This window comes from Panthera leo, chromosome C1 (genome assembly GCF_018350215.1).
Source record: "Panthera leo isolate Ple1 chromosome C1, P.leo_Ple1_pat1.1, whole genome shotgun sequence".
Lineage (NCBI taxonomy): Eukaryota > Metazoa > Chordata > Mammalia > Carnivora > Felidae > Panthera > Panthera leo.
In genome coordinates this window covers 147,513,745-147,585,833 of record NC_056686.1, presented here as the reverse complement: position 1 = coordinate 147,585,833, position 72,089 = coordinate 147,513,745, and the positions used below count along the sequence as shown (strand labels likewise).

The window sequence follows — 72,089 nt, the reverse complement described above, 5'->3', positions numbered from 1 at the left end:
TCCTTCTTTTGATCCTTCTCTTGCATAAGTATTATTATTTGACATTTATGCAATTTTAGTTACTTTATCTTTTAAGAAGATATAAATGTGTACATGTATATATGTATGTCTGCGTGCATGTATAAAATTTAAAGAGTGGTAAAATGTTAAATAAATCATGATAGATTCATACTGTTGAATACTATGTAGTCATTAAAAAGAATGAGATAGACCCACAGGATGCCTGGGTAGCTCAGTTGGTTCAGCATCGGATTTTTGATTTTGGCTCAGGTCAGAATCTCACATTTGTGAGTTCAAGCCCCGCATCAGGCTCTGCACTGACAGTGCAAAGCCTGCTTGGGATTCTGTTTCTCTCTGTCTCTGCACGTCCCCTGCTTGTGCTTTCTCTCTCTCCCAAAATCAAGAAAATTAACTAAAAACAAACAAACAGGGGCGCCTGGGTGGCTCAGTCGGTTAAGCGTCCGACTTTGGCTCAGGTCATGATCTCGCGGTCTGTGAGTTCAAGCCCCGCGTCGGGCTCTGTGCTGACAGCTCAGAGCCTGGAGCCTGTTTCAGAGTCTGTGTCTCCCACTCTCTGACCCTCCCCCGTTCATGCTCTGTCTCTCTCTGTCCCAAAAATAAATAAACATTAAAAAAAATAAAAAAAAATAAAAAAAATAAAAACAAACAAACAAAAAAACAAAAAAAACCCCACAAAGAATGAGGTAGGCCTGTAAGTACTAATATGGAAGTAGCTCCAAGACATTTTGTTAAGTGACAAAACCAAGACCAGAATAAAAAATATAAAATCAAGTGCTTTGTGTATGTGTGATTGTGAAGAGTAGACTGGGGAGGCTGTGCGTGCCAGACAACAGACAGCACCTGGGCAGAACGGAGGAAGGTGCTTTCATGTTTTGTTCTCTCTACTTACACAAGGCAAAGGACTCTTGATGTATCTTTTAAAACATGTGTTTTGTGGGGCGCCTGGGTAGCTCAGTTGGTTAAGCGTCCAACTTCGGCTCAGGTCTGATCTCACCATTCCTGAGTTCAGGCCCTGCATCAGGCTCTGTGCTGACAGCTCAGAGCCTGGAGCCTGCTTCAGATTCTGTGTCTCCCTCTCTCTCTGCCCCTCTCTGCTTGTACTCTCTCTTTCTCTCTCTCTCTCTCTCAAAAATAAATAAACATTACAAACATGTGTTTTGTGTTCATTTCTGCTTTCTCCTAAGACCTCACCAAAATGGCAGTAAAGATGTAAAGAGACAATACAGGGGAAGTAGAACAGAGACCGCTATAGAGGATTAGAGACAATAAAATTTTGGAAGCTTACATGTGGAGGATAGGTAGCAACTGAATTATTAGAGCAGTGAAAATGGAAGCATACGTTTCTGCAGAGGTGGTTGCCAGTGGAAAGCAACTGATTCATGGGCGGGGAACATCTGAAAGACTCAGAAGTTAGAGACCTTCCAAGGAAGGGCAAGATGTGAGATAAACACAGGAAAATTAGTTGAGAGTTTGCATAAGGAGTAATTAGGCCCCTTAAACTTCTACCACACCCCCCTGAAGTCCAGTGATTATATCCTCAACCCAAGAAGGAAATGGGAGGTTTGGTATTGGATAGATTACACCAAGAGACTCTGGACTCCGGGATGATGACAGGCACAGCTGAAGGTGGGGATGAAGCACTAGACAGAAAACAGTGGAATCTGGTGAACCACTGCATACCACATGGTGACACCCAGGCTTTGTCCCCTCCTTAGTCCCCACAAGAATGGCAGGGAAGCTTATAGCCCTCACTCAGCAGACTGGATAATTACTCTTTGGAGAAGATCCAAGAAAAAGATCTATTGACTTTTAGGGTTGTCCAGTAAAACACCCAAGCTCCACTTGATTACCCTGCAGTGGAACTCACCATTTTACAAGCCCTATTTGTGTATTGAAAGCTTCCAATCTGGTTTTTAGCACTTCAGTTTTAATATGAACTGGAAGACTTTCGAGGAAAACTTCTTACAAAGAAAAAAAAGTAGTAAAACGACAGAATAAAACTCAGGAGAGTCCAAGGCAGTGCAAAGGGCAGAAGAAAACCGTGGGGCATCCAGATTGGGTGGAGGCTGGCGGCACAGGCCATGAAAGAATTCACCTGAGGCAGAACAAAGGAGATAGAAGTTTATTGAATATACTGCAAGGGGGCAGTCGGGACAGCAAAGGACACTGTGTTGGGGGCGGTGGTGAGGGGCTATAGTTAGAGGGCAGAGTGAGAGGGTTCAGGGACTATGTGGAATTTTCCCTTTCTTTGGTAATCTTAGGAATTATGTCTGGCTGTAAGTAGTCTATTGGTCAGTTAGGGCCTATGGTTATTTTGAGGTGGGTCACTTAATGAGCCTGTTTGCATTCAACGTGGTGGTTGCTGTGAGCCCTTTTGCCTTGCTTAGGTTTCCATTGCTCAAGCCTGTTGCCTAAAAGTGGCCTCTACATAAACTTCAAACAAACTAAACAAACTATTAATATCCTCTGAAAGATAAGTGATGATATTGCATTCGTGGGATAAAAATAGTATGCTAAGACAATGCAATAATGAAAGAACAAGGAAGAGCTTTAGAAATTAAAAATAGGTTAAGTGAAAAATTCAATAGAATGGTTGAAAGATAAAGTTGAGGAATTGTTCAAGAGTAGATCAAAAAAGTTAGGAAAGGAAAGGAAAGGAAAGCAAAGGAAAGCAAAGGAAAGCAAAGGAAAGGAAAGTAGGGCAATTCAAGAGGTTCAGTATCTGACTAATAGGAATTTCAAAAAGAGGACAAAAGAGAGAGGCAGAAATCACCAGATACTGAACTAGTCTGGGTTTTCCAGAAAAACAGAACCAATAGTATATATACATATGAGTGTAATATATTTGCTTACTTGAATGTGGAGGCCAATTAGTGCCAAAATCTGCAAGAAATCCAGGAGAGCCAATGGTATAACTCCAGTTTGAGTCTGAGTCCAAGGGCAGGAGAACAACTGCTCCTGCTGTCAGGCAGAGAAAGTGAATTCTCTCTAATTCAACATTTTTTTCTCTTCTTGGAGCTTCAGTGAATTGAATGAGGTCTATCTGCATTGCTGAGGGCAATTTGCTTTATGCAGTCTACTGATTTAAATATTAATATCATCTAGAAATACACAGACACACCCAGAATAATGTTTAACCAAATATCTGGGCACCTTGTGGCCCCGTCAAGCTGACACATAAAATGAACCATCATAGATACATATAGGAACATATCCCAGAATAAAGGATGTGGAGAGTCCCATTAAGAATGAGAAATGGGAGCACTTGGGTGGCTCAACCAGCTGAGACTCTGACTCTTGATTTCAGCTCAGGTCATGAGCTCACACAGTTTGTGGGATCAAGTCCCGAGTTGGGCTCTGCCCTGGCAGTGTGAAGCCTGCTTGGGATTCTCTCTCTCCATCTGTCTCTACCCCTCCCCCATTCATGTGTGCATGCTCTCCTTCTCTCTCTCTCAAAATAATAAACTTTAAATTTTTTTTCTTAAAAAAAAGAACGAGAAATGAAAATGACACTGTAAAATCCCCAGCAGGGAGAAAAAGAATCTAAAAGCTTCCAAAAAGAAAAAGAAAAGTCATGAGGAAATACCACAGCATTGAACTCTCAACACCAGAAGCTAAAAGCTAATAAAGCAATGCCTTAAAAATTCTGAGAGAATATCTCTCCAATCCAATTCTCTGCTCAGCTAAACTATTAAATATGAAGATAGCAAAAAAAGATGTTTTCTAACAGACAAATCTGAAAAAATGTTGCTTTCTTTACATTTTTTTCCTCCAGGAATCTTCTGGAAATTTGCATATAAGGGGATACAAAACGTATTTGTTTAAAAGTTTTCTTAAGCTTTCTGGAATAGTTTGAGTGTTGACAAATAAGATATCTTGATGTTAATTACCTAATAGTTATTAATCACTATTTTCCTAATTCAAATGGCTAAATACATTAGGACATACACTTGACTGTATTATGTAGAAAACATTTCTACCAGAGTAAAAATTTTCCATTGTAGGGTAGGAAAATAAATCTTTTTTCTTCAACTCTTCTAGGTTCTTGATTGGGATGCTATTACAAAAGACAGATTAGCAGTGCAAAACATACAAATTTATTTAATCTAAATTTTATGTAATGCAAGAGCCTTCATAAAGAAGTGAAGATCCCAAGAAATGGCTAAATCTTAGTGCTTTTATCCTGGGTTTGAAGAAAAGTGGAAAGTCATGGAACAACATGGAGGACAAAATGCACACGTTGATAGTAGTAAACTGGGGGAAACTTCGCAATACCTGTTTGAATTCCTCTCAGAGTCCCTCCATCTTTGATAAAAGGAATGCTCCTTTTCTCTGGGTATAGGAAGAGGTCTTCTCATAGGAGGGTCTTATGACATGCTTCAGGGCAGAAAAGACCAGAGAGTCCTTCCTGAACCTGCCATTTCCCAAATTCCTTCAGCTTAAAATATGCAATATGCCAAGGCACCATATTTGGGGGTAGTGTGTTCTGAACCCTGTCACTATCATAAATTAAATGTGTTAACTCTTTTTGAGATACTGTTGCTAAGAATCTTTATGTAGAATCAGATAAGTCTGTAGTTTTCTTTTACTCTTTTACATGAATTTTCTATCATGTTCTCTTAATAACCCTCAAAGGAATAAACCCTAGATTAGTACTTTAAAAGTTAATGAATTATTTAGACATATCCTTTAGAGTTATTTAGGTATATCCTCTCATATAATTTCCTCCTTCTAATCAGGGTAGAAGTATTAATACCCAGTGCTAAAACCTTGGCTTGAATTTCTTTAAATTATCTTTGTATAAGTAATACTCCTAACATAAATGTGGTTCGGGAGAAAACAATCTAGAGGAATAAATATGTAACAAATAGCTATAGTAATTATCTGGTATGTGAACTTGGGAGGGTTTTCTAAAATGTTTTATAGGATTTGTGTGTCATTTTCATAATCAGAATATATCTGTATATAAGTATGTATATGTATGTAGATATATATGTAAAATAAAGTATGTATATACATGTAAAATAAAACAAGAGGTTGTACATAGTAGGTTTGGGCTCTATCATTGCTTTTCTTTATGGTCTTAACCTTTATCACAAAGGGGTTTCACTAGCACAAACCTAAAAGGATTTTCTGTTGAACTTCACATGACATTCTAAGATATGATTTAGCTATTTTGACCAAATGACTCTGAACTGAGGTGACCAAAGCAACTGCCTTGCTCTAGATAGTTAGGTCCAAATTGGGGTCAGCATGTTAATGGTGTGGTGAGGAATGTCCATGCTAGGCAAATGGGCAATCACTTGTCAGTTCATAATCAGCCAAGGTAAATACACATGCAAGCACATGAAATGAACTTAACACATGGAAAAAAAAAAGTAAATTTAATGATATATTATTAAGTAATAAAATACATTTCAACCCCCAATTTTTTTCTCTTCTTTTCTTGTCAGGCCATTTTATGTTGACCAGAAAATAGAAATGACAAAGTTGCCCTTCTGGAGTGGGAGCATTTTCTTTCACAGTAGCCCCCCACCCCACCTTTTTTGTAAACTTTCTTTTTTGTAAGTAATCTCTACACCCATGAGTTTGAGTGGGGCTCAAACTCATGACCCTGAGATCAAGAGTTGAACGTTCTTCCGATTAAACCAGCCAGGTGCACACCCCCCCGCCCCCCAGTAGTCCTTCTTACCTGAGAAAACCTGGATTTGGTTCTTTCCTCTTTAATTTCTAGGACAAACAGCTAAAGGATTCTGTCTCATGGTCTCTAGTTTTTGTATTATGATTCCAGTCCTTAGCATACATTTAGAGACTCTACCAGAGGTTCTGCAAATAATTCGTACATTTAGAGACTCTACCGGAGGTGGCATTAGGAATAGAACTGTTTGATAATCTTTTCTCTATGCCTACCTCATATGGCACGGTGCTACAGATTGAATGTTTGTATGTCCTCTAATTCATATGTTGAAACCTACCCCCTAATGTGATGGTATTGGAAGTGGGGCCTTTGGGAGATTATTAGGTCATGAGAGTGGAGCCCTCATGAATGGGATTAGTGCCCTTAGAAAAGAGACTCCAGGGAGCTCCCTTGCCCTTTCTGCCATGTTAAGACACAGTGAGAAGATGGCTATATATGAACCAGGAAGCAAGTCCTCACCAGACATCAAATCTTCCAGCACCTTGATTTTGAACTTCCCAGCCTCCAGAAGTGTGAGAAATAAATATTTGTTGCTTAAGCCATCCGGTCAGTGGTATTTTTGTTATAGCAGCCTGAATGGACTATGATACATGGGAAATAAAAGAATGTTTGGAGTCCCCTTTGACAACTCTAGGTCTCTCCTAACCCACATCCAGTCCATTAGTAGGTCTTCCCAACTTTCACTCCGTGAAATATACCTTTCAGGGGCCTGCCTTTGTCCAGTTTCACCACCTGGCCCTCAGGAGAGTTGTTTTGGTCCTGGTCCCAGGGGAGTTGTCCAACAGAACCACTGTAACAGCTGCGATTTTACTCTTGCACACTCCAGTGTTTTTACCAACTAGCAACCAAAGTGACCTTTGCCAAGCACAAGTTGGACCATGTCTCCCTCCTATTTACTATTAATAATTTTTTTTTTAATTTTTTTTAACGTTTATTTATTTTTGAGACAGAGAGAGACAGAGCATGAACGGGGGAGGGGCAGAGAGAGAGGGAGACACAGAATCAGAAGCAGGCTCCAGGCTCTGAGCCATCAGCCCAGAGCCCGACGCGGGGCTCGAACTCACGGACGGTGAGATCGTGACCTGAGCTGAAGTCGGACGCTTAACCGACTGAGCCACCCAGGGGCCCCTATTAATAATTTTTAAAGTCAGGTTTGTTGAGGTATAATTTACATACAGGAAAATTCACCCCTTTAAGGTTTACAGTTTTATGAATTTTAACAAATGCACACCACATGCATGATACAGAACAATTCCATTGCCTCCAAAAGTTCCCTTGAGCCCCTTTGTAGGCAAACCTTTCTCAGCCTACAGCCCCTGGCCACTGATCTGTTTTTTGTCTCTATGGTATTACCTTTTCCACACTGTTACAGAAATGGAATCATACCATGTGTAGCCTTTTGAATCTGGTTTCTTTCATTTAGCAGAGAGCATTTGAAATTCATTCATTAGTTGCACACGTCAGTTCTTTCCTTTCTATTGCTAACTGGTATTCCAGCAATATAACTGGTTATCCATCAGTTGGTAGACGTTTGGGATGTTTCCTATTTTTGGTGACTACAGTTAAAGCTACTATAAACATTTGTGTTCAGGTTTTTTTAGGTTTTTGGATGGAGAGACATATATCCATTTCTCTTGGTTCGATCTATAGCAGTAGGATTTCTGGGTAGTATAGTAAATGCATGTTAAATGTTATAAGAAATTGACATTCTGTTTTCCAAAGTGGCTGTATCCTTTTCCATTCCCATCAGCAATGCATGAATTCCAGTGACTCCTCATCCTCCTCAGCACTTGGTATTTTCAGGTTTTTTAATTTGAGACATTCTGGTTTTAATTTGCATTTCCTTAATGACTAATGATGTTGAGCATCTTTCATGTGCTTACTTGCTACCCATCTTTTCTTTGGTGAAGTGTTTGAATTTGTTACCCATTAAAAAAAATGGGTTATTTTGTTATTGAGTTGTATTATTATTATTTAAAATTTTTTTTTTAACGTTTATTTATTTTTGAGACAGAGAGAGACACAGCATGAACGGGGGAGGGGAAGAGAGAGAGGGAAACACAGAATCGGAAGCAGGCTCCAGGCTCTGAGCCATCAGCCCAGAGCCCGATGCGGGGCTCGAACTTGCAGACCGCGAGATTGTGACCTGAGCTGAAGTCGGACGCTTAACCAACTGAGCCACCCAGGCGCCCCCTTATTATTATTTTAAATAAAAAATCCTGAATAGATAATACATTCACATAGTTGAGAAGCCAAAAAATGTTAAAAAAAAAGTCATTCATTAGGAAGTGCCATCTTTTTGCCTTTATGCAGCCTCAGCTAGAAAACATTCTCATTAATTTATATTTCCTTCCAGAGTTTCTTTATGTGACTACAAATATATAGTCCTACCTCCTCTCCACCCTTACACCAGAAGTAGCATACTATGTATACCGTCCAGCATCAGTATATTCCGGAAAGCTTACTCAGAGTGTTTTACAATTACATATGATTCTATTATGGGGTAAGGCTTATTTAACCAGTCCTCAATTGATGGATGTTTGTTTCCAATTATTTCTTTACAAATAACACTGCATACAATGAGTAATGTTGTACATAGGTTCTTTGGTATGCTCACAGTTATATCTGTAAGGCTATATTCCAAAAATAATTTTCAGATTTCTGTTCTTAAAGTATGGCTATCTTAATGACTATGTAAGTTTCCACTGTTCATTTCAACTCCGCTCAAGGTTCTTGTGTGAACCCTATTCATAAAAAATAAAACTGGGGTAGGGTGCCTGGTGGCTCTTTCAGTTAAGCATCCGACTCTGGATTTCTGCTCAGGTCATGATGTTGGGTTGATGGGACAGAGCCCTGAGTCGGGCTTAGTGCTGAAAGCACGGAGCCTGCTTGGGTTTCTCCCTTTTCCTCTCTCTCTGCCCCTCTCCTACTCTCTCTCTCTCTTTCTCTCTGTCTCAAAATAAATAAACTTAAAAAAAAAAGAAAATTGGTGTTTGCATATATGATGTGTGTGTGGGAATGCAGTGGGCATAGGGAGGCTATAAATTGGAAGTTCCTCATGATTCAGACTCTACTTGCCAGGAAAGGTATAGGAACAGGAAGTGCCCGGCCCCACAAAGTTCTTCTGTAATAGTGACATTCTTAACCCTGCTCCAAACCTTCCTGTGTCTGTGTTCTATTTATTTTACATCTCATGCTTATATCTGTGTCTTTTGCTTCTGATCTTTATCTGGGTAAAGAAAGATTTTTTTTTTCTGATGTGTATTTCAGTCTCACTAGTGATTTATGGAGTTTGCTCTTCATAAGTTTTTCTTTTGATCATTGTTCACCCTCAGTTAATTTGCTCAAGTGAAGAGTAAAATCTCAGGAGGAGATTAGCAAGAAGGATAGCATTTAGCTTTATCAAATGAAGTGTTTCTGAATTTGATCATTCACTTCTCACTCAAGGGGAAATTTAAGATGTAGTAGTAACCTCTTTGATATTTAACAATCTCATTGATGTTCTCAGTTATTTATGTCTTAAAGGGCCATACTGACTTTAAAAGCTGATTATTCTTTTAAATCCTACTCATATGCTAAAATAAGAAGCTGAAGACAAAACAAAACCACTAACCAGACTGCCTTCTGGTTAGCCCTAAATTTAACACAAATCTTACCTTTAGTATTAAAGAGATCTTTTAATTTTGGCTTCCTTATGTACACACAGCTATTGAGGTAACTGTGAGCTGGTTGTTTATTAGGAAGAGGCAATTGTGAAAGTGAAGTCAGAAAGCCTTGCTCAGGCATATGCCACTGGTTCACCTCTCTCCTGCACAAGTTATTTTCAGAAGAAAATGCTGCAAATAAAGACTATATTTTTCTTTCCACACTGTTTATTTCAAGAGACATGGGAACCATCACGAAGCAGATTCATAGGCTTAAAATGTAAACCCTGTAAGTCTGCTTTGTTTGAGTTTATGAAGATGTGATTGTGGAGCCTCTTCCTCCCTGGTCTCACCTCTGCCCTGAGAAAATGGCAGGCCCTGAAATTTATGGGAATTCTGACCTAAGAGGCCAGGAAATGCCTGAGACTAGAGAAGGTGGGAAGCATGGAGACTGGCCCCTGATGGGGTGCATTTCCCAGAAGAGAAAATAATATTACCTGTAGCTCTAATTTCCACAGCACTGTTTTTAAACACTCGAAGATTTGTTATTCCTCTTGAAATAGCCCCAGGCATATGGAAGACACTGGATTCAAGTAACTTCCCTTCCCTTCCAAGTCTTAAGGCTGGGGGAAAAAAAAAAAATATCCTTGAAGCAATTAGAAAATCCCTAGTCTTAAAACTGTAGACACAAATGGCACATGCATAGCTCAAAGTTTTAGGGGAAAATGATTGCTCTCAGGTTAAAATTTACTGGGAACAATTTTATTTCAAAAGATCAATTTTTGCCATTTCTACTAAGCTAACAAGGACAAGGCTGAACGAAGCCTTAGAGTAAGTCATGAAAGCTCCAGATTAAAAAATATTTTTTAAATGGTCTCATTGAGAAATTTTTCAAATGAGAGTCACACTTGAATGAATGAATGCTGTATCAAATTATCCAGAGACAAAGAAGAGAAGCCATTCTACCAGAACAAATGCAGCCTGCTTTGTTTAGAGGACAAATCATTCTTGCAGCCAGTTTGAAATGTCACTTTTAAGTCAATGAGAGTTGTGTTCAAATAAGAGGGGGAAGCAAGACCCTATTATATTCACTAGGATGTGATGTTTTGCCTCTGAATGGTTTCTACAGTGCATGAAAATTCCTTTTTTTGGAGGGGGGTGTGTGTCTTTTTTAATGTCTTAAACTGTTTTCAGGTTTTACAAAGTGCTTCAGTTTTTACATCAAAAGGGCAGACACGATCACACTGGAACACCAGTTGTCCAACTACAGAAGCTCTGGACTTTTGGGATAAGACTTTTGAACTCTTGGTAAAAACAGACTCATTGGCTCACATGGGGGAGTTGTCTTCTGGAAGCAATCCAGGGTTTGCAGCCGCCCAACCCAGCCATTTTCTCCATCTTTCCATGATATCACCACTGGAGCCCTGGCCATAATGGGGTAGGAGCCACAATGCTGTCCAGTGGCATAGGAAGTTCAGAGGTGAGTTGGAGCAAAACTGATGGGAGAGTCCATCTGTTGCCAAGAATTGACCAGACTGGCTGGCAGCTGTGGGCTTTATAAGCAATTTGGACCTCTTGTTTCATTTTGGCAAACTCTAAACCCCCCAATACTATTGGTTAGGTCATAAAATCAATTCATTTTTGTTGCCATCATTAAAAATAAATTTTCTTATTGCTAAAAGAGACTATAATACTAAGCAACAGTCCAACACCATCAAATTATTGTATCTTCTGGCAGATATAATAAAACACTCAAAATGACTGATGATGTTTTTATATCATTTTGAAGTCTGATTTTTTTTTTAAAAGACAAGCTTCTCCATGGAGATAGGGGGAGGTAAGCCTGACTGCCAATGCTGCCATCCTTGCTCAATGACAAGGAAGGCTGGACTGACACCAGCTTGTGGGGAAAGCAGACACTCACTTTGATCTGTAAAAGTCTATCCAGAAATAAACAAGGGATGACACCTTCTGCACAACCATATAGCAGAGACTCAAAAGTTTTTGAATGAGCCACATAAAAGAATTCCTTCTGAAAAGAAAGCAAGATTTAAAAGGGCACAAATTCCACACACACTCTCTGTTGACATAGATCAAATTCTCCACTTAATTGCATGACTTTCCGATTTGGATTTCTGGTAGAGACAAAGCTTCAGGATAGTGGTGAGCAGCCTGTGGACAGGGGTCTATCTAGGTTTGGGAAAAATCAGAAAATGCACTTTGTGTTGCTATTTCCAAATATGCCTTAAGGTAAACAATACATGGTACAAATACCAGGGCCAAGTTCTTCATTGCAAGTCTAATAATAATATTGTTAGTAATTATAAAAAGAATATTAAAAGTAATACTAACGGTATGTATTACATTTTACTACATGCCAGGCACCGTGTTAGGTGCTGATGTGCATTTAATCTTTAAGCAGTCATCATCGGGTTGGTATTATTAGCCCCATTTTACAGATGAGAACACCAAAGTTAAGAAAAGTAATATGTCCATAATATGAGCCAATATTTGAATCCAGGCATTGTAGCTGTAGAGCCCAAGTGCTTTAAGCTTTCATAAGAGCTAGCACTTATGGAGCATGCATTTGCTGTTATTACTATCATTTTGCAGATACAGGTAGAAAAACTTTCCCAATGTTGCACTGCTGTTAAGGGCAGATGTGAGATGTAAACCTGTCATTCTGACTCTAGACTCTGAACATGTAATGTCTAAGGTTGTCTAACCAGTTGAAATATACACATTAGTCATGAAAATTAGTAAAGGTATTTTCATTCTGAGTTAAAGAAAAATGGGATCTGAATTGCTTTGCCTACGTTGGCCATTCTGATGAAGTGGTTGCTGTTATTTGCTCTTAGGACTATGCTTTCGCGGACTAGATGGCTGGACCTTTTGCTGGTTTACACTACCCTCTAGTGGTTAGTAGAAAATTCTGGGGATACGCCTATTTGGTGACAAAGAAATAGAAGGTTGTTCATTAAAAAGACTCCTTTTAAACATAAAGTTATGAACCTATATTGATAGTATTTGTACTTTTAGTATCTTTTGGCTGAGAAAAATATATAAAGTCAAAGAGCTGCCATGAATTTGGTATCCCTTTAATGTGAATGCATTTTTATTCATCTCAATAATACACATCTAGATTGAAAACAAGATGACATATGTATTATCTTGTTTTCAATGTACATGTACATACACATATACACATACACACATATACCTAGATATAGATATAGATATAGATAGATACATAGATGTATAGACAAGTGTGCATGTGTGTGATTTATTTATAAGTGTTAGCTCTAGACTATGCTGGGGTGCATTGATGGATTTGAAAGTCCTCACAACAGACTTTCCTTGAAGGCTCTTTGGCTGGAACTTCCACAAATACCCATACCTAAACCAATCACAGGCAAAGGGAATTGAATTGACACAAAATCTTAGATTAATCAGTATATTCTCCTGAATTGAGCACAGAGGCCCCTTTCCTGAGAGGAAGAAAGCTAAAGAAAATTGGTTTTCTGTTTACAAGGAAGAAGTCCTGCTAGAGGATGCATAGCTGTCTTACTTAGGTCTCTCTTGTCCCCCATTCTGCATCCCTGGCTGACTTCAGGAGGTGGAGGCCTGGAGACGGGAGGGAAGTGGGAACAATCCTCATGCAGGCAGTATGGAGTGCACTGTTCTAAAGGGAATTGAAAAACAACAATAAAACCAACTAAAAGTGGCCTGCTTTTTATTATCACCACCAGCCTGCAATTCTAAAAAATGACAATGATATATAATTCTCCCTGAATTTTTTTTTTTCTGGTCTAAATTCTAAACAACTATTTTGGTTTCTATTTAGTTTTTATAAATACATACATACATACATGCATAAATTTCCAATTAACACATTTTTTTACTTATTCTTTCATAAACATTGTGTTCTACATCATGAAGTTCATTTGGAGAACTTCTAGTTATCATTTGGCCTATGACACACGCAGACTCAGCTCCAACCATTTGTTTCAGGAGTAAGTTCATGATCAGTTGGAATCATTTAGCCCTCAATTTGGGCACAGTTCAATACTTATTCCTGTGTCTAAACTATAGATCTGAAATAATCAATTAAAACTCAGTGATTATAAAGACAAGAAACAGAACTAGAGCAATTTTTAATCCTGTCCACATGCGCCCATGCAAACATATTTGCAAACCGTCAGAATCAACCTACCACAGTGTACAGTGAGAAGGTAAGCTTTAAATTGTTCATTGACGACTGGAGCAGAGAAACTGTAGAGAACACCAACTCTGCAAAAACAAAGCATAAGGAAACAGACATTTCACAGAAGAATGACAAGGATGTCTTGTCTTACATTGCCAGAAAAAATCAAACGGACATGTTTGAATGCTTCAATCATTTTCACCAAGACCTAGACCCTCATTCTAAAGTAAAGGATCAGGGGTGCCTGGGTGGCTCAGTCGGTTGAGTGTCTGACTCTTGATTTCAGCTCAGGGCATGATCTCATGGTTGTGGGATCGAGCCCTGAGTTGGGCTCTGCTCTGCTGGGCGTGGAGCCTGCGTGACATTCTCTCTCTCTCTCTCTCTCTCTCTCTCTCTCTCTCTCTTTCTCCTCTATGCATCCCCATGCTCACATGTGCATGAGAGCATGCTCTCTCTCTCTCTCTAATAAATAAATAAATTAATTAATTAAAGGATCAAATACAATCAATGTTTACTATCATTCAACCACTTTCTCTGACTTTTGCAAAATGAAAATTTGGGAAGTTTTAGTCAAATACAGTAGAAATTTCTGATGAATTTTTTGGTGAAGATATTTTAGGGGATTTTTTTTTTCCTGCAGAGATGTTTAAAAATTGCTACAACTCATCCTGAAGAAGCTTGACAATATTACAGTCTCTGGGATTTATTAAATGGGATTATTATGAATCTGCCAATCTCATTTTATGGTTAAGATTTTTTCTTAACTGTTTATTGCTTCATTTGAAACATTTAAAAAATTAAAATAATTCAAAATGTCCTTTGTTTAACATGAGTGGAGAGAGCTATGCTCTCCATTAAACATGTGAAGGTTGATTTGGACAATCATTGGCAAATGGGAAGAGGTGAAAGCTTGAAAATAGAAACTGTGATGCTACTCATTACTGTAGCAGACCAGAGGTAGGTGTAAGGTTTTCCCCCTTTAAAAAAATTACATTTTTTAATTTTAAAAATTAAGAAAAGTAATGTATTTTTATTTAAAAAAGTGATGTATTTTTATTTTTTTGTTTTAGCAAGAGAAAGAGTGTACGCATGCATGGAGCGGAGGAAGGACAGAGGGAGAGGGGGAATCGTAAGCTGGCTCCATGCCCAGCTGGGAGCCCAGTACAGGACTCTATCCCATGACCCTGGGATCATGACCTGAGCCAAAATTAAGAGTTGGATGCTCAACCAACTGAGCCACCCAGCATCCTGAAAGTAATGTACTTTTAAATCATTACACGTACTCATTTGTGTCCTGTAATATTTATTTTGGTTGTTTTTTTATTAAAGTGTTTTTACTGATGATTATACTGATGACTGCTGATGCACTCTGGAGGTAACTAACTTGATGAAGTCTTAGTAGTGTCTCTGAAGAGGTACGTTAGAGGTGGAATTATTTACAAGTTGCCGGGATCTGGTTTAAGGTGGGTCTTTCAATGTCAGGCCTGATTGGGATTGGACAGGTTTATGATGTAACTGTTTAGTATTGGTTAATATAGTAAAGTTAGGATTTTGAAGTGAGTCTTCAAACAGTAAACAATCATTTGTTAAGTACAGTTGAACTAATTATTGCTTTGAGAAGGAGATATTTACCCAAAGTTTTGGACTGATAGTTTGTGTTTCCTCCAAATTCATGTTAAACTCCTAATCCCCAATGTAATGGTATTTGGAGGTGGGGCTTTGGGAGGTAATTAGGTTTAAGTGAGGTCATGAGAGTAAGGCCCCCAAAATGGGATTAGTGTCTTTATAAGAAGAGGAAGACAGTTCCTGGGATGCCTGGGTGGCTCAGTCAATTGAGCATCTGACTTTGGCTCAGGTCATGATCTTTGCAGTTCACAAGTTCGAGCCCCGCGACTGGCTCTGTGCTGACAGCTCAGAGCCTGGAGCCTGCCTCAGATTCTGTGTTTCCCTCTCTCTCTCTGCGCCTCCCCCACTCGTATTCTGCACTCAGTCTATCTCTCTCTCTCTAAAATAAATAAACATTAAAAAGAAAATAAAATGTGGAAGAGACACTAGAGTTCTTTATCCAAGCACATGTACTGAGGGAAAGGTCCTGTGAGCCCATCATGGGGTGGGGGGTGGGCAGGGGGGACAGCTGTCTACAAACAAGGAAGAAGGCCCTCACCAAGAAACTAATCTGTTGGCACCTTTATCTTGAATTCCCCAGCCTCCAGAACTGAGAAATAAATGTCTGTTGTTTAAACCACACAGTGTATAGTGTTTTGTTGTAGCAGCCTGAACTAAGACACCCCACTATGGGCAAATTGATAGACTACTGTTTGGATTAACAGATTTTTCAGGAAGTTCAACTCTATCTTCCTCATCAAGAATTTTCTGGAAAAGGAAAGTCATACTACTGCAGGCAGTACATTGTGTGACTGTAGACAGTTTCGGTTCTCAATATGCGCCATAAATCCAATAAATAAGTTCAATAAAATAAAATTAATATTGCCTGCATTTCTTTTCTGGCTATCATTATTACTTTTTTTCATTTCATAATTATATCTGAAATTAATTTGTTTTTTAAAGGAGGGTGTTAAAAATGATGTATTTTGGTTGCCAGTTATGCAACGGAGGCCTGCTAGAGGGATTATATAAAAGGAGCCTATGGTAGTTGGGCACGGGAGCAGTAGGACCCTGGCCTCATAACCACAATAGGAAAGAGCTTACACAAGTAATCCCCTAAAAGACCCAAAGGAGTTCTTCATCATGCAACTTTTTTTGGTGTGTTAAAAACATTAATTCATACACTCATGTTCATACCAGCATTACACACAATAACCAAAAGGTGGAAGCAACCGGTGTCTTCATCTGTTTATCAGATGAACAGATAAACAAATTGCGGTCTACACATACAACGGCATATCATTCAGCCTTCACAAGGAAGGAAGTTCTGTCACATGCTGCAACATGGATGAATCTTGAGGACACTAAGTAACATAAGTCACAGAAAGACCAATGTTATATGATTCCAGTTATATGAGGTACCTAGAGTAGTCAAACTCATAGAGACAGGAAGTAGGAGGGTGGTTGCCAGAGGCTGGGGGAGGGAGACATGGGGGTTTTTGTTTGATGGGTATCGAATTTCAGTTTTGCAAGATGAAGAGAGTTCTGGAGACTGGTTGTACAGCATTGTGAATGTGTTTGACACTATTGAGTTACACACTTAAAAATGGTGAAGATGTTAAATTTTATGTTATGTATATTTTATTGCAATTAAAACAATATTGATTGGTTACATTGATGACCCGCCACAATTTGCATAACCTTATTTTGGCATAGCTTCCTTTTTAAGAAAAAGGGGAGGGTACCACAGCAGCCAACCCTCGAAGTTCCCTTGCGTGAGTAAGAAAAGAAAGCTTTTCCTCAATCTGCTGCCACCTGCCAGCAAATTTTTCTAATGTGTGTACAATTATATGGTGATCTCAGTATGAATGGTGCCCCCTAGAGTTGTGTGATGTGCTACCCGCACCGGCTAAAGAGTCCCTGACAGAGAGCTTCTCAAAATGCAGAGGACCAGGCCTCTCCTCCTCTGAGAGGCTCTACAAATGGTCCAGGGTGTGAGTCATGGCTTTTGGAAGTTTCAGGAGATGGGAAAACACAAGAAATTGTTGATAGGAAGGATTTGGACTATTCAAGTTGTAGCAGTTGAAAATGCTGTTACATCAAAGTAAATAAGCCCCAAATGAAGTTTCCCAAGGTGCCCTGCTGGCGACCCCGGGGGTAGCTCTGAGTCAGAAGTGGTGGGAGGGGATGAGACAGGAAAGGAAGAAGCTGTCACCAGGATTGGCCTTATTCACAGACACACTGGAACACTGAAAAGGCCCTCTGCACAGAAATAATTTTACTATTATTTGGGAATGCCTAAAATTCCAGTTACTTTCTTTATGACTTATAGATTGCTAGAACAACAAATAGCCTTAGACATCAACTGGTTCAAGCCTCTCATTTCTCAGATGCAGTCTAGAATGTTGAATGACTCACTCATGCTCGCACACTAATTGTGGTATTTGGCTTTGTTCTCTCTAGGGGCATCTGGAGGAGGAGAGGGCTCTCAAAGGAGGAAAAAAGGGCAACGGAAAAGAACAGGTAGAATTTCCAGAGACATGGTTGCCCCACTGCACAGTCATTATAATGTTCCTTTTCCTATAATCCCTAAATCCCAGGAAAGGTAAATCAAGAGGGAAAGGGGAGAGCACAAGAATATCCATAATATTGGAAGCATATTAAAGCTTAAGAAGAAACTGTAAGTAGCGTGTATTAGATTTTTCATTAACTTATTCACTAAATATATTAAAGGAGAGAGATTATGTACTTGAGGATCTTACAGCCCAGTGGGAGAAAGAGTTATGCACATAGATGAATTGTAATAAACCTGGAACATATGGTGTTAGATGTACGAATCCAGAGCTAAGGGGATCCTGACAAGGGAACTACTATCTTCCCACAGAGGTTTTGGGAAAGCTTTCCAGAGGAATGGGTATTGGAGTGGGTCTTGAAGGGTGGACAGGAGTTTGGCAGGTGGGAAGGATATGAGGGAAGGTCCTAGGAATTCTGGCGGGAAAGAATAGAGAGTGTGACTGCAGCTCTAATCACCTTAGGAATGAACAAAGGGTCATGTGACTGGAGCGCTCTGTGACTAGCAGAGCATGGGAGGTGGCCTGGGCCAAGCTAAGGAGTTGGCATTTTATCCTGTGACCCACAAAGTCTACAAAGGCTGTTGAGCAAAATGTGGCAGGATGCCTTGTGGAAGAGGAGGACACCGGCTTCGGTGGAAGAGGTGGGGAGGCCAGGCAAGTGACTCTCCTAATACCGGGGCCTGTGCTGTGTCAGTGAGCCTGCCAGGACCAGCCAGGCTGGGCAGTGGAGTGCCGTTCAGCCTCCACCCCACTGCAGCCATCTGCTCCCTCACACACAGACCGTGCCTCCTCTCACCCTGTGGTTCCTCCCGGAAGTCCATGGAACTTCTGCCGCTGACATTCAAAACAGTGGGGAAGGCTCAGCAAAAGGGAGGGCCGTGGTGAATACCCCCCACCCCCACTCCCCCGTAAGGGAAGGTCTGGGTGCGTGAGATGATGCTTACAGCTTCACAGGCAGTGCATGCCTCTAGCAGTAATTGGGTAAAGGAGGAATGTCTCTTTATCCCTTCTGGGGAAACAAACTGCCCTGGGTTCCAAGAAAAGCAGGAGAAACCGGGCATCCGGGTACAAAGCCGGGAAGATAGCTAGTGGGAAGAGAAAGGCTTTATTTTGGCAGCGGCTGGATACCAGATCACATTTGTGTGAACCCCAAGGTTGCTGCCTATTTCTGCAGGAACAGGCAGGGGCCTGTGGCCAGAGAGTTGGCTGACCTCCAGAGGATGAGACGACCTACTGGACCCTGAGCCGTTGGGCTCCCGCAGCCTTACCGGCTGAGGACACTTTTAGCTGAGGATTTGAGAAGACTTTCCTGCTTGGTAGCCCCCAGCTCAGCGTAATGCCAAGTTCAGTAAATGATTCTAAATGGAATCAAACTCAAGTGATTAGCCTACTGAAATTCTTATAATTGTATACCTGAATATAGCCTGGGGGAGGCTTGTAGAAACTTTTTTTTTTTTTTTTTTTTTTAAAGCTGCAGATTATTATCTGGACAGGTTAACACTGGGAGACAGAGGAGCAAAAAGGGTCTTCAGGGGGCTAGAACCAAGAGCAAAGGCAGGGAGTAGAGGAACAGCTTTGCTGAGCAGGGTCTCAGAGTCCCTTCCTGGAAACCCAGTAAACGTGTTTACCTTTTGGTTACCTGACAGAGAAATGGGAGTGTCCCAGAAGAGTTGGTGGTGGTAATGGTGGTGGTGGGAGACGCTCGAGGGACTTGTACACCTGCATGGAAGTTTGCAGTATCTTAAATAGCTGTGGCCATACATGTGTTCCTGGTTGCTGAGGGTGAGCAGCGAGCGGGCAGAAGACTTGGGACACAGAAGGACTTGCCAGGATGTATATGTTCAAGGCATGACAGATTGCTGCAGAATCCAGGCTGGAGAAAAGAGGAAACAGTAATAATAATCATTTCCAGGCTCTTTACACTTCGGTAACACGTTTAATCTTCACAACAATTCTGTGAAGTAGACATGTTTGCTACCTCTATTTTATAAATGAGGAAATTCAGGAGTGCCCTGGCTCATAAACTTAGTAAAATGAAAACAACGGATACAATATCGAAAGCATCCTAGTGTCTCATCAGGATTAAAGAAACAATAGCCACCCTGTCACAACGTGCTCTGGTTGCCCAAGGTCTCCCAACAGTTGCAAACTTGTTTTGTGATTGATGGATTTGAAGGCAGGAGATTAGTACAATACATGAGAAATTGCCTTAACAATTTACAAGCAAATTAACGAGAACTGAAAAAGAGAATTCTCTGTTCTTGTGTTAACCAAAGCTGGGATAAAGGAAAAATAAGTTAGTTGCTTGCTCGGGAAATTCCTACCCCTGGAAAATAAGAGTTGAAACCACTAAACAGCTTCCCAATCAAGAATAACAACTTGTGCATCAAAAATGTTCCTCAAGACCCTTCCTCACTGAACCCATGTATGCAAAGCCATTGTGTCATAAACTCTGCTTAATTCCAGTCATTTCCTCACCTTGTAAGATCTCCCTAAAAAATCACTTAGCCCAGGTCCTTGAAAACCTGAACCTATTCTGCCCTACAAGGTGGTGTTTATCAGTCTGTTTTTCTGGAGTTAACAGTTGACATTAAGCATATATTTAACTATATAGCTGAGGTGACATTGTGAACTTATCAGTAAGCTGACCGAGTCTTAGAACAGTCTTATGCGTGTAAAACACATGCATGTGGATCCTTCCTGCTGCAGTGATCTGTGCTCCAAAACTAGAGCTTGAGACTTATCAACTGGGGATTCCCAGAGGGACTGCTTCCCTGTGGTAGAACATGGTCATTACAATGTCTGGCTCAGGGACCTCCAAGTCCCCGAACACCCGCAGCCCCTTGCATCCAAGGTCCCGTGAAGTGTGTCACCAGACCCTGTCAACCTGGCCATACAGACTGACCCAGAAATAGAGTTCTGACAAAGGCACCTCTATATGTCATAAGTAAAGAGAAGAGAGGTTTCTGAGGTAGCTGAATATGAAAAATTAGACGAATAAAGATCCCCAGATAGAATGGTAACTCACCCAATCTTATTCTCTTTGGGCGTGAGAGAGGGAAGAAGGAAAAAAATAACAGTAAAAACCAAGAGAAGTAAAGAGAGAGCAGCAGTAGAAATGATTGGATGCTGAGAGGGAATCTGAGTCACGAGAGTGCAGAGTGCCTAGGGAACACCAGCTGCTATGTTCTGATGTGACCACAAAATGCTGGAGCCACAGAGCTGCTGGTGTATCCTGGAGAGCTGCAAATCACGTCCCTGTTCTCCATGAGGCTTGTGGTGTGGCTGATGGGGTGATTGTTGTAATAATCATACAATAATAGTAACATTCTTATATATATTTTTGCTGATATACAATTGAACACAATCATATGGATAGATCTTAAGTGTTCAGTTCTATGAATCTTGGAAATGGTATATACCCATGTCACCACCAAGCAAAACATGAATCCAGAAAGTTCTCTTGTGCTCCTTTCTAGTCAATCCTTTTTTTTTTTTTTTTAATTTTTTTTTTAACGTTTATTTATTTTTGAGACAGAGAGAGACAGAGCATGAACGGGGGAGGGTCAGAGAGAGGGAGACACAGAATCTGAAACAGGCTCCAGGCTCTGAGCTGTCAGCACAGAGTCCGACGCGGGGCTCGAACTCACAGATCGCGAGATCATGACCTGAGCCGAAGTCGGACGCTTAACCGACTGAGCCACCCAGGTGCCCCAATCCTTTTTTTTTTTTTTAAAGTTTATTTATTTTGAGAGAGAGAGAGAGAGAAAGAGAGAGAGAGAGAGAGAGAGAGAGAGAGAGAAAGAGAGGAGGGCAAGCAGGGGAAAAGCAGAGAGAGAGGGAGAGAATCCCAAACAGGCTGCATGCTGTCAGCAAGGACCCCAACACGGGGCTCGATCCCACAATCCATAAGATCGTGACCTGTGCCAAAATCAAGAGTCAGACATTTAACCAACTGAGCCACCCAGGCGTCCCTTATTATAGTTTTAACATGCATTTCTCTGAGCATCAGTGATGTTGAGCACATTTTCATGTGCTATTATCCATTAGCACACCTTTTTTGAAGTATCTGTCCAACATTTTTGCCCATTAAAAGAAAATTGGGTTGTTCATCTATTCCTTGTTGACTTGTAGTCCTTTCTATATTCTGGATATGGACACTTTTTGAGATAAATATTCTGTACATATTTTTTTGTCAGTCTGTGGCTTACCTATTAATTTTCTTATGGCTGTTTTGGGGTGCCTGGCTGGCTCAGTCAGTAGAGCACATGACTCTGGATCTCAGGATCGTGAGTTCAAGCCCCACATTGGTCATGGAGCCTACTTTTAAAAAAAAAAAAAACGTTAAAATTTTTTCTTATGGGTGTTTTTTGATGAAAGAACTAACATTGTTTTGGGTAGCAGGCACTGTATTAAGTGCTTTATCAGCATTACCGCACTTGATCTCAAAATTTTTGTAAGTTAGATATTAATCTTCCCATTTTTACAGATAAAAACATGAAGACTGAATGAGGTTAGGTAATGTCTACACAGTATAGGGATGGGAGAGTATCTGAATCATTCAGCCCATTTCCAGAGCCTGAGGTTTTAGCCATATACTAGCCTTTGGGTTTTTACCCTTCTGTGTTAATCATAAGCCCCATCATTGAAGGCTGTGCATCTGAGCCTTTTTTCCTGACAACCTGAAAGAGCCTCATTGAGGCAGCCATGAACTGCAACCCTGGACAGTGCAGACCTACTTCTGTAAACTTACAATGGTGCTTTAACCACTTAGATGGTAAACAGCCTCTGAGGATGATGCCAGAGTGCTTTATGCCATCACCAGTTGCTCTAAAGACAAGAAATTCATCGTGACCCTACTGACCAGCTATAGAATCATTGGCACCATAAAATTGCTTTGAAGTGAGGTTATAGAGTTTAGAGAAGAGAGGTTTCTTTCTGGGGAGTCACTCAGATTTGAGGCTTGCCTTATCCTTTTCTTAATTCTCCCTCATTATTCACATGTATTATTTACACACAATAACCACCTCTCAGATAGGGCCCTCTGAACCTTGCTGGCCAGTCTTTCTCAATTTGGGTTGTATGGTATGGATAGCCACGTCGCCACTGCTAAATATTTATGTACACTGTTATCTTAAGAATCTCCCGTGTCCAGTAAAACATCATTATCTGAACTTGTATTACACAGTTCTTTGCCACAACTCAATGATTTATAAGGTCATGATGATAGGAATACTTGAATGTGCAAAATGGCAACAAGGAATACCATGCACCGTGAGTGCTACACTAGGTAGAAGAGTGATGATCTTCTATAATCTTCAGGGGACAAAGTGCTTGGGGAAGCCTGAGTACTCTGGGCAGTACAGAACACTGCAACAAAGGGAGCAAACGGGGCTTTCCTAAAATAATAGGTGAAGAGTAAACTCAAAGGTGGAGGCCCTGCCCTCAGTGGGAGGTCTGTAATAAAGCCCCCCCCCCCCCCCCCCGCCCTGCCTCCCACGTGGTGCTGTTTAATGTGCAGCTGACAAAGGGTAAAGGAGGTCCTGGAAATGTTTACAGGAGTGCTCCAGAGTTTAACCTTCCATCACCAGCTTCCTGAGTTTTGTGTTCTGGGCTCCTAATGAGCAAGATGGTGTTGCTCTCACTTGAAATGATTCAGTGTTTATCTTGGCTTGATTGGTCTCAAAATAATCGTTTTACAAAGATGTGCAATGCCTTGTACTGCTATTTCCTCAAATTCACGTTCCTTTTCATTCACTCTTAAATGCCCAAATTGGGAACTGTAAAAGGCTACTATTTTTGGTCATCTGACTTTCCACTGGCATTAAAATCCAATAAAACAGACCAGACAAAAACACCCTAAACCCTTTTTACCAGTATGGGGTGAATGTCAAAGCATTTTATGGGTAACTGAACAAGTTCTAGTTCAACAGAGGAGACTAAATGTACAGGACAGCAGGGGTGCCTGGCTGGCTCAGTTGGTTAAACATCAGACTTCGTCTCAGGTCATAATCTCACCATTGGTGAGTTCAGGCCCCACATCAGGCTCTGTGCTGGCAGCTTAGAGCCTGGAGCCCACTTCAGATCTGTGTCTCCCTCCCTCTCTGCCCTTCTCCTGCTCACACTCTCTCTCTCTCTCTCTCTCTCTCAAAAATGAATAAACATTAAATTTTTTTTTTAAATGTACGGTATAGCAAAAAGTTGTCCTTACTGGCTGTGTGATTTTGCATAAATTACTTCATCTTTCTGAGCCTCAGTGTCCTGGGATGATAATAATGCCTATCTTATATATTCATTATGGACATTAAATGAGGTGACAAATATATAAAAAGCCACCCAGCATATAATAACACTTATTAAATGTTAGTTCTACTTCCTTTTGTGTCTGGGCTTCATTTACTTCATCTATAAAGTAGGATTTGCCTCATAAGGATCAAAGGAGAACATGTACATGTAGACACTTCGTAGGTTGTGAGGTTCTCCATGTGGTAGTTATTGTGAAACAGGTCATTGTGTTTTCATCATATTTGAGTCAGTCACTCCTTTGTCTTCCAGATATTCCTTAATGTCAAAACAGAACATGCATGAGAAGTTATCTGTCGGTCCCCAAACCTCCATTTTGAAGGTGCTGGAATATAAAGTATCAGGGTTAAGAGCTTTAAGAGTTAGTAGAAAAGAGAAGAAGAGCATTTTAATAGGAGGGGAGAAATGCCTAAACATTCCTCTAGACTAAAGGACATTTAGAGGACTATTTTCCAAATTCAGCTCGAAAACCTATTGGATTATGAAAATGAATTGTATGTAGTCTACAATGTTGTAGAATCTCAAAGACCAAGAGGCTCTCAGGTGTTGAGGGATTGGCTCTAAATTGTTTGTTTGAGGGGCACCTGGGTGGCTCATCTGGTTAAGCTTCTGACCCTTAAAAAAAAGTTTTTTTTTAACGTTTATTCATTTTTGAGAGCTGGAGAGACAGAGCATGAATGGGCAGAGAGAGAGGGAGACACAGAATCTGAAGCAGGCTCCAGGCTCTGAGCTGTCAGCATGGAGCCTGATGCGGGGCTCGAACCCACTGACCACAAGATCATGACCTAAGCTAAAGTCGTATGCTTAACCAACTGAGCACCTAGGTGTCCCAAGCTTCTGACTCTTGATTTCAGCTCAGGTCTTGATTTCAGGGTCATGAGTTCAAGGCCCACCTTGGGCTCTGGGCTGAGTGTGAAGCCTGCTTAAAAAATTTTTTTTGAATTATTTGTTTTGAAATTATCCTCTTATTTCTTGATCACAATAAAATGTTACAATGGAAATTTCAACTGGATACTAAGATACCATAGATTTGACACTCCAAAGGGAGGCCTTGTCACCATAAGCAAAATGAAGAGTTTGCTGGACCCCTGACACTTTACCCAGAGAGAGGTGAGCCCTAGGGGCTCCACCAGTGCAGGCACTGAGGGGCTGTGGCCTTGAGGATGGAATGCATTCTATACTTCCTGAGAGTTGTACAAATGATTCCTGGATGGCAAACTTTGAAAAACCCACAAAAGCTCCCCAAGAGGAAAAGTTGGTTGTGATTAAGCCTTTGAGAAGAAATTTGGAAACTTCCCCAGTCACATTAATAAACTGGGGCCCTGAATGGGGTAAGGGAGAAGTTGACCAAAATCCCCTCCCCTATTGTAGATTTTCCCTGGCAGCAGCCTTAAGTCTATCAGAGTTTTGGGGCGCCTGGGTGGCTCAGTCGGTTAAGTGTCCGACTTCGGCTCCGGTCACGATCTCATGGTTTGTGAGTTCAAGCCCTGCATTGGGCTCTGCGCTGACAGCTCAGAGCCTGGAGCCTGCTTCGGATTCTCTGTCTCCCTCGCTCTCTGCCTCTCCCCTGCTCACGCTCTGTCTCTCTCCCTGTCTCAAAAATAAATGAACATTAAAAAAAAAAAGTCTATCAGAGTTTTGGTTTTTTGCATTAATCAGGCATTGTAATTACCGAATAGAGACTGAGTATGTGCCCTAAAGGGGCCATAAAAAATTAGTTCCTGAGACCTGAGAGTGAATTGATAAGCCAGGGGTCTGCCTGAGTTTGGGGCAGTTCCACGTTCTAAAGATCCTTAGGAAGTCCATGGGAGCAGGGGGCCTGGGTGGTTCAGTCAGTTAAGCGTCTGACTTTGGCTCAGGTCATGATCTCATGGTTCATAAGTTTGAGCCCCGCATGGAGCTCTGTGCTAATAGTGCAGAGTCTGCTTCAGATCCTCTGTCCCTTTCTCTCTCTCTCTGCCCTTCCCCAGCTCATTCTTGCGCTCTCTTTCTCAAAATAAATAAATAGACTAAAAAAGAAAGGAAGTATGTGGAGCATGTTTTGATTATCACAATAATTAGCGAAGAAAGTGCTATTGGCATTTAGAAGGTTAGAGCCTGGGATGCTAAAAATCCTGAAAATTGCCCTGCTTGAAATGCTAACAGTGTCCGCATTGAGATACACTCATAGAAGCAAGGACAGGAGCATCTCTTTCCTGAGCAAAATTTTAAAAGACAGTGGAAGACAAAGATAAAAGTGTATTTTGATTCTATCATAATTCATCATTCATGCTTATTCACCATATCCATTTCATTTGGGTTGAAATGATTTTGTGGGCTCTGTGCAGTGATCCAAGAGTCCTCCTGGGGGCTTGGATGTATTACAGCAGAAGTAGGTCATGGAGTAGGTGAGGGATCCAGCAGAAGGATCACTGATTGTGGGTGTTGCAGAGCCCTGGCCCAGATGAAGCCTGCTGTGGTAACTGAGACTGGGATCAGTGCCATGTTTGAGGAAACAGGGCCCGCCCTGGTGTGGTAGGCTGAACAACGTCCTAATCCCCGAGACCTGTGAATGTGTCACCTTACAAGGCAAAGAGGACATTGCTGATACAATTCAAGATCTTGAGATGCGAAGATGAACCTGGAGTTTTGCATGGGGACAGTGTATTCACAAGGCTTCTTGTAAGAGGGAGGAAAGTGGATCCAAGTCAGAGAAAGGAGATGTGACAACAGAAGGAGAAGATGGAGGAGTGTGGTGGCTCTAGAAACTGGAAGAGGCAAAGAAATGGATTCTCCTCTAGAGCCTTCAGAAAGGAACAAAGCCCTGCCAACACCTTGATTTTGGCCCATGAAAGCCGTTTGGGACATCTGATTTCCAGGACTATAAGATAGTCGAATGTGAGGTTTTTTGTTTGTTTTTTAAAGCCACTGAATTGGTGGCAATCTGTTACAGCAGCAGTCAGAAAATCATGCAGCTGGCATAACGTATAATAGAAACCTTCTGACTCAGGAGACCAGTAGATCTCAGAGTTTTTCCTCAAGAGTCTCCATCCCATGACACAGCCTTCCCTACCATTTTTAAGATTCCAAGGAGATACAAAAGCAAGTCGGTCAGTATCTTCCGCCACACCTTGTGTACATTTGCAATCATGGCACATGGCCACTTGACAGAAATGTGTGTGCACTGGGACAAGGGTCCAAAGTAAATACAAAGGATTTCCATATTATCTGCATTTTCCTCACTAAAATTTCTCCTTCTCTCTGCATGGATAGTTGAAAATGTAGTGCATGGCATCAAGGACATCACACTGCTTACTTTGATTTTCACAAGGACCTCCCTCACCCTACTGATTCCTAGACTGGATCTAGTGCTGCCTCAGGTCTTACAGAAGCCTCAAGTAGCAAGGTGAAATACACACTGGAGAAAGTTAGGTGAGCATTGCTGCAAAACAGAAAGAACCTCCCTTACTTGGCAGAGCAGAGCGTTTAAAATGGCAGGAATTAGATCACCCTTTGCAACAACCAACTTGACTTTTTCCTCTTTCTTCAGACCCTAGTTAAATATTTAGCTACAAACTTGAAGATCGAATAAAGCCAGACTTTGAGTTTATTTGACAAGAAAGCTTAGCATCAGATACTTAAATCATTAAGGAGAAGAGACCAGCCTAATGTGCTGTAAAAACTAAAGATCAACGAGGAGTCAACCTAGATTCCCTTCTAGCCTGTGTTCTACTCATTTCGGTAGGAAAAATGTTTATTCACTCAGAATTGGAGATCGTGTGCTGAGTATGGATTCCCTGAGAAGGTCTGTTTTCTCTCAGGAATGCTTAGTCTGGCACAGGGAAAATGAAAACAAGTTAAAAAAAAAAACAACATCATTCCTGGATAGCAATTTTCTCCGGAGACTTAAAAAAAAGGGGGAAATTAAAAATTGCCTCTGCAATCTCACTGTGAATGTCAAATGAAAATGCACAGAAGAGGTGGCCCTGGTAGCTCAGGTCCACGTTTAAGTGCCTAAAAAAAATTTTTCAAATGATATTGTGTTTCCTTTTGTCAATCGAAAATTCCAGAAGAAGGAGACTTTTATATGTGTGTTTAATTAAAAAAAAAAAAGTAAGCAGTACAATAGAGTTAATGTTGCACATATGGATCCTAATTTTGCTAAAGTCTGACAAGCCTGAGAAAAATAATCGATGCTATGAATCAATGTGTAATTATGTTAGTATTCCATGTAAACCTATTATTCAATATAACATGCCTATGGGCCACATTAGATGAAGGTCCAGTTATGGAAATGAGGGCATCGGGCATCTGTTCACAGTTGGGAGGTTCTCTGGCTTTCACTGAAGACTGGCACCTCATTCCTCCATCCTACAACCTCCTCATCCTGGTGACCTTGTCAGCAACCTGTCCCCTTCTCTAGCCCCACCTAGCTATCCACCTCCATGGCCACAGCCCAAGGCTGCCCACAGGGGCTCTGACGACACCCACCAGCTCTTGACCCTAGGGAGACCTCTCTAACCCTGACCCCTCTTCGTTCTTCCATTGTGAGTATCTCTCGTGCCTCAGCTCATATAGATAAGATCTCTCAGGTACTCACCTGAAAATCAGGGCCACATTAGTGCCCAAGGCAATGAAAAAGTGATGGTGCCCTTGTCCTAGATGTAATTCAAAAAGGAACTCCAATTTCTGATTTGTTTCTCGTGGTGACTACATTAGTGTTCGTTGGTTTGTTTATTTTGGAGAAGGGGTAGGGAGGAAGTGAGGGAAGAATATTCTTAGAAAAAACTTTTTTTTTGATTTCTGGGTGTTCCCGCATTGCCAGTACTTCAAGTATGATTTAGTCCGCTAATTGGGTAACTGGAATCATTTTACGAGTATTCTTATCCCTTTTGCACACTAGTCCTCTACTGCCCAGCCAGTTCACTAGTTCATTGTGCTCTCATTTTAGCATGCCTCAGAATCTCCTGTGATGCTCACTCTCATTGCCTGTTGCAAATAAGACGGGGTCACAGCCCACCTCAGCTCCCACTGGCCGTGCGGACCTCCCAGGGGCCTGCCGTGACGTGGACTGCTCACTCCAAAGCCCTTAGCTACAGGGTCGGTTCTGCCCTCGCCGTGGTGACTCTGCGGCTTGCAGGCCAGACCTCTCTTCTCATTTCTCCATCTTCTCTGAGACCTGAGGGAAATTCTGGTACCATCCAAGCCTCTTAGGGAAGCTTGTCAAAGGAGAGGCTAGCTCTGTCCCTCTGTTTAGACTTGTCCTACTCAAGTTGCTACTCTAATACAGCTGCCCAGTGGTGGCTCGGAAGAGGCTTCTTCCCAGGGGTTCAAGAGGGAAGCAGGACATGAGTGACCCCTGGCCTCCTCTCCCTCCCTTCAGACCTATCTGGATTTAGGAGTCACTCTCCTCTCCTCTCTGAGTGCTCCTGCCAAGCAAGTGATCAAATTCTTTCCTGGAGGGCAAGCTCTTCTTACATCTTGTAGAATTCCTTCTCCCACCAGTTCTGTAAAAGCCTGACTCCTGCTCTATATATCTGAGAGGAAGTTTTTAAAATACCGAAACCCTTTTCTCTCTCAAAAGGGTTTGGCTCTTGGCTCTGAAAGCTTGAATTTCAAAACTATTGTTTCTGCTGGTTCCTTTAAAAGGTAGGTACTGAACATCACAACTGAGCAGTGATTTTTTTGTTATTGTTCTGAACTGTATCTCACCTCCCGCTGTAACAAGCTTTATTGAGTTAAAAAGGATTAGACTGTAAAGAAATAGGGGAATAAAAAAAATACGTTGGGTAATATTAGGAAAAAAACACAAAACCATGCACACAGAGCCCCCCCCACAGCCATGGGCTATTAGATCTTGTTTTGGCCTGGCCAGCATTTAAAACATTCAACTAGTTGGCGATATTTTCAGTTGGATGATTTAATCTAAAAAGGTGTATTTCTGCCTTCTCTTGGAGTCATGGTGACCTTGGGCTGTGGCAGTCACCAGGATCTGGCCTGCCCCAGAGGTCAAGGCTGCCCACCCCAGTTTGTTGAAGCTCCTGTTCAGGGCCCCTTGCACATTCCCCTCCTGGCCAAGCCCCAGAGGGCATTTGTAACTTCCGCCCTCAGTAGCAATTTTCAGCCTCAATCCTTCCTGTTGTACCTCTTAAGTTATTCCAGAACTTTGTACCTTCCTTAAACTCCTTACTCTCCCCCAAGCCCACTCCCCTGCACTCTCACCAGATGACCTATTTTGTTGAGAAAACTGAGGCCAGAATTACTGACTCTTCTAGCTGCTGTCCAGCCTACAAAGTTCTCTACGTCCATGTTGGTCTTGCCTCCACTCTCAGGATGGATAGTCTTCCTTTTGGTCAAAGCAACCTCTTCAGTTATGCTATTTGAAAACCATAATGTTGGGGTGCCTGGCTGACTCAGTTGGTTAAAGCATGCAACTCTTAATCTCGGGGTTGTGAGTTCAAGCCCCATGTTGGGAGTTGAGCCTACTTAAAAAAAATCTAATTAAAAAAAGAGTAGGCAAAAATAAATAAATAAATAAGTAAAAACCATAATGTTTTTTATGATTATAGAAATGACATACTCTCGTAACTGTTCAACCAAAGTTAAAAATAAAAGTAGTCCCTTCCACAAACCCACAATGATACTATTCTCCAAAAGTAAATGCTGTTAAATTACTGTTAAATATATGACAGGTATCCTTCTGATTTGCATACACAGTTACAACCACACATAAACTTAAATATATATGCATACACATTGTTCTATTATATTTTTCCAACCCTGTGATTGCGTATTGTCATACAATTTGTTTTTTTTTCTACTTAACAGTGATTGTAAATGCCTTTATGTGGTAGTTACATGTAAACATTACCTTTTTAATGTTCCATTGTTTGAGCATGTCATACTTATTCAAACTTCTTCAAAAATTGGTAGTGTATTCTTACTAAAAATAAACCAAATTATACAGAAGTGTAACAAGTGAAAGATTCTTTCTGCCCCATGATCCTCTTCTCCCATTCTTCCAGGGGTAATTAGTATTGGCAGTTTATTGGGAATCTTTAGAAACTTTTAAAAAGTCAGATATGTTGAAGTCTAATTCATAGAGTAAACTTTGCCTTGTGCAGTGTATAAATGTATGTAGTTGTGGAACCAACACCACAACTAAGTTATGGAACATTTTCATCACAAAAAACTTCCCTTGTGTCCCTTACGGTGACCTCCTTCCTGACCTCCAGCCCTGGCAACCACTGATCCATTTTCTGTTCCTATGGTTTTGCTTTTTCTTTTTCTTTTCTTTTCTTTTTTCTTAACGTTTATTTATTTTTGAGACAGAGAGAGACAGAGCATGAACGGGGGAGGGTCAGAGAGAGGGAGACACAGAATCTGAAACAGGCTCCAGGCTCTGAGCTGTCAGCACAGAGCCTGACACGGGGCTCGAACTCACGGACCGTGAGATCGTGACCTGAGCCGAAGTCGTTCGCTCAACCGACTGAGCCACCCAGGCGCCCCGTTTTTCTTTTTCTTTTTTTAATTTTTTTTTTTTTAATGTTTATTTATTTTTTGAGAGAGAGAGACAGAGTGTGAGCAGGGGAGGGGCAGAGAGAGCGGGAGACACAGAATCGGAAGCAGGCTCCAGGCTCCGAGCTGTCAGCGCGGAGCCCGATGCGGGGCTCGAACTCACAGACTGTGAGGTCATGACCTGAGCTGAAGTCGGAAGCCCAACCGACTGAGCCACCCAGGCGCCCCCGTTTTGCTTTTTCAAGAGGGTCATATAAATGGAATTACACTGCGTGTAGCCTTTTGACGGTGGCTTCTTTTACTTAGCCTAATGCATCTGAGATTCATCCATGTTGATGTGTTAACCAGTCCTTATTTTGTCTAGTAACAGAAATAGCTTTTGTTTTCAAATATGAAATCCTGCTATACCTATATTTTAGCTATATACATATATATATATGTATGTATTTGTTTGTTTACTTAAATAGTATAACCCTACTTCACATAATTTATCAGATCCAGATCTAATTCTTTTTCATGGCTTCAGAATATTCCATCATATACTTGCTATGTAATGTAATTCACTGTTATTCTCTCTCTCAAAGATATTATTTTATTTTTATTTTATCATTATTATTTTTTTAAGTAGGCTCCATGCTGTGTGAGGAGCCCAAAGCGGGGCTTAGATTCATGACCCTGAGCTCAAGACCTGAGCTGACAGCTAACAGCTTGGAGCCTGGAACCTGCTTCAGATTCTATGTCTTTCTCTCTCTCTATCCCTTCCTTCCACCTCCAAGTTTGCTGTCTCTCTTTCTCTGAAAAATAAATAATAAACATTAAAAATATGTACTTATTAACTATTTGATTTTTGTCTTCTATGAAATGCCAGTATAACTTTTGTTCATTTTTCTATTAGGTTGTCACTTTAAAAAATGAATTTGAAGGAATTCTTTATATAATAAGTAGACTAGAAATATTTTTTCTAGTCTTTATTTGTTTGTGGGGTCTATAGAAGCTGTTTGCTTTGTATCAATTCTGTAACACTTTTATTTATGATGTCTGGATCATATCATATATGGGGAAATTTTTCCATGTTTAAAGCTACTCTCAACTCCAGAATTTAATTAATCCTTTGCTGATAGACATGTCAGTTGTTTCAAATTTTCCATGTTGAACCCTCTTGTACATATCTCTTTGCTTTTAAAGAATCTTGTAATCTTGTATATTTTTTCCTCTTATTGAGGATTTTTATAAGTTTTTTTGGTAAGACTTGTTTCTGTAAGATAAATTTCTAGAAGCTGGATCAAAGGATAGTCTTATTTCAAATTTTATGTATCTGTGCTCTTGGAATTCACATCCATCAGACTATTTTGGTACCCTGTTCTATCAGGTATTCTCTCTCCTACATACATCTTTGGCATCTCTCAATCTATGGGCTCTTTCTTTTCAGCTTACAAGTATGCTCTGGACTCATACTTTCCTAGAAACAAAGCAAAATAAAACAAAATAAATTCTCTTGAGTGTGCATTTTTTTTTCTAGTTGCCATCACATCTCTTTTCTTCTTAGTCAACCTGTTGAAGGGTGGTCCATGCTTTCTTATTGTGCATTAGTGCTGTCCACTGCCATCTGTATCCTACCCCTTGTACTCCACTGATGTTGCTGTGGAAAGGACACCTAGGGACCTCCAGATGGTTTCCCAACTTCATCTACTGGCCACTCGCTCCTCCCTGTTACTCACTAGTTTCTGCCTCCATGACACCAGCTCTTTCCTGTACTCACCTTCCTGGTCAGACTTTTTCCCCATCTCCTTTGGGTTCCAACTACCAATTCTCACTCCCTTAACTTTGGTGTTCCCACTGCTTTGTTCTTGATCCAGTGTTCTTCTTTCCATACATGTCCACCCCATTGATTATATGTATGTACTCACACTTAATGTAATGCCAACCACACATGTAGGCTGAATGATGTCCCCTAATTATCTCCAGGTCCTAATTTTTGGAGCCTGTGAATGTTTCCTTATTTGTCAAAAGGGATTTTGCACATGTGAATAAGTTAAAGCTCTTAAAATGTGGACATTATCCTGGATTATCTGGGTGGACCCAATGTAATTACTAGTGTCCTTATAAAAGGGAGGCAGGGGGAGACTTGACTATTGAAGAAGCAAGCATTATTTTACAATGCTGGCTTTGAAGATGAACAAAGGGCAGTGAGCCAAGGAATGTAGTTGGTTTCTAGAAGCAGGAAAAGGTAGGGAAAGTTCTCCTCCAGAGCCTCCAGAAGGAACCAGCCCTACTGATACCTTGACTTTTGGCCCAATGAGATGGATTTTAGACCTCTGACCTTAGAACTGTAAGAGAATAAATCTGTATTGTGTTAAGCCACCAAGTTTGTAGTAATTTGTTATAGCAGCCTCAGGATAAATACAATGCCCAAATCTGTATCTCTAATACTAGAACTCTCCTCTGATCATCAGAGTCATAGCTGTGTCTGCTTTCTATCATCAAATTCAACATGACCCAAACAGAAGTTATCACCTCCCTCTTCTACCTAGGTTTCCCTGTTTCATTTAATGGAACCACCACTCCCTGAGTCACACAAGTCAGAACCCAAGTGTCTTCCTGGTCTTCTCTCATCCACAGTCTTAGTCATCAAGCCCTGCAGTGTTTTTTCAAATATGCCTCCTCTTCTCCATTCCTATAGCCTTTTGCCCACGGATTGATCCCCTCCTCAAATCCATTCTTCATGTCAAAGCCAAGATGAGCCTTCTAAAAGGCAAACCTGCCTAAGCTCCTTCCTTTAACAGCTGCCCAGAGTCAAGTCCCAGCTCTGTGGCAGACCATACAGGGCCCTCCCCTCCCTCTTAGTCACATCTGTGAACACCTTGAACTCCACTGACACTGAGCTGTTTGCCATTTCCCCATCTATACTAGGTAGTTTGATGTTTTCATGAAACTTCATGACCTGCACCCCTGCTGCCCCCATCCTTCTTTTTCTGGTCAGCAGTTACTTGTCTTTGTAACTTTGCTAATTTTCTCTAATGAGGCAGGGCTAAGTGTCCTTCCTTTGTTCTCCTATAGCATTTTGTGAGTGCATATTACAGCACAGCAGTTTCTACATGAAAGAGGCATTATCTGTATGCATCTTGCAGCCAGGACCAATGTCTTATCCATTTTTTAAAGCTCAGTGGTTTGTACAAGACCTGGTAAGTGTCTGTTGAACTGAACTAAATTGTACTGCAGACAGAAAAAAAATATTCCATTCGCTTATAATATTTAAAAAATTTGGAAACTTCTCTTTTATAAGCTTAATCTCCTCTGAAAGTTCTGGGCTATAGCCATGTAGAGCAAAAAACAAAAACACAAAACAAACACTGTCTGAAAATTCCCAGAGAGAGGCATTTAAAAAAAGAACAATGCACATGTAAGTAAACTCTGTGGTCAACCCATCTTCTCAGTGTTCTTTCAAGAAACATATTTAAAATTTTATTGTTCCTCGATGTTCAAAACTTGTCAGCATATTTAAGAAAATGTCTAGGTATTTTGAATTTGATCTTTGACAATCCCAGAAGTTGACTTTTCTAGTCAGCTGTGAAATATAAATGCAAAGCACATATAATTTAACCCACAGCCAAATTTTAGGGTTGGGCATACATTCTGTGTAAATAAAGGAAGTAGGTATTATATCCATTTCTTTATAAAGATCATATCTTAAAGTGATAGAATGGGGAGATCTACATGATATACTGCTAGGTGACCAAAGCAAAGTGCAGAATGGTGTGTACAGCACGGCCCATTTTCTGTAAGGAAAGGAGGAATAATATATACTCATATCTGCATAAATAATCACTGGAAGGGGGCGCTTGTATGGCTCAGTTAGTTAAGCGTCCAACTTCAGTTCAGGTCATGCTCTCACAACTCTTGAGTTCAAGCCCCACCTCGGGCTCTGTGCTGACAACTCGGAGCCCAGAGCCTGCTTTGGATTCTGTGTCTCCCTCTCTCTCTGCCCCTCCCCAGCTCAAGCTCTGTCTCTCTCTCTCCCCCTCAGAAATAAAGAAACATTAAAAAAATTTTTTAAAAATCACTGGAAAGATAAATCAGAAACTTAGAAATGTAATTATCTGCAGGTGTGAGAGGTAGCTAAGTGGACGGTGATGCGGCAGGAGTGACATTTCTCAGTGTCTACCTTTTCCAAGCGTTCAGATTTTTCAATCATATAAATGCATACTCTATTTAAAATAACTGTAAAAAATAATTGTAAACAAATAAAATAATATCAGATGTAAGCCAGTAATATTCCCAGTGTGATATGCTACCATTTGAGAAGCAGTAGTGTATTCTTAGATTCTGGCCTAGAGTCTTTTTTACTTTCAACACTTGATTTAGAAATAATATCAAATTAAAAAAATAAAAACAGCACAAAGAAGATCTGTGCACCATTTACCAGGTTAACCTATTATTAGCATTTTATCCCATATGAGTGCACTCTATCTATCCATGAACTCCTAATTTAGTGTTTGAACCATCTAAGCTCATGATCCTCTACCTCTAAGTATTTCAGCATGTGTTTGTATCGGATATAACCACAGTACAGTTATCAGGTTCATGAATTGGCAGTGATATCATGTGAACCAGAGAGTCTTCTTGGGGAAACAAATGTTTCCTAAACCTAAGACTCGTCTTAACTTTTACGTTGTACCAAAAGGTCATTGGGCAATCTACTGTCACAGGTGAGGAGTGAAATTAAGTATATCACGGTGGAGCTCATCAAACACTTCAGACAGTGTCCATCAGTCAGTCTCAGACCTTGTATTTCCTCCTCTCTTTGGTATATAGCAAGCCATTCATTTCTAAAAGCCTGAAGCTTCCCCCAAGTCTTAAATAAAAAAGTTCTACGTCCTCCCATTACAGTTCAGTAATGGGATTAGAAGAAGATTTCTCAATTACACATTGTTTAAAAGTAATTTAAAAATATATAAATATCACCTGTTTCAAACTCGTTTGTTTGCATCCATCTGCAACAGTGATAAATGTGATCAGGTTCTGGACTTGCCTTTTTTTGTCTCTGACTTTGTTGCTGAGTTTGGTCCTGTCAGAGAAAGAAGAAATATGGATGCAGAGGTAAGACTGAGAGGTCTACAGAAGGAAGGGAGGCTGGTCTTGCCCCCCAGGACTATGTTGAAGACCTCAAGTCTCGTACAGCTAGTTCAGTCTACTTAGAGGTAGTGCTTTGCAACCCAAGGTCTAGGTGTTTTGCTTTTTTTTTGTTTTTTTGTTTTTGTTTTTGTAATTACGGAAGCATTCCATAAACATTAATGTCAAACGTCATGTTTCAGGTAAATAACATTGAAGAATGATTCTTTCATTAATACAATCCTTGTGAAGACGTGGATAGTGGTAAGGAGGTGACCTTCCTGAGTGGGACGCATGCCAGGCTATGCTGGGTTTTGTGACTTAGTTTTGGGGAGGGTTCTTTCCTCCTACCCCCTATTCCCTTACTACCTTTGGACCCCCCAGTTCCTATCCACAAAACCTGACATTCCTGGGTCACTGCAGTAGAGGGATGTATTTACGCCATCATTTAACCAATCCTTTGTGGATGGAAATATGGATTTTTCTTTAAAAAAGTTTTTTTTTGGCCTATTGTTATGTACACAACACCTTGATGAAAACCTTGTGTTTATATATATCTGTTAACTTGTTCTATGGTTTTTACAGAATAAATTTCTAAAAGTGGGGTTGTTGGATCAAAGAAGTATGTCTCTATTTTTGACTTTAAAAAAAAATTTTTTTTTAACGTTTATTTATTTTTGAGACAGAGAGAGACAGAGCATGAACGGGGGAGGGTCAGAGAGAGAGGGAGACACAGAATCCGAAGCAGGCTCCAGGCTCAGAGCTGTCAGCACAGAGCCTGACGCGGGGCTCGAACTCACGGACCGCGAGATCATGACCTGAGCCGAAGTCGGACGCCCAACCGACCAAGCCACCCAGGCGCCCCTCTATTTTTGACTTTTGATACCTCCTACCAAACTGTCTTCCAGAAAGTATGCAACAATTTACAGTCCCACTAACAGTGTATGAGAATATGGTGTCCTACTGTTAGGACCCACCCGGTCTCCGGAAGATTGCAGTTAAACATTGGCTGGGTGTCTGGGTTTATATCCTACTTATGTAATACATTAGCTTCGCTATTCAGTAAATGATGTAATCTAGCTAAATATTTCCTTTTCCCTCCAAGGGAAATGATAATACCTTCTCACGGGGCTGTTGTGGAAATAAATGAGATACTGACACCTGTTACTGCTTCTAGCTCCAGTCCAAGCCCCAAGAATAGCTTTTCAGTTGCCTTGTCTAGTCTGAGGCTGGGGGTAAAGCCAGACCCCAACACTGGGGACAGTGAGCTAGGATGGGGCCTTGGGAGGGAGCTAGAATATAAAAACAGTGCCAACCTTTATCACCTTCTTTATGTGTGTCATGACACATGACTGATGTTTCAATATCTAGTTTTCTGTTGTTTATTATTTTTTTTTGGTAACATTTTCTGAGGTAATGTGTATATCATACAATTCACCTACTTAAGTGTACAACTCAATGGGGTTTAGTATTTTCAGAGGTATGCAACCATAAATACAATCAATTTTAGAATATTTTCATCACTCCAAAAAGAAACCCACAGTCTTTAGCTGCCACCACCAAATATCTGCATCCCTCCACTTACCCCAGCCCTAGGTAACCCCTAGTCAACTTTCTGTGTCTATAGGTTTGCCTAATCTGGACATTTCATATAAATGGAATTATACAATATGCGGTCCTTTGTGACTGGCTTCTTTCATTTATAATGTTTTCGGGATTCATCCATGTTGACAAATAATATCCCACTGTATGGATATACTATATCTTGTTTACTCATTCATAAGTTGATGGACATTTGGGTGGTTTTCAACTTTTTGTTATTACAAATAATGCTGCTATAAACATGTCTATACATGTTTCTGTATGGACATGTTTTTACTTCTTGGGTATCTATAATAAATAATATTGTAATGGATATCTTGGCAGAAAAGACTAGGGAAAAATCACCATGTCAAAAGAAAAGCATGAATAAGGGTCTGGGGGTGTTTGGGGCTTAACCTCTCTGGACAATACATTCGGAATCTGTAAAATGGGTTGTTGTAAATATTAGAGGTTAGATATAACAGAACACCCTTGGCACACAGTAAAATCTCAGAAAATGATAGTTACTATTGTACAGCCACCAAACCTTGAAGTAAAAGCCCTCTTGGTCCTAGCCTCTGCATCAGTCCATCCTGTCAAGATTATCAGATTTCCCTGGTTTTTCATTTTTATGACCTTGTATTTTGTTTTGTCAGTCTTGGCATAAGCCTTCAGTAACTGCCAGATTGATACCGTCTGAGGAAACTAAAGCTGGGCTCTGGCCAAAAGTCAGCTGTTTCCTTTCAACCTTCACATCTGACCTCTAGCTGAATTCTCCTTGTTGCTAACTTCTTTCCCTCCACCCCCACTGCAGGCTCTGCTCTTATACCCCTCAGGTCCTCAGGAACTAAGGATTGCTGTGCAAACCTGAGGAGCAAAATGCAGCTTGTGTGAGATGATGGTCCACGGGCCAAATCCAACCCACAGGCTGGAACTGTTTGGTTTGCACAGTGTACAATAACAAAAAATTCACCTAATACATAAAAACCAGGAGATCTCACACAAAACTATTCCAGGCTGTTTTTGAAAGAAATCAGGTGTGTCAGTATGGGGCCCTCATCCTTGCTCGGAAAAAACAGACTGACTTGTCCTACCTCAGCTCCTTCCTTTGGTGCACTTCAGGGCTACCCGGAAGGGAGGTGAAGTGACCAGTCTGTGGAGGAACAGCAAAGACCATTGTCTGCCACTTTCTTATGTGACCATGGCGCCATCCCTCCTCTCCCACTTCTTCCCCATTGTCGTTTATCCCCGCTAAGCCCCTGGCATGTTTTGTGATTTCATACCAGTCTAGACTTTATTTTCCACTTTGTTGAGTATTCATTATGTTGTGGAAACTTTCCTACGAAAGTCTCCCACTCTACGCTTGTAAAGATAGCGGCATCTTATTCTCAACGTCTACCTTCTTTCCTTTGTAAAATATCGTGAGCGCCTTATTTCACTGTTCAGCTCACTGCACCTCTTTAGTGTCTGCCGTCGAAAACAGTGGTTTGCTCAGTTCTTAAAAGCCTGGTGGAGCTAGACACCATGTCTGCCAGGGCCAGGATGGCTCTCTTGCTTCCAGATCTGGCTCACTTAGAACCACTTGACCCATGATGTCTGCTGTCGGATCACTTGTTTCTTCCATCAGCCATGGCCAAGTGCATTGCTCAATCTTTCCTTGCACTTGATATGTCTGATTAAACCCTTCCATTATCTCCAGGCTCTCTTTTGGTACCGGATTCTGCCCGTTTTAATCTTGCAACAATCCTCTCTCTTTTCACAGACCTTCGATTTTTGAAGGGAGTGTTTTTGTTCTTGCGTGACCTGATTCTGCTCTTAACCCCATTCTGTTACATCCATTCTTTGATTTTACTGTTTCGGCCCCGGTGTCTTCACCTTGGTTTTATCTGTCTGTGCTGTCTCTTAAATGCTTCTGTGGCAATATCTATTTTATTCTTGGAAGCCTTTGCCTATATTCCTTTGGAAAACTCTCTTTATGTCATTGAAAAAAAAGTTCCATTATTCTGTAATCTTTGAAGGGGAGAATGTCTTTGGCTCTTCACTCCTTTTCCTAATTCCCTATATTTTAAGAAATTAATTTCGGGGCCCCTGTGTGGCTCAGTCAGTTAAGCGGCAGACTTTGGCTCAGATCATGATCTCACAGTTTGTGGATTCGAGCCCCGCGTCAGGCTCTGTGCTGACAGCTCAGAGCCTGGAGCCTGCTTCGGATTTGATGTCTCCCTCTCTCTCTCTCTCTGGCCCTCCAGAGTGCTCGCACTCTGTCTCTGTCTCTCTCTCAGAAATAAAGATTAAAAAAAAATTTTTAAAAGAAACTAATTTCAATCTCTGCCACCACATGAATAGAAAGAATAACTTGTGTCTTTTAAACAAAACCCTGAAAATTGGAACTCGAATGGCTTTTCCCCTATTGAAGGATTTGATTAGTCCCAAACCAGTCCTTTCACATAGATTTCTGTCTTCAAATTCAGCTCTATTTTAAAGTCAGAATTATATCCAGATCCTCTCTGTTTGGGGACCTCTAAGCTTCAGCTCCAGCCTGTGATCTCACGGGGTCATGGAGGATAGCTCTAGATTTGGGATTAAGAGATTTCCAGAGAAATTCCTCCACTTACACTATTACACCCTGGGAATCTCTTAACTTCTCTGAGGCTCATCTTTGTCATCTGCAAAGTGGGGTAGTGACAGCTATCATCTTGTGAATTTTGTGAAGATTTCATGAAATCCTGTATGCAAAAGCAGGTTCAAAATTCTGTCTGTATTATGTATTTTTTATTTTTTTATTTAAAAAAAAAATTTTTTTTTCAACGTTTTTTATTTATTTTTGGGACAGAGAGAGACAGAGCATGAACGGGGGAGGGGCAGAGAGAGAGGGAGACACAGAATCGGAAACAGGCTCCAGGCTCCGAGCCATCAGCCCAGAGCCTGACGCTGGGCTCAAACTCACGGACCGCGAGATCGTGACCTGGCTGAAGTCGGACGCTTAACCAACGGCGCCACCCAGGCGCCCCATGTATTATGTATTTTTACTTGGAGCTCTGCTCACCCTAATTTCATGTGTTTGTCTTTCAGTCCTTCAACATTTCCTTTGGAAGTTCTCTGCTTTTTCTTTTGGCTTATTTTTCTTGGCTCAGGTTCTCTGTCACTTCACCCTTTATAATTAATTAATTAATTAATTAATCACTCAGAACATTTTTGGATGAAAATGTTGACATCCTGATAGTTGATGTCAGACTTATTGGAAACAGGGAGATTATTTGGGGGGTAAGGTGGCTCCCTGAGGTTGTGTTTTCCAGGGGTCAAGACAACACGAGAAATACTAATTGCTGATGTGGAACTGAACAGAAATTAGGAGGCGGGAAGAGCAGAAAAATGAGGATGGGGGTGAGAGAGGGGAAGCCATCAGCAAGATGGTGGGAGGAATAGGGGCCTGCCGGGGCTACGATGAGCAGTGAACAAAATCCTGGGTTGAGGGGAATGGGTAGTGGAAGGACATACACATAAAATCTGGGATAGCTCATATTCTGCTGCAGGTTGTCTGGTTGCTGTGATGTAAACTCTGCTAAATCTTCCATATGTTTATTACCCTCTGGAGTAGGCTTTTGGGAAATCATGGAAAAGGGCCAAAATGAGATCAGGGTGGTGGGACTCAGGGACACCAAATTCGTTGGAAATCAGAGGTGATTCCTGGAGATTCACAGACATTGTGGAAGGGCTTTGAACATCCACTAGGGGTAGGCTGGGGTTTGAGCTCATCTGATGTATTTGAAGGGGGCAGTGACTCCAGCTGACATCCCAACATGCACTTGAAAACATAATACATACCCCAAAATCAGCCATACCCACCTTGGACTTGGGTTCCATCTAAAGAAAGCCTATCACCCCATTAGTCCTCTGAGTAACCTCAGAACTAGCTATTTGTTAGGGTTTTCTATATTCTTTTCCTCAACAAGAACTAATTTACCCCAGTGGCTTCTTCCTGTACCTTTAGTTCTCTCCCACTAACTTTACATTTACCTGTTTCTTTTCTTCAACCTGAAGACCACCTTCATTTTCTACCTCCCTTTCTGAGGTTCTGCCTCTCACTGCCTCCTCAAATTTCACAGCTGTCATTTCTGTGGGCACGACTGGCTCAGCTGTGTGTGTGTGTGTGTTTGCACTTGTTGCTGGCTCTTGTAGCTCACACAGCAATACCAGTCTTCTTTCACAGTGAAAGATTCTTGGATTGTTTATATAACACTCTCTTTTGCTCCACAATATTTGTAAAATTTTGTTTACAGGGAGAGAGGGAGAGGGAGAGGGAGAGAGGGAGAGAGAGAGAGAACACACGAGTGTTTATCTTTTGGAGATAGCATGCTGAAGTATTTATAGATGAAATTATGCTTGGGATTTGCTCTAAAATAATCCAGAAGGAGAGAGGAAGAAGGAGAAGTCGGGGGCTGGGTGCTATAGATTCAACAAGATTGGCCATATTGTTGAAGCTTTGTGATGAGTACCTGAGGGTTCAGCATGATATTCACACAACTCTTGTGTATGTTTGAAAATTTCCATAATAAAAACCTTAACTAAAGACTGTTTATTCAAGATCTGCATGTGGGTTAGTGATCTCCCTAGCCAACACATTTTTTCTTTACTGTGTAAGACCTCCTCCTCAGCATGCCCCCCATTCTCACCAAGCCATTTCTAAACTCGCTCTGCATGTTGATCTGTTGGCATGCCTGTTCCCCTTTGGTCTAGGGTCTTGTGGTAGGCAGGGGCCACTTTGTACTCATCTTTGTGTCCCAGTGCCTCAGACAGCGTGCTGAACTGAACTGAAATGAGCTAAAGAAGAGTGTCCGCCAGCAAATCCCCAGCCTCGTACCTCCTGACACAGTCCTCCACCATTGTCATGGTTTTTGCTGGGCCTGTGAACATATCACAGGGGCTTCCAGTGAGTGGAACCACAGCACATCCATGCAGGGCTTACTCCTCAGAAGGGGGAGGGAACAGCCACTTTGGCTTTCAACATGTACAGCCATATCACCACAAAGCAATCTGATTGGACTGGCCCTTTTCCTATTACACATTCTCTGAGATAATTTCAATTCCTTTCAGATCTGAAGTTCACATCAAACTTCCCCCTTTCTATAATTCGGTGATTTGAGTGACTGCAATTGTGGGCCTAAATTACTGCTGGGGTCCTTACTGCATAACCTCCCTTTGAGCAGCATCTCTTCTCTTGCAATACATCTTCCAATCTAGAGGGAGAGACTAGTACCCTTCTTCTCTTCTTCCTTCCTTTGGGTGGTTGGCCCTCCTATCACCTGCAGGAGAGGCAAGTCTAGCGGTCCTGCCATCTGAGCTTCCCATTTCCTATATCACCCTCCTCTGTTTAGTCCTCGCTTCCATCTGACCCCAAATCTTCAGCTTTTCCTTTAATTCCTATTCGAGGCTCATTTTATAGCACTTCTTATAGTTCTCCTGCTACTATAGTTTTAGAAGCTTCCAGAACCGTCATCCTGGTACCACCTTGCTCTCACTACTCTTGAAATAGCTTATTACAAACCTCAGTGTCCATTTTGTCTTCTTCCCAGTGTGTGCCACTGGTAAAGTTAAACTGGGGGTGGGGTGGGGGTCAGGTGTTATTACACCCATTTGACAAGGATCAGAAAGGGTAAGTGGCTTGTTTAAGGTTTAAGAACTAGTAAGGGTCAGAAGTAGAATCCTAGTCTCCTAATCTCCTAGTCTAGTGTTCCAGCTGGTATCTACTATCCTCTTTACACTTTGCTACTGTCCCTCTGGGGATTCATGGCTGACCTTGAACTTCTGTACATTTATAAGAACAAGTGCGCCTCACAACACTTAAATATTCCAGCAAGGAGTATTTCTGACAATGGTCTCAGAGGACCAGGAACTGAGCTAAGCCAAAGTGAGGTGGTTAGAACTAACTGTCTTATTGATTCATACTGGCATTGGCTGAAGTTTCAATATTGTCTCAGACAATTTTCTTTTTCCTGAAAAAGAGCCAAACAATGCTGGGGGTGGGGGGTCATGCATCAGCATGACCACTGGGCTTCAGCCAAGTGCTTTTGGAGTTCCAGGAATCAGAGATAGGCATGGCACCTGGTCACTCCCCAAGGGTTATCAACCTATAATGTGATGGACTCGAGTACTGACCACTTTTTTGGGTCAAGACAAGTGTTGATTGTTGGATAGCATTATTATTTAAAAAAAATTTTTTTAATGTTCATTTATTTTTAAGAGAGACAGAACATAAGTGGGGGAGGAACAGAGAGAGAGAGGGAGACACAGAGTGTGAGCTGTCAGCACAGAGCCCAACACAGGGCTCGAATTCATGTGCGGTGAGATCATGACCTGAGCCAAAGTCTGATGCTTAACTGACTGAGCCACCCAGGTGCCCCAGATAATATTATTAATTAGAGGTGCAGAATAGAACTGTGACAGATAACCTTCGTGAAAAAAGAACCTGGTTGTCCCTACTATCACCTGAAGACAGCCTTGGCTATTCACACATGAGTATATGGGGTGGGGAGGGAGGGAGGGAGGGAGACGGAGACAGAGAGAGAGAGAGAGAGAGAGAGAGAGAGAGCGCTGTGGAGGGTAGGAGAGCTAGAGCAGGGTTAGCTATGGCAATACTTTCCCTCCTACTCCTACCTCCAATTAAAATCAACATCTATACCCCAACCACAATGCCCTGTAGCGTTGTGACCCCCTAGGTTCTACAGATGAACTTTGTGGGCAGCCCTGAGCAAATCTCCAATGGAAACTCTAATTCTACCTTCCACCCTTGATTGCTTTGCAGAGGAGAGTATGTTTGTAACAAATCTAAAATTTTCATTTTCCCTCACCAAGCCTTCAAAATAAACTAAGTATTTATGCGGGGAACTGGAAACGACATTTTACCTCAAAGGAAAACTCGAGGATCTTAAGATAAACATATGGAGAAGACTCACTCCTCATGTTTGCATAGAGTATTGACCTTTATACAGCCTTTGTACTCATTTGTCCTTTAGGAAGAACTCACTGTGAGTAGAACAGCTCAGGGTCAGCATCAAGGAGAGAAAGACTTATCCTGAGAGGTGGAGTGGAATAGTCAAGTATTCTGGATTCTCCACTCATTCAACAGAATTACATGTGTAAACTTCAGTGGGCTCCTGACCTGCATCAAAAGGAGGCCCAGGAAGGCACTGGATTTATAACTTTGGATGCTTTATTATCTGAAGTAAAAAGATACAAAAGCTGTTTTATTTACCAAGCAAGTGCACTAGACCTATGGAAAATTTTGGTCCTTTTGCTAAGCTGTCGGATGTTTGAGGCAGTTGGCCAGACGGCTGTGTTTTACGTCCCAGCTTAACATTTCCGAGGCTGCTGAATAATGTGGATCCTTTTCAGTGGAGTGACCTTCTCCAGAGCAGGTCTGGGTTTTTGATGTGCCATATGCACTGCTGCTGGAAATTTATGGCTCAGCTAGAGGTGAGAAAGAAAGAAAAAATAAGCGTATTGGACCTTTTTTGGTCATGAAGTATGAGTAGCAGAGAACAATACGGTTTGGTCAGGGGAACCTCACAGTTTTTGGTTACTTCTTTAGTATCTCTTTTCCTAAACCACCTCCAGCTCTGGGCTCATATGTGTATATGTTCACCTGGGTTTTCTCTCATTAGCTGGCTCCTGATTTTGAAAATTATAAATAATAGTATATACAAGATAACATATAGAAGATACATGTGCATTTATATGTATGTTTTGAAGTGACATCTGTACAGGTAGAAAGGGTTGATCACATCTCATTGGTCCTACAAGATTAGCAAGGATTCTGGCACTAGTATGTATATATGGATCACTATTTTCCAAGGAGGCTATGGGGACACTGGGGAAGGTCCTGTAGGGGAGGAACACCTCCATTGTCAAAAGAGCAGAAATAAGGAGCCTCTGAAAGAAGTTAGGAAGAGTTAGGGTCAGTTAGTATGTTGAAGCATGTGAAATGGCTGTATTTGTAGGTAAAAATGGTCCAGTATTGGCTATTTCACATGGTCCAATCTCTACAGCCTGGTAAATGGAAAGCTGAAGAGTGATGACCAGCTTCAGGTAACAAAAGTTCTCATTAGTCATCCCACGGAAGACATCTATGAGGAAAAGGGCTTACGTGGCTTTCAGGGGACACAGACACTTTTGACAATAAGAGGAATTTCACATGGAACCAAGAGACCTTAGGGAATTTACACTAAGGACAGCTTAAGATGAAAAAGATGCCCAATGCGGTGAGCAATTCAGACATAGTTTTCTCAGGAAGAGAATTTTGACCCAGTGACCTTTTGGGTCCATTCCAGTTCTTGGTGTCTAAGCTGATGGATAAAATAGAAAAATACCTAATAAGGACACTTGTCTTAGCCAGCAAGGAAGGGATGCCTCAGCTCATGAGGAATTTAACTTATCACTGTAGAATTTAGATGCCCTTGCCCTGACACTCAAGTTAAATAAAGGGGGAGATAAACTGCGCATGACCCCAGGCATCACATTGTTTATAGTTTGTTTGGGCTCTTCTAAGCCAGGGAAAACATATGTGCCTTATATCTCCTCTCAAATATCCCTGAGCTCTGGGCACACAGAGTTCCCCTTCATGTGAAACTTGACTCCAGAAAGTCCTTTCTTCTTAGTCTTAAAAAATTAAACAGGCTGGAAAAGTATACACTGATGTGTTAACAATGGTTATCTTTGAGGAATTATAGGGCAATTCCCAGTCATTTGCTTTACTTTGCCTATCAGTATTTTTCTAAAATTTTCATTTTACAATGAGCAGACAGAAGTAATATAATAATTAAACCCAAGGATGGTCTCTGCTGGCATTCCAGCAGGAAGGAAGACACATAATTGAGATATTGGTCATAAATGTTGCTTTAGAATCCCAAAAAAGAGCCAGTGACTTTTTTTTTTTGTCAGATCAATTATCACTGGGCCACATGACAGGCATTTTATAGTGTGGTCAGGGCAGAGTGTTTTGTTTTGTTTTTCTTTCAACATTAGAACCAAAAGGAAACTTCAGAGGCCACCAACGTTAGTAGTTTTCTTCCAGATAACTACTGGAAGTACTGGGTGTGTTTAGTGTTGACTAAAACAGATCAACCACATTCAAGAGATTACAGGTAGGACAACAATTTGGCAAGGTACTTAAAGTCAAACATAAGGTGAAGGGGTGAGAAAGGAAACAAGTTAATTCTTACCTAACAGAAATGTGGGCAAGTAACCAAGGTGAGACAGGGCAAGATGGCAAGTCGAGACTGAGGAGATGAAGCCCCAGAGTTGACTGTTGCTCTGCAGGCATGAGAGTGACCCCTGTGGGGGTGGGACAGGAGGGGACTGGCGGCACTAACTCATTACCTGATCATCTTCAGGCTTATCTCCATACTTTAGAGGTTGCATTTTTTTTTTTCTCATCACTTAAAAAATTGTGGTAAACTATGCAGAACAAAATTTACTATTTCAGCCATTTTTAAGTGTACACTTCAGTGGCATCGGATACATTTGCACGGCTGTGCAACCATCCCTACCATTCATCTTCAGAACTTCTTCATCACATCAAACTGAAGCTCTGTATCCTTTAGACAAGAACTCCTCACTCCCTCCTCCCCACTGCCAGCCTCCAGCAACCACCATTCTACCTTCTGTCTCTATGAATTCTGACTACTTCAGGTGTCGCAGAGAAGTGGACTCAGGCAGTATATTTGTCCTTTTGTGTCTGGCTTATTTCATTTAGCATAATGTCTTCAAGGGTTACCCCTGTTGTGATATGTGTCAGAATCCCTTTCCTTTTTAAGACTGAATAATATCCCACTGACTGTGTATGTACCCACAATTTGTTTATCTTTTCATTTGGATAGGCCCATAGGATAATAGACATTTGGGTTGCTTCCACCTTTTAACTATCATGAATAACGCTGCTATAAACACTCGTGTACAAACATCTATTCAAATCCCTGCTTTTAATTATTTGGGGTATATCCCACAAGTGGAATTGCTGGATCATGTGATAATTGTATGTTTAATTTTTTGAGGAACTGCCATATTGTTTTTTTATGGTGGCTGTACCATTTAACGTTTCCACCAGTAATGCACAAGGGTTAGGGGTTACATTTTAACTAAGGCATTTAACGGAGATAGATCCTAAAAGTTCCGCTCAACTGCTTTTTAGGAGGGGCTTGTTGCAGATCAGAATGAATGGGAGACTGTCCCTGGGGCCTGTTGGCCATCTGGGAACTGATCTGGGAAAGTTTAGGGGGAAAAAATTGACAGGATTGAGAAGGAAGTGGAAATAATTCTGGCAAAGACCACAGGCTTAGGGAAGTTGCCCATAATTATTAAATTACAGATGTACAGGTTTGGGGGAGTAGCAAGACTGTATAGCAACTCTTGAATATACAACAAGAGAATCAAGTTCTCTCCTACGCCCCACTCCCTTAATCAGGAACAGGAACACCTTAATGTAGAAGGACTTGGGGGTTGTCAGTGGAGAGTCTATAAAGAGTCTTCCATCAGAACTGATCAGACTGTAAATAAAATGGTCAAGTTCCAAACGCCCTAATTTTTTTCCTGTAAATTTTGTATCAAGGGCAATAGGAAGATTTTATTTTCAAACTGGAACTAGAAATAAGTAGGAATATCTTTCCAGAGTACAACCTACAACCAGCTGTCTTTCAGGCTGGCATCTGAACTTTGGGGAAGCTTTGGAATTTTCATCTTAGTTTTTTAAAAAAGATAGGGTTTCTAAAGAGAAAGGTGTTTCTTGCCAGATTTATTAGGATAAGAGAATCCAGGGTAGCCCCAGAAGAGAAAGAATTTAAGGCCAGTATATGTAAAAGGATTCTGCCTTGCTGTGACTCCATCATAGAAGGGACAACACACTGAACTTGAAAAGCAGATCAATAGAAACTACTCCATTGAGAATTTACCTTCATCTTGGGTAGTTGTGACCTCAGAACCTATAGTTTTAGTTTCAGAGAAAACACAAAAGAAGTATGATAAAAATCTTCATGACTGGAGCTAGGAGAGAAATTCTAGATGCAAGAAAATCAGCGGCAGGTTTTGTTTTAGAGCCTGAAGTTAGGTAGTGTTAGCAGACTGGAGCTCTTCCATTCATCTTTCCAGGGTGTTAACTTCCAACTTGAATGTTGGCACTTTGATTTCCACACCCCGTTAAGCAAAATGCTTAAAACAAAACATTCAGCTCCAGTCAATGAAATTCAAGGATACTCCTACAGCGATGTTAATCTACAGAACAGGAGAAACCTTTTTAGATTTGCAGATGCCTTTGATAGTTTCCACTCCCCCAGGATCCCATTTCACATACATCTCACTAACTTTGGCAATGGTGACACATCTGGCAACTTGAAAAGTGGCCCCAACTTTAACTAGGTTTCAACATTCCATCCCCCTCCACACCATAACCCAACCTTGTTACTCATGCTTTAACTGGATACTTTCATGTCCAGAGAAGCTTCACAACTATTGCCAAATTTAACTTCCATAACTGTCTAAAGAATTATATTTGGCAGTATCATTCTCTCTCATTCCTTGCCTTAAAAAAAAAAAAAGATTAAATGAGCAACCATAAATCTCAGAGGAGCTACATGACTTCTAAAAGTTCAAACAGCCTTTAAGGAGTTGATGGAACTTGGTCTGAGACCGGTTCTCCCAGATTTTTAGTTTAGAGAGCTTTTGGGGTTACAAAACCCCTTTTCACGAATCAAAACCACACTCAGATACCACCTCACGCCAGTCAGAGTAGCTAAAATCAGGAGACTATAGATGCTGGAGAGGATGTGGAGAAACGGGAACCCTCTTGCACTGTTGGTGGGAATGCAAACTGGTATAGCCACTCTGGAAAACAGTGTGGAGGTTCCTCAAAAAATTAAAAATCTACCCTATGACCCAGCAGTAGCACTGCTAGGAATTTACCCAAAGGATACAGGAGTGCTGATGCATAGGGGCACTTGTACCCCAATATTTATAGCAGCACTTTCAACAATAGCTAAATTATGGAAAGAGCCTAAATGTCCATCAACTGATGAATGGATAAAGAAATTGTGGTTTAAATACACAATGGAGTACTACGTGGCAATGCGAAAGAATGAGATATGGCCTTTTGTAGCAACGTGGATGGAACTGGAGAGTGTGATGCTAAGTGAAATAAGCCATACAGAGAAAGACAGATACCATATGTTTTCACTCTTATGTGGATCCTGAAAAACTTGACAGAAACCCATGGGGGAGGGGAAGGAAAAAAAAAAAAAGAGGTTATAGTGGGAGAGAGCCAAAGCATAAGAGACTTGAAAACTGAGAACAAACTGAGGGTTGATGGGGGGGTGGGAGGGAGGGAAGTGTAGGTGATGGGCACTGAGGAGGGCATCTTTTGGGATGATCACTGGGTGTTGTATAGAAACAAATTTGACAATAAATTTCATATATTAAAAAAAATAAAAAACAAAAAAAACAAAAGAAAACCAAAAAAAGCAAAACCCCTTTTCTGCAGGAATATCATGTTGTATGACCTGTCACCAGGCAATATGAATTCTCTCATCATGTAGGGCTGGAAGAGGCAGGAAGGGCTGACTGGAGAGGTAGGGAGGGAAGGAAAAAAGTAGTGGGAGAGAGGTCTGTGTGCAGGGAGGAGTTGGAAATAGTGGAAGAGGAAAATTTTAGGCTGCTTGCCACTTAGATTCATACAATTCTAAGCTTTGGGGGATTGTTTTTCAATCTCCCAAATCTCAAACCCTAGGTTGATTTTAAAGTGGGTCATCCAGAGATGAATAACATATGGATAGAAATTTCTTACCGTGTTTCAGTGGTTGATGAGATCCTATGAATAGGACTGCCCTCTTTCTGTCTTAGACTTTTAAATTCTTGCATTGGTATGAGAATTAACATGGGTTCTTGAGACTAGACATACTTCTAGTTGAGTGCATGAATGAATGTTACTAAAATGCAGAAGATATGACCCTCATTTCTGCTACTGTGTTTCTTCTGGCTAATTGTGTATTGTTGGGTCTTCATGACAATACATATTATGAGGGGAATCATAATGCATGTGAAAATTCATCAGCAGATACCTATCCTTACATCCTAATTTTTATATGAGGCTATAAGGTTTATGCATTTTTCATTAAAAAATTAAGGTATAACTTATCTACAGTAAAATATACCCTTTTAGTGTACAGTTCCATGACTTTCCATAAGTATGTATAGTCTGTGACCAAAATCAAGAGACAGAACCCTCAACCCCCCAAATTCCCTCCTGTCCCTTTGTGGTCAACTGCTCCTCTCATCCCCAGCTTCTGACAACCACTGATCTCAGCAGATCTAGTTTTCTAAAAGGCATTGGTCTTTCCACTCCAAGTTGACCTTTCTTATAAAATCTTATTATGCTTCAGGCTGAACTATGGATTCAGGGAGGACTTTTCTTCGTGGTAAGAAAACACATGGGTCCCTCTAACTACCATATTCAAGATAGTCATACACAGGGATCTTGGGACTTGATTTTGTTGCTGGCCTCTTATCCTTTGCCTGGGATTCTGAGTGATGTCCTGTAGGATACCTGCTTAGGGATAGAAGCTAACACTTATGAGGGCTAATTGCATCTGGCTCTGCTGTACTTTGCATATAACTTCATTTTCTTCTCACAGGATCTCAAGGAAGCGCATACTATGAACCACATTCCCATTTACAGATGGGGAAACTGAGGCACAGAAAAGGGAAGAAATCTCCCAAGGACCCATAGCTAGTGAGTGACAGAGGCAGCAGGAGACCCATTTGATGTCTTGTGTCAGACCTGTTCTACCCAGTAACCTGTGCAGTCTTAGCCACAGTCCTATGACAGTAAACATTGAACTAAGTATTGAAGGTGTTTTTTTTTTTTTAAATAGGTATAGTTGCTGTTAAAACAGCACATCAGCTCAATGTTTTCTTATGATTTACGAATACAACTTGTTATTACTGTTGATTTTTCTTTTGTTTTCTTTTTTGTTTACCTTTTATTTATTTATTTTGAGAGAGACAGAAACCTTGCAAGTGGGGGAGGGGCAGAGAGGGAGGGAGAGAGGGAATCCCAAGCAGGCTCTGCCCTGTCAGTGCAGAGCCCGATGTCAGGCTCAAACCCACGAAACCATGAGATCATGACCTGAGCCGAAACCAAGAGTCAGATGCTTAACCGACTGAGCCACCCAGGCGCCCCTTGATTTTTCTTTTAATCTGTGAAATAAGGAAGTAATATTTTTAATGGAAAAGAAAAGAACTCTTGTCTGTAATAGACATAAGCACATATGTCTATAAAAAGCAATTTAGACTCTGGCACTGTTACCTAATATAGTATAGCATCATCAACCTAGCATAGCATAATCAACCTCTATTGAACACTCTCTTTAAACATTTTATTTGGGGTTAACATATATTCTAGGGGAATGTGTCCATTCCATCCAGTTCCACTTACAAGTGTGGACCTGCTCTGGCCCCTCAGGAAGAGGCAGATAGTGGGCAGGTGCAAGAGAATGTGAGACGCAGAAGTAGGCAGGTTGTGTTGCCCTGGCAGGGCACCATCCATCCCTGCCCTTCTTCTAAAGCTAGGAAGGCAAAGAGTTGCTTATGACCTCACCTCAAATCAATTTGTAGGAGAACCAAGCCCCCCACCTTAGAAGGCTTTGTAGCTGTAGCCTATAATCAAGATCGTGCCTTGTCCTGGGGCACCAGGTTGGCTCAGTTGGTACAGCCTGTGACTCTTGATCGTGAGTTTGAGCTGCATGTTGGGTGTAGAGATTACAAAAAAAAAAAAAAAAAAAAAAAAAAAAGATCTTGCCATGTACCATCTGCCTTATTACACCCCATGGACTTCATACACACACCTTTTTATTTCGCTGTCATAAAACCAGTGCTACTAACCAGAACAGAGTGCAAACAGATTACTAGGTGCCAGGCACTGTTCTAAGAACTTCATATGTAGAAACTCCTCTGTTTCACACAACAGCCCTGTGAAGTATATACTCTTCCTTGCCTCCATTTTACAAATGACTTCTCTAAGGCACAGGGTAAGTAATTTGGTCAAGGTCAAATCGACCTTGGTAGTGGAGAAGTCACTACCAAATGGGGGCCCTAGAGGCCTAGCTGCTCAGTTTATGCTCCAGTCTTTTCCAGATCCCTGATTTTGACGGCAATAGCTAGTCTTCCTTCTATAAATTGTGCAATCCTGTCCCTTCAATTAATGTGAAAGCAGCAGAAAGAGTGGTTATTCACAGGCTTAAATGCAAGTATCTGCCTTCTGGAAGTAGAATAAGGACCCTCACTTCATTCACCTACAAAATGTAAAAACAAACTAGTAAATTCAAACCAAACCCCTGTCGATCTGGTAAGAGTTTTCTGAGTTTCTGGAGGTACTTAGAAGAAATACAAAACATAGAAACAAAAATGGCAATGGCCAACCACCTTCATAAAAAAATTTTACTGGATAAACCCAGTGCCTAATCTTCCTCCAGCCCTTAGCCATGCAACCCTCCACCACCCACCTTCACTTGAAATCAAATATTTCCTTATGGAGGGGAGAAAGATCAAAAACTTCTGAATTTCTATTACATAAGCTGCTTTTTTACAAAAACATGGCAGAGTAAAACTGTGCCAATTTGGTATCATGATGCTTGCCTCATTTTCTATCTTATCTTTGAAAAGGTTTATTAAATAGACATTAGGAATTTGGGAGAAACAACTTTTCTCACCAAAACCTCTTTGTGTTCCTTGGACCGAGAGCAGATTCTCTCATAGGACATCAGATCTCTGAGCTGGGTAGAGGCTCAGTGGTCAGTGCTCGTTCACCCATGCAGACTGGTGTGGTGGATAAATACTGACTGGGCGCATCCTGTGAGGGGCCTCACCCGTGACTCACCTTCTCCAGTGTGTCGTTCAGGGTATCCATTGCCTGCAGTTTGGCAATATTTGCAATGGCGCTGTAAAGATGAGACAAAATTTCATATAGGATGGGAAAACTTTCTTACTAAGGAGGCTAAATGATTTATACAAGGGGCTGTCTACTTGGTCTTTAAGTCTTTACATTTGCTTGGTAATATCTAGAAGGCAAAAAATTCTGCTTCTGTGTGCCCATGTGCTACAAAAATCTTTGTAGGTCAAATTATTCTTACTAGTGTATTTAATTTTTTTTAATGTTTGTTTATTTTTGAGAGCGGGGGCAGAGAGAGAGGGAGGCCCAGAATCCGAAGCAGGCTCCAGGCTCTGAGCTGTCAGCACAGAGCCTGACACGGGGCTCGAACTCACGGACTGTGAGATCATGGCCTGAGCTGAAGTCGGATGCTTAACCAACTGAACCACCCAGGTGCCCTTTTACTAGTGTATTTTTGTTTTATCTTTACATTGAAGTATATAGCCTGGTGAATATTCACAACTAGTTAAACCAGCTGCCCCTGAGGATAACTGTTTCCCTGACTTGTAGCCCTGTAGATTAGTTCTGAGTGTTTCTGTACTTTATACAATGAATCACACAGCAAATTCTCCTTTGTGTCCGGCTTCTTTTTCTCAGGCCAATTTATTTTGTAGGAGAGCATCAGTTAGGGCTCAGCCTGCAGTACAATTTCTTGATGGAAACTGTACTTGGCATTTTTTTTTTCTGGATGTTTTGTGTTGGTTAGAAGTTATTAGGAAATGGACATAGATCGATGATGCTCAGAAATTTATTTTCTATGATACATTTTGCAAAAGCCATTCTCCAAGATGTAAGGAGGGATGCCTGTCCATGAAAATGAGGCCCTCGTATCTCATGCATACACTCACAAAGCGATGACAACAGCAGAGGTGAATTTAGGGTGGAGCTAATGAAGCTTCAGCTTCAGGCCTCCCCCTGAACAGGCTCCTTCTCCCTCAGGAGGGTTCCTAGCCATTCATAGCTATAATGTTTTACTATTTTTCTTTAAAATGGCTCCCAAATCCTACACATATCAGGCCTCACATACCTATATCTGTTGCTGGTGAATAGGGCAAGAGAGAGTGAGCTACTTCTTGCTGTTTATGTTTTGAAGTGGTCCCATTCTCATCTTTTAATGACTCTTAGGCAACAATTGAGTTTTTTAAGAGGGTCCCAATCTCCACTTTATTACTCTCTAGTCAACTCTTCCCACATCATTCAGCTGATGACACAATTAAGCCCCCATTTTCTGAAGTGTAGAGAAATAAATGACTTGTCCACTGGCTGCCAACTGGATGATATATCTAAGCAAACACTTTTATTTTATTTTTTGTGAGAGAGATAGAGACAGTGTGAGCAGGGGAGGGGCAGAGGGAAAGGGAGAGGGAGAATCTCAAGTAGGTCCCATGCCCAGTGTGGAGCCTGACACGGGGCTCGATCTCAAGACAGTAAGATCACAACCTGAGCTGAAATCCGAATCGGTTGCTCAACCACCTGAGCCACCCAGGTGCCCCTAAGCCATGACTTTTTAGTTGTTCCTGAGCCCCTGGCCCAGGCATGTTAACCAGGTCACAATAAACAGGGCTTATGCCTGAATCAGGTTTTAGTTACAGAATAAAGCCAGCTTTCAATTTCAAGTGATTTCTCTATTCTAAGAACTGTCCTAGATGTTGGGTCCGGAGATGAATAAAATGTGACCCCCACTGTTGAGGATTTATAGCATTGGCTTTCATTATGTGATAGTTATTTTCTGATAGCAGAAGAAACAAAAACGTACTGGTAACGGGGCAAATGAGCCTTTCATTTTTTTTTTTTTTAATTAAAAAAAAAATTTTTTTTTTTAATGTTTATTTGTGAGACAGAGAGAGACAGAGCATGAACAGGGGAGGGGCAGAGAGAGAGGGAGACACAGAATCGGAAATAGGCTCCAGGCTCTGAGCTGTCAGCACAGAGCCCGACGTGGGGCTCGAACTCACGGACCGTGAGATCATGACCTGAGCCGAAGTCGGACACTTAACTGACTGAGCCACCCAGGCGCCCTGAGCCTTTCATTTTAAAGTGGCACAAATCCTCAAAAAAATTCTTTCCCAGAAATTGGGAAGAAAACTTCAAAAGTGATTTAAAGATGGGCACCTGGGAGGCTCAGTAGGTCAAGCATTCAACTCTTGATTTTGGCTCAGGTCACGATCTCACGGTTGTGATACTGAGCCCCAAGTCAGGTTCTGCGCTGGGTGTGGGGCCTGCCTGAGAGTCTCTCTCTTCCTCTGCCCCTCCCCCACTCATTCTCTCTTAAGAAAATAAAGTGAATTAAAGATAATTTTACATGAAACAGCCACAGAAACTACACAGTCTATTTCCCTCTGCATTCTCTTTCTGGGACTACTACCATTATAATTCTTTAGGATACATCTTGAATGTCCTCCAATTGATTTCTTTTTGAATCACTTATTGAGTCATCTATGGAAACCATCTTGAAATTGTCCCTGAAGTGCCCTCATTACCTACTTGGAGGAGCCAGTTTTGCAGGTCTCTTTCTTTTGGAACACATTTTCTTTAACCACAGTACACAGTGGTTAGGCCATTTGCGCGCCTGACCAGCCCACAGCTCTCTGCTTAGCTCTGGGAATTGTGCCTCCTGTCAAGGTTACAGGGGAATGAGCAGGGAGAAACTAACCTCAGTATCTATATGCCTTCTGGCCATGCCAAATATAGTGGCCATTATTTTCTAAATAATTGAGTGATGGATTTAAAACAAAACCAAAAAAAAAAAAAAAAAAAAAAAAAAAAAAAAAAAAAAAAGAAACCCACCCCATTTATTTTTAATTCGGAAGATTTGCTACAGCAGAAAGCATATTATGAAACTAGGGCCAGCCTAGGGACACTATTTTAAAGGCTAATGTGAAAATAGGCTAAAAGAACATGAGTCAGGTTTAGAGGAAGTCAGGATTGTGCTTTTTAAGTATAAGGACAAGGCAGCTGGGCTGGCTGCAGAGAGAAGGAGTAGGGTGAGGGGGTCCAGAATCTTCTAGAAGGTAGTCACCTTTCACCTGAATGTGCCTTTCATCTTTATCCCCCCAACACCACCCCTCCTGGGCTGGCTGCCTCTAACCCTGTTCAGCAAAGGTCTAGGAAGTGTTGGTTTGTCCTAAAATGCAGGGAGGCCTCTGACTTCTGGAAGCAGAGTCACTCAAAACTCCTTGAGGTGATGAAAGAGAAGAAATCAGGCAATCCCTACCTTGTTTTCTCTAATCCCGTTTTTTTGGTGTGTCTGTCCAAGACGCCAATTTCTTGTTTTTTGGAAATTCGCATTCCTCCGGCTTTTACTATACAAAATAAGCATCAACACAGAGGCGTGGTTAGAATAGAAAGAGTAGTCTTGCTTTGTTATTCAAGGTATGAATTTAGACTTGAAAAAAAATTTTAGAACTTACTTTCTGAAGATCTAAGCTTTTATCTAAAATAACACAATAAAACGTTACCCTGAATTGAAGAAAAAATATTGTGTCATGCAAACAAGGTGGGGAAGGGGAGAAGGGCTGAGGTCTGCTTTTTGATGTGCGGAGAGCAGGAACTGAGGCTAAAAAAAACAAGAGAGGTTTACACTTTTGGTTTGGGGAGGAGAATAACAACATACTCCCTTAGGTGTTTCACTGAAAAACATTTTTTCTTGTTATCAAACCAATTACATTCTTTATGATAGCAACAGACAATTACAATGTGACCCTCTTGTTTTCCCACAAGATTAAAGTTTGTGCAAGGTTTGCATTTTTTTTTTTTTCCAACTAGAGCGTTCAAAAGCCAGATTCTGAGAGATGAGCCAAAAGTCAGGGCATGCAGTGGTAACAGGCATTTAATTCAAGAGAAATGCCTCTGATCCCACTGGATACCCACCTTCCATCCAGGACCCCAAACCTCTGATGTTGGCCAAGCTCAGAGGTTCTAATGAGTAATTAAACTACATTAATAATCCTGCCATTCAGGAGATCAATTAGTGTTAATTAGGCTACAGATGACCTAACAGCAATTCAAGTGTTTAACAATGTCAGATGAAATCAACTTTTGAAAAGGAACAACCCATTTCAGATTGCAAGTCAAAGCAAATACTTCTTTCTGTTCCCAGGAAATGTGCACATCTCAAATCTGACAAACTCAAATGAGAAAAAGCTACATGGACATTGATTTGTTTGAACTTGTTAATTCTCTTTATGGAAACGCCAAATCGGCAATTTCTAAAACTAGTTCCAATAAAGTGAAAAATAAGGGAAACCCATTCTATTTCTCAATGCACTTGTGAATTTGACTTTACCCTTGTTCTTTAAAAATTATTACATATTTTGCTGATTTTGTAAAATACGCATAAGGCACACAATTCAAAAAGCACGAAGAGGTCTGCAGTCTCCCTCCTGCCATTATTTCCAGCTCCCAGTTCATCTCCCTAGGTACTGCTAATGTTACATGTTTCCAATGTGTTTATCCAGATATTCTACATATCATGATTTTTAATGTTTTTAATTTTTAATTACTTTCTTTTAATGTTTATTTGTTTTGTGTGTGTGTGAGAGAGAGAGGGAGAGAGAGCAGGGAAGGGGCAGAGAGAGAGAGAGAGAGAGAAAATCCCAATAGGCCCCATGCTGCCAGCACAGAGCCTGACCTAGGGCTGGACCCACAAACCTTGAGATCACAACCTGAGCTGAATCTGAGAGTCAGACACTCAACCAGCTGAGCCACCTAGGTGCCCCATTGTATTACTAATTTAAAAAAAAAAATTAATTAAAAGTTTTTTTAATGTTTATTTATTTTTGAAGGAGAGAGAGACACAGAGTGTGAGCCAGGGAGGGGCAGAGAGAGACAGAGACAAAGAATCAGAAGCAGGCTCCAGGCTCCGAGCTGTCATCACAGAGCCGGATGCAAGGCTCGAAGCACAAGATCATGACCCGAGATGAAGTCGGACACTTAACCGACTGAGCCACTCAGGCACCCCATCATATTACTATTTTTTTTTAAATATGAACTTTATTGTCAAATTGGTTTCCATACAACACCCAGTGCTCATCCCAACAGGTGCCCTCCTCAATACCCATCACCCACCCTCCCCTCCTTCCCACTCCCTATCAACCCTCAGTTTGTTCTCAGTTTTTAAGAGTCTCTTATGTTTTGGCTCCCTCCTTGTCTAACCTTTTTTTTTTTTTTTTTTTTTCCTTCCCCTCCCCCATGGGTTTCTGTTAAGTTTCTCAGGATCCACATAAGAGTGAAACCATATGGTATCTGTCTTTTCTCTGTATGGCTTATTTCACTTAGCATCACACTCTCCAGTTCCATCCACGTTGCTACAAAAGGCCATATTTCATTTTTTCTCATTGCCACGTAGTATTCCATTGTGTACATAAACCACAATTTCTTTATCCATTCATCATATTACTATTTTTTAAATGGCAGCATAAGATACACATTGTTCTGCATCTTGTTAGTTTATATTTTTCATTCAATGATAAATTTTGGAGAAAATTCCCTATCTATGTAGACATGTGTTGTTCTTTTTAACATCTACTTTAAAATTTCATTATATGAACATTCTGTGTTTACTTAACCAACTCCCAAATGTTGGACATTTTGGATGTTTCTAATTCACTGATGTCACAAATCATGCTGCAACAAATATTGCTTTATATGCATAATTTTGCGCAAGTGCAAGTATATCCATGGGATAAATTCCTACAAGTGATCTTGTTCTATGTGCATTTGGAATTTTGTTACATCTTGCCAAATTGCCCTTCCCAGAGGTTGTACCTGTTTACAATCTCAGGAGCTCTGATGACAATGCTCCTTTCCCCTACCTCCGGCAACAATGGGAGCTAGAAATGTTTGGTTTTGTCAACGAAGAAGTCAAAGAAAAAGATATCTTATTTTAATTTGCATTTCTTCTATTTTATTAAAGGTTGAGCTTGATTCTGCGTGTTACAAGCCATTTGTATTTCCTTTTCATGAACTGCTCAAATTTTTGTCCATTTTTTTCTATTTGACTTCTACTCTGTTCTGTTAATCTCTTTACTGCAGTTGCAACTCTAGTTTAATGATGGTAGCAATATATATTTATTTATTAAAGAATAGTTGACACACAGTGATGGTAGCATTACATTTTAATGTCTGATAGAGTTAATACTTTTTTGCTGTTTCCTCTGCAGAATTTTACTAGCTATTCTGATTTAGTTTTCCATATGAACTTTATTAAAAAAATTTTTTTTAATGTTTATTCATTTTTGAGAGAGACAGAGAGAGACAGAGCAGAGTGGCGAGGGGCAGAGAGAGAAGGAGACACAGGATCCAAAGCAGGCTCCAGGCTCTGAGCTATCTGCGCAGAGCCCAATGTAGGGCCCAAACCCACGTACTGCGAGATCATGACCTGAGCCAAATTCGGATGCTCAACCGACTGAGCCACCCAGGTGCCCCTCCATATGAACCTTAAAATCAGTTTGTCAATTCTTTCCTTAACAGTCCTGCTGGTATTTTTTTTTTTTTAATGGTCTCACTTTAAATTTATAGATTTTTTTAAAGGGAAAGTTCGTATCTTTATATTCCTAGTGGCTCTCTATTTAGGAACATGGTATGCTTTTCCATTGTTTATGTATTCTTTTGGGTCGCTCAGGAACTGGTTTACATAAGGGGCACCTGGGTGGCTTAGTCGGTTGAGCATCCGACTTTGGCTCAGGTCATGATCTCACAGTCTGTGGGTTTGAGCCCTGCATCGGGCTCTGTGCTGACAGCTCAGAGCCTGGAGCCTGCTTCTGCTTCTCTGTCTCCCTCTCTCTCTCTGTCCTCCCCTGCTCATGCTCTCTCTCTGTTGCAAAAATAAATAAAAACATTAAAAAAAAGGAACTGGTTTGCATAAATCTCACACATTTATTCTTAAGTTTAACCCCTAAGCATTTTATCTTTCTTGTTGCTGTTGCTATTGTAAATGGGGTTGATTCTTCAATGATAACTCTGACAGATTGTTGTTCTTATATCATTGATTTTATACCTAGATCTTATTGAATTCTTATTATTTATAATAGGGTTTTTTTTTGTTGTTGATTCCCTTAGGTTTTTCGGGTAAAAAAATTATATAACTTGAAAAGAATTATAATATTACTTCCTGTCAAATAATGTTAGTCATGGTAGTTGACATCTTTGTTATCCTAATTTTTAAGAGATTGCTTTTCATGTTTTTCCACTTAGGTGGACACACACACACGCACACATACACACAGATATATATGTATATATATTTATATATTTTTTCATATTAAGGAAATACTCTTACTATTTCATTTGGCTTAAAAATTACAAATATCTTTTTAGCATTCATGGATATGACCCATGGTTTTTGTCATTAATGTGGTTAATTATATTAACAGATATTAATATATAAAGATATATTAATGGATATCTTACTGTCAAACCATTCTTGCATTCATGGAATAAACTCCACTTGGTCATTTTGAATCACCAAGTTGTTTTTTCATTGATTATAAAAGCCTCTTGTTAGAATTTTGTAATATTAGATGCAGTCTAGAAAAAAATGCTATTTTTATACATGATCTGCTTTAAATTCACACACACACACACACACACACACACACAAACATTACGTGAGAAAAAGGCATAGAGAGTAATCAGCAACAGAAATCAAATGATGTGAAAATATCTTCTGAACAGCCAGGGAATGTAAATGTGAAATAAATGAAGGGATGGCTTTTCTGGGAAGACTAAGGAGGCGTGCACCTCTGTGTGAGGGGTGATGGCATACACAGCACTGTTGTCTCTCCTACTGAGAGGAGTCAAACAGGAGGTCTAGAGTTTGGGCCGTCAGTACCTCTCCCATTGTATTTTTTATTCTCCTTGTGACAAGTGAGGTATCTTTTTAAAAAAAATTTTTTTTTAACATTCATTTATTTTTGAGAGACAGAGAGACAGAGCATGAGCAGGAGAGGGGCAGAGAGAGAGGGAGACACTGAATCCAAAGCAGGTTCCGGGCTCCGAGCTGTCAGCACAGAGCCCGATGTGGGGCTCGAACCCACGAGCTGTGAGATCATGACCTGAGCCGAAGTCGGACACTTAACTGACTGAGCCACCCGGGTGCCCCAGTGACAAGTGCTTTTGAAATATGGAGGGCTGTAATTATTTTCTTATTAATATTCTTTGTGTTTTCCCTGATGCTATTGTTTCTACATATTTTTTTTCCACCAGGCTGACTATTATCACCAACTATAGAAGCCAACTTGTTAACAGTTAAAATAAGCAATAGTTAAGAATGAGAAGCCATTTGGAATGTTGAGTTCTGTGCCACTCATCTGCAAGGAGCTGGACAATCTAGGGAAGTCTAGACCAGAGGGGGAACTGGGGAGTCTGGAAAGATCACTTCTGAAGAAGATAGACTCAAGGGAACTTAGGTGCCATCTTCAAAGATCTGAGGGACTATCATGTGGAAGAGGAATGGCTTCTTGGTAAGGAAATTTTGTGTAGGATCAGGATAGCTCTAGAACCTTGAGCTCTGGAACCTTGAGCAAGATACTTAAACCTCTCTAAGACTCAGTTTCTACATCCTTCAATAATGCCATTTGTTCAGGTTGCTCTAGAGAATAGAGATGATACAAGCACCTGGTTCATGGTCGGCACTTGACAATCTTTATTACTCATATTTATTTCACGTTGTTCCAGAGGAGAGAATGAAGACCAAAGGATGAACGTTCCTGAAAGGCAGAGCCTGGCTACTAGCCTGGCTAGTTTGTGTCATTCAAGTGAAGTAGGTTGCCTAGGACAAGAGTAAGTCCCTTGGCTCTCAGTGTGTTAAAAAAAAAAAGTCCACTTGCCATGAACATCTTAGGAGGATTTTGGAGAATTTGCTGGAAGTTGAACTAGATGATCTTTATTATAAAGTCTTAACTCCAAAATAAATTACTTTCCTCCCTTTGAAAGAATATAAGGCACTTAACAGAATGTCGAAAGAAATTTAAGAATGCATTCTTAAGAATGTCCTTAAGAACAATAAAACAAAGATATTTAAAGGGAAATTAAAAATCCTCCCAGAAGATTCTTACTTTCATCCAGGAATCTTTGAATTCTCTCTGTGATGGCTGTATGCTCTCAGTCATTTAGGAAGCATAAGTAAACCACAGACACCTTGGATTTCCAGAGCACAGTTCTTATACCAAAGTTGTTCTGGTAGGTAGGTAATTTACTTGGTCAGCCATGTACAGTAGAAAGACATGGAAGTTAATATCCCCATACTGTAGATGGATACACTAAGATATCGATTAAGGCTCTCACTACTTGGGGTGACTGAACCAGATGGAACCAGTTTGTGGGAGGGTCATCTTCAAAGTTCTGCTGGGAATACTGATCACACTGGTCTCCCAGCCTGTTGGTAAACCATTGCAAATAAGTATTTACAATCCAACACAATTAGGTACTTGCCCATTTTCAATATACCAGATAGGTCTGCTCATGAGAATGCTTCAAGGTTTCACTGTATCTAAATTAGTTTACTTAAAGATGTAATAATTTACACAATTCCATGTTTGAGACTATATTGCCTTTTGAATTTCTGTAGAAGGACCAACTGCAATTGGGCAAGGTAAATATGAACTGATTAAACATTTTAACAGGTTTTTCAGTACAAATATATAAGATAAGACTAGGTCCTTTCAATAAGCAAAATGAACTAGAGATTTAAAAAATGTAAAAGAGAAAGATGCCCTTTTGGATAGTTTCATCAGAAAAATCTAAATTTATGTGGGGAAAATGAACCTTTGCTCTCCTATCTCTGAGTAGTATTAATACTATATAATAACTTTTCAGTTAAGATTTTCCAGACAACAGGTTTTGGTAGATGGTAGTCAAGGTAAAGAAAGATACATCCTCCAGCAAAATAAACTTTTTTCCTTCACTAATTAGTGGAAAATGAATGGGGGAAAGCTGAATAACACAAAGGTTTGTGCATACTCTGCCTGTGACTTAGCACTTATATTTGAAGATTTTAACTAAAGGTTAGATGTTCGCAAAACATTCACTTTGCATTTACAGTCAATGTTTCAGGCCATGTTTTTCAAGATTTTTTAAATGTTTATTCATTTTTCAGAGACAGAGAGACAGAGCATGAGGGCAGAGAGGCAGAGAGAGAGGGAGACACAGAATCCAAAGCAGGCTCCAGTCTCTGAGCTGTCAGCACAGAGCCTGACACGGGGCTTGAACTCACGGACTACAAGACCATGACCTGAGCTGAAGTCAGATGCTTCATCGACTGAGCCACCCAAGGGCCCCATGTTTCAGCCCATTTTAATATGCCAATCAAGACCCAAAAGGAGAGTCAGGAGAAGGTGGTGAAGTAATGAGAGAGGGCTTTAGAGCAGGAGAGCTTTGCCATGGGGCCCACTTTCTTTTCTTTTTTTTTAAATTAAAAAATTTTTTTTTTTTTTAACATTTTATTTATTTTTGAGACAGGGAGAGACAGAGCATGAACAGGGGAGGGAGAGAGAGGGCAACACAGAATCTGAAACAGGCTCCAGGCTCTGAGCTGTCAGCACAGAGCCTGATGCGGGGCTCGAACTCACGGACCGTGAGATCATGACCTGAGCCGAAGTCGGCCGCTCAACCGACTGAGCCACCCAGGCGCCCCACCCACTTTCTTTTCAAAGCTCAGCCCCACTCCCCATTAGCTGTGGCTTCGGACCAGTCCCTCAACCTTGCTGGCTTTCAGTCTGCTCCTCTGTGAAACAAGGATGAGGGTGCATCGTTGGTCTGCAGGGCTGTGGGCATGTCTAGGAGACCAGCTGGTCCTATGGTCATCCCAACCCCTGGCCCTGTAATGTGTGGGGTAGCAGGTATCACACAGCGTCTCCTCGAGCCTCACAGACTAACCCCCATACGATGACTTGAGCAGACTGGAGTTGAGAATTAAGCCTTTGGTATTTGTTTTATTTTAAATGATACCCGTCCTTATGTAGCCATGGCGTCCCCCTCATCTTCTGCATGAGAGTCACACTTGAGCATGTCCCCAAACCTCCTTCTCTCTTTAATGAGCCAGAAAACTGATTCTCTCTGGGGGTTCCATGGTGACCCCTCTGATGGCTCTGATTCATTTGACTTAAACCAAATTACAAAGTGAAAGAGATGCAGAAAAACGCAGGAATTCTTGCTCTTTCGAATTACTTGGCTTCCTCATCTTACTTTCCACTCACATATTTTTGGCTCTTCGTGTAATGGGGTTCTTCTAAAACTGAGAGCGAGGCAAATCAGAAGAACAGAAAAGTCAAAGCTACGCTGACGAGCGCCTAGGCCACGTCATGTTTAATGTAGACTTGTTTCACAGCACCAATATATAACCAGGGCTGACAGAGATGCAAAATATTGTATTCATATACGTGAAAGAAAAGCAGCTAAGACTGCACATGTAGGCGGGAAAGAGTTACAGCTGGCTAACTTCGCAGACGTTTCATTTTTTTTTTTTTTAAATACTATCTCAACTTTTTAAAAAAGTTTATCTATTTTGAGAGTGAGCGAGAGAGAGAGTGTGGGGGTGTATGCAGGGGAGGGGCAAAGAGAGAGGGAGAGAGAGAAGCCCAAGCAGGCCCCATGCTCAGAGCAGAGCCAGATGTGGGGCTCGATTCCACATCATGGATCACGACCTGAGCCGAAACCAAGAGTCAGGCGCTTAACTGACTGAGCCACCCAGGCACCCCTATTAGCCCCTGCTTTAAAGATGAGGAAACTGAGGCCAGAGATGTGGAACGGAGTTTAAGCCTAGGGACTGCCTGATTCCAAAGGCCATGTCAGCCCCTCCCCACCAAATCCCGTCTGATTCCTGCTCTCAGGGATCTCTATATTGTTTATAAAAGTCAGGTGCTGTTTTAGTGGAGTCTTGGCAATGAATTATTTTTGTGCCATGAATACAATTTTGCGCCATAGCAAACTGATTCAGGCTTCAAATATGTAGCAAGACGAGCTGAAGGATGAGGTTTCTTTGTTCCCTTGCTCTCAGCGGGGAGGCCAAAGTCTGCCTTCATCTCCATTCCAATTATCCCAAACCTCTTATCTGTAGTGTCACAGTTCATAATAATTAATTGTCATGCCAGAGGCATTGTGACATGCTTGATGGAGTCATGGTGTGCTATGTACACAGAGTAATTAGCAATCATTAGTGGAGGGACAGAAAGTTCCCGGTGGTTTCATTCAAACTTTCATTTGGTTAAGTTTATCTCTGTGTTCTTTGTGCATAAATGTAATTTAGCAAATCAGGTTTTAGCTTATCTGTTTTATGAAGGATTGGGGTGGAAGTGGCGGGAAGAGAATGTGTTCTTTTTTCTTTTGTCTTTCTGTAATGAGCTTCTCCTCTAATAATGTGCATGTATAGTTCCTGACCATTAGTTAGCATCATTAACTTTAAATACAGATAATGTTAAATACTGCTAAATCCAATTACAAATATAAAATGTCAGGAGTCTGCTACAGGAAACCAGGGCACTGTGTCCAAAACTTGAAGCTCAGATTTAGTAGTAAAATTCGGACTCTTTTCAGGTGGGCCACCCACCAGAAAGCCATTGAATTCTGTGTCAGTTTTTGAAGCTTTCTGAAGGTTACACCTGCCAGCATCCTCTGCAGCAAAGATGGCTGAAATAACCTTGGCTTAGAGGTGCCAAAGAATTACACCAATAAATAAATAAATTTTGTAAATGGAGAAAAGCAAGAACAAAGTGGTCAAGATTTTGAGATCTTTCTTAAGGAAAAAAGAAGGAAGACATTTGAAAGAACATAAAACTGGCTAAAAATAGTCCTGCATACCTCAGCCAATCTATATGAACATATGGTTAAGTACAATAAAACTAATTTCCATATTTCAGAGAGCATAAGTTAAAAAAAAAAGAGTGAGAGAAAACTGTGGCTACTTTGCAAAACACGTTGATTGCTACCTTTTCTAGTCAGTCCCCTCCAGTGCTTGGGTCCTTATTAAAAAGTGCTCCTTAGTTTGATAACAAGGTAAACTACGTTATTGATAGCACTGCCCAATCCCAAAGCCTGAAGAGAAAGAGAGAAAAATAAAGTTGCTGTCCTCTTTGTGGAAACTGGTTTGCCTGGGTACAAAGTCAGATGATGTACAGGCATCTTGGGGTGACTGAGTCTTAGGGTTGGAACTTCTTGGGAGGAAGGTTGCCATGGCAATCACCTTCCTGTGGATGTGTCACTGCTAATCTCCAGCCAGAAAGGGAAGATCCCTTTTCACGAGCACTGAGTCCCTTATACCTTCCTAGATCATTAGCTTTTAATTCAGCTGGGGCTTGACAAACCCCCAGGTGGTTTGTACACAAGCCCAGAAGGTTGAAAAAGTCATAGGGGGAAAGCAGGTTGCATGAAGTTAAAGCAACAGTGGATGTTAAGAACCTCCACTCTGTTGGGGTGCCTCCCCCGAAGGTGTTGGTGGAAAGAGGACCAGCGACAGCAGTGAGGCCAGTGAGGTCATCTGCAGGATGGAGGGCAGGTGGGTAGCCTACCTGCAGGAGGATGCCCCCCTTTCAGCGGGGAGAGCAGGACTTGCACTTCATTTGCCATTGCGTGTGCCAGTGTCAATGCCAGTCCGGTGCTCTGGAGGCTGAGCGCCAGCTGCTGCCCCACTGCACCCTGGCTTTATATGGGCTGGGGGCGGGGCCCCTTCAGGGCATTGCCGAGCAGCAACAGGGCTTGTCACCTCTCTTTCTGGGAACCTCCATCTCCTTGGCAAGTTTTCTCTTACAAGAAAGCTTTCTTCTTGTTCCCTTTATCTCAGAAGGCAAGGTAGACGGCTAAGGGAACTCCTGTTTTCTTTTGCCAGAGGCAGGGGAGAGGATGAAGTTCAGTGGAATTCTTTTTCTCACCAACTATTCATCCATCAACTATATACAGTGCATCTACAATGTGACAGGCTCTCGGTTGCATTCTGGTGCGACAAGGAGGTCAAGATTTTTGTTTGGAGACATCCGTAGTCTTTCTGAAGAGACACTTAGAAAACAAAGCACTATGCCTTCGCCCCAGCTTTTGTCATTGTGAACATTCATACTAAGAAGATAATTGGGGATGTGCACAGAGACTTCTTCACAAGGATGGCAATCATGTGTTTTTTTCTTTATTTTTTAGAATTGATTGGCATCAATATAAACATTCCCAAATACAGTGGGATAGTTAAGATATAGCCATGAGAATACTAGGTACACATTACATGTCATGTTTTCAAATAATATTTAATGATGTGAAACTATTCATGATAAGACAGTGAAAAAGTAGGCTAGGAGCCAATAGATGCCAATTTTGTTAACAAGAAAAAGTCCAAATTTAAGCTTTATTGTATCTCCAGTGCTGATCAAAGTTGAGCATATGGCAGTTACTTAGAAATATTTCTTTGTTCTTCAGTATAATTAGAGACTTCTACACTTCAAAAAAAAAACAAAAAACCAAAAACAAAAGCAAAAAGACATAAAATCCAAAACCTCTGCTCTTCAGAAAACATTGTTAAGGAAATGAAGACCAGCCACAAACTGAAGGGCAAATAAAATATGTGTAGAACACATGAGAATACATAAAGAAACAACTCAGTAATAAGAAAACGAACAACCCAATTTAACAAAGTGAGCAAAAGATTAAAACAAAAACTTCACACAGTAGAGATATTGACAACAAATAAACACATAAAAGATGTTCAACATCATTAATCATAGGGAAATACAAATGAACACCACAATGAAATACATTACACATGTATAAGAATGGCTCAAACAAAAAAAAAAAAGAAAAAAAGAAAGAAAAGGAAAATATAGCATCCTGATGAATATGCGGAGCAACCGAAACTCTCATACACAGCTGGTGGGAAGGCCAATCGGAAAAGCCACTTTGAAAGCCTGTATGGCAGTTTCCTGTAAAATATCTTGTAACATTAGTCATACACTTACTGTGTGACTAACAATCCAATTCCTAGGAATTTTCCCAAGAGAAATGAAAACACATGCATGCACAAAAATCTACATCTGAATATTTTAACAGCTCCTATTCATAATGGACAAAAGTTATAAACAACCCCCAAATCCATCAAATGTAGGACAGATACACAGATTGTGGTGTATCCATACAATAGAAAACTACTCCACAATAATAAAAAATGAACAGATAATTACATGCAATAACATGGATGAATCTCAAAAGCATTATGCTAAATGAAAGAAGACTAAAAAAGCCCATTACTATATAACTCCATTTATATGACATTCTTGAAAAGTCAAAACTATAGGACCAGAAATCAGATTTGATTGCCAGAGGAGGGGGTGGAGAGAGTGGTTTAGCCACAAAGAGGCAGGAGGGGACTTTCAAGGCTGTTAGAAATAGTCAAGAGATTGTGGCGGCAATTCCATTTGTCACATATCATACGTAGATCATATAAAAGTGAATTTTACTGTGTGCAAATTATACCTCAGTAAACAACAAAAATATCTATTTGTTAAATAATGAATGAAAATATTTCAAAATGTTAAGAGTGGTTGTATATAGGTAAGAATATTACCTGTTGATTTTTGTTATCTTCTATTTTTCTGTATTACTTTTAAAATCAATACAAATCAATAAAACCTTTTTTCAGGGAAAAAGTATGTTAAAGTGTTTTGACCAAAGTAGGTACATGCTGTGGGAGCAAAAAGGAGGGATCATCCATACCATCTAGCAAATATTTTGTGAGTGCCTTCCCTCAGAGCCCTGGACAAGAAGCTGGGGTTTAGAGGTGACAAAACCCCACCCCCACTTTCAGAGAATCTCACAGTCTCATAGGGGATGTAGAAGATGAGATGAGAAGAAGGCTAAGAGGATTCCTTCTGTAGCTGACAATAGAAATTTCTGCGATGGTGGAAATGTTCTGTATCTGCTCAGACCAGTAGGGTAGCCACAAGCCACATTTGATTTGGGCACTTGAAATGTGGCTGGTGTAATGGAGAAATCAAAATTTAAATTTGTTAAAGTTAAATAATTTTAATTAAAATTTAAATATTACTATAAATAGATACATGTGGCTTGTGGCTACTGTATTGGATGGCATGGGTCTGTAGCATAAAACCTAGATGTGTGATTGCTTGTCCAGAACTCATTGATTGGCCTCCTTTTCTGCAAGGTGCAGAAAGCCAGGAGGGCATCAAAGGGCAGCCATCCCTTAGGAGAGGCTGTACTGAGGGCAGCCCAACTGATTGGATAGAATATAATGCATGTCCAGGCAAGGAAGGCTTCTTTTGAGCAAATGCTTACTTTACCATGAAGTTATATTAAGTAGGTTCTTTTTCACCTCATTTACAAGCAAGGCCTTCAACAGTATGATCTGAGCTAACAGCAGTGATGTCGTCCGGGAGGTGATGGTGAAGGAGGGCAAACCAAGGAAATGTGAAGGGTGTAAGTAATTAGAATCCATGGGGCATCCCCTCTAGATTCTATCCTTCCCAACCCTACATATTTAAATTTTTTTTTTAACGTTTTATTTATTTTTGAGACAGAGAGAGACAGAGCATGAGCAGGGGAGGGTCAGGGAGAGAGGGAGACACAGAATCCGAAACAGGCTCCAGGCTCTGAGCTGTCAGCCCAGAGCCCGATGCGGGGCTCGAATCCACGGACCGCGAGATCATGACCTGAACCGAAGTCGGACGCCCAACCGACTGAGCCACCCAGGTGCCCCCCAACCCTACATATTTAACATGAGCCTCACAGATGGATAGGGCGTTTGTTTCCTTTTACCCCCCAGATAGAAATATCTACCAGTTATTAACAAGACCGTATGTGGGAGTAAATAAAGGAGTGGCATAAACCACGAAGAGACAACCAACCTGTTTTACTATATAGAAACGTGAGAAGAAGAGGGGAAAAGCAAAAATGAGGACAATGTGTTTTTCCTTCCCCATCTCTGCCAGCATGGTCTTCCCCACTCTGCCACTATCTCTGCTTCCACAGGAACAGGAGGCTTGGAATCCCAATTCTGATTCCCTTGGGGCAGGTGCACCACCGTGGGGCAGCCCACTTAGGGTGGTAGGGTCCTCTCTCACTCTATCTTGTGTAAGTCACTCAAAACGCAGACCTGTTTTGCAGGCTGTGACATGAGTATAACCTGGATTCTTTACTCTGAGGATGGACTAGAGCCTCCATCAGGATGAAAGTCTCATCCAAAGAAGGCAACGTGTTATTACCCTTTAAATAGGCTTGTAAACCTCATTTTAAGAGGGATATTGGTCTGGTTAACTGCAATGGGAGAGTAGTTCCTGCTAGGACCAAAGTATTTGAAATGGTGCTTAGTAATGCTGAAAGCCTTGTAAAATGGCTTCTCATAACAGTGAAGTTGCCAGATAGCTTTTTTTTTGTCTTTTAAGTGAAAGGACAATATAACATTAAAGACGTTAATAATATTTTAAAATTATGACACTTTCATCGTAGTACTCTCTTCTTTTAATTTGTATGTGGGGAGCCATTATTACCTTCTTCATACAATCACAGTTTAGCAGTTGCATTTCATCTTTAGATTTTTCCTCTTAACATTAGTTATATACAGTATCTAATGCCCAGTTCTGAAAGTATGAGAGATATATGTCAGACTGTCACCGCAAGAAAGCCAACCAGGAAGGGGATGACTCTCGGGTGGGAGGTGGTTGATAAGGAAGCCCCCTTCAAGGGGCCCTGTCTCCTGTTTTTGCAAGATGCTTCTGAGCCTCTGGTGCCTGCCCTGGGTTCACCAGCTTCCTTTGTCTGTTTTTAAAATGTAGTATGCCCTTCTCTCCCCTCTTTCTCCAAAGCACTGGGATATTCCTTTCCTTCAGGGACATTTTTAAGTCCTTGCATTCTGTAGCAGAAAACTTGTGCTGTGTTCTCTCTCTACTTGCCAGACCCAAAACAA

General features: G+C 41.0%; 1 protein-coding gene across 7 annotated transcripts; it reads right to left on the bottom strand.

Annotated features, from left to right (window-relative positions):
* Nucleotides 1-12,670: 12,670 nt before the first annotated feature.
* On the bottom strand, nucleotides 12,671-67,810 carry DAPL1 (death associated protein like 1). 7 transcript variants are annotated; one of them, XR_006205497.1, is made up of 5 exons: nucleotides 67,702-67,810; nucleotides 57,414-57,501; nucleotides 54,149-54,209; nucleotides 19,374-19,618; nucleotides 18,264-18,830 (listed from the first exon to the last, which is right to left on the bottom strand). XR_006205497.1 is itself a non-coding variant. In XM_042948868.1 (5 exons), exons 1-5 carry the CDS (start codon nucleotides 67,757-67,759, stop codon nucleotides 19,587-19,589), a joined length of 342 nt encoding a protein of 113 aa, XP_042804802.1. In that variant the 5' UTR covers nucleotides 67,760-67,810; the 3' UTR covers nucleotides 19,517-19,586. The 7 variants fall into 7 exon arrangements, 6 of the variants coding, with proteins under 6 accessions (XP_042804803.1, XP_042804805.1, XP_042804802.1 ...); XM_042948868.1 differs by lacking the exon at nucleotides 18,264-18,830 and adding an exon at nucleotides 36,508-36,610 and having other exon boundaries at nucleotides 19,517-19,618; XM_042948874.1 differs by lacking the exons at nucleotides 18,264-18,830; nucleotides 67,702-67,810 and adding exons at nucleotides 36,508-36,610; nucleotides 57,610-57,652 and having other exon boundaries at nucleotides 19,517-19,618.
* Between the last annotated feature and the right edge of the window lie 4,279 nt (nucleotides 67,811-72,089).

What these genes read in the sequence shown, in the direction of transcription:
- DAPL1 (XM_042948868.1), bottom strand. Translation starts at nt 67,759, where the DNA reads ATGGCAAATGAAGTGCAAGTCCTGCTCTCCCCGCTGAAAGGGGGGCAT. An exon ending in AGGGGGGCATCCTCCTGCAG is followed by an intron (nt 57,502 to 67,701) that starts GTAGGCTACCCA and finishes TATTTTGTATAG; the next exon opens with TAAAAGCCGGAGGAATGCGA. An exon ending in AACAAACGAGTTTGAAACAG is followed by an intron (nt 19,619 to 36,507) that starts GTGATATTTATA and finishes TCTTTTCTCCAG; the next exon opens with CCTGGATTCTGCAGCAATCT.